Source organism: Falco punctatus (genome assembly GCF_963210335.1).
Source record: "Falco punctatus genome assembly, chromosome: 1".
Lineage (NCBI taxonomy): Eukaryota > Metazoa > Chordata > Aves > Falconiformes > Falconidae > Falco > Falco punctatus.
The window spans coordinates 51,750,100-51,822,188 of NC_137580.1; the positions used below are offsets into that span (position 1 = coordinate 51,750,100).

At 44.3% G+C, this 72,089-nt stretch overlaps 1 protein-coding gene across 1 annotated transcript; it reads right to left on the minus strand.

Annotated features, from left to right (window-relative positions):
- Positions 1–22,858: 22,858 nt before the first annotated feature.
- Positions 22,859–36,226, minus strand: MSX1 (msh homeobox 1). The gene is made up of 2 exons (XM_080373483.1): positions 25,357–36,226; positions 22,859–23,875 (listed from the first exon to the last, which is right to left on the minus strand). The coding sequence occupies exons 1-2, from the start codon at positions 25,805–25,807 to the stop codon at positions 23,445–23,447; spliced, it is 882 nt and encodes a 293-aa protein (XP_080229609.1). The 5' UTR covers positions 25,808–36,226; the 3' UTR covers positions 22,859–23,444.
- Between the last annotated feature and the right edge of the window lie 35,863 nt (positions 36,227–72,089).

Consider the following 72,089-nt stretch of genomic DNA (forward strand, 5'->3'; position numbering starts at 1 on the left):
ACCCTGTCAATAAAAATAAATTGTTATTGACAGAGCAGGAACTCAAAGGAATTTCTTGAAGCCTGTTTCTTAGATACACAATTTATGGCATTCAGACAAATTCACCAAAAATGTGTCGGGGAAAAATGTTTGGTTTTTATCTTTTCATATCAAAGATCTCATTATTTAAAATACTGTCAGGTTGTCTTTCATCTTCAGAGCTGGCAAGCATAGAAAAAGGTTCCAAATAAAAGCAGCCTTCCAAAATGTCACACTGATTATTCATCCACAAGGCAGCTACCTGAGGGTCAGCTAGATGACAAATGTCACAAGTCCGCTATGTGGTTTAGCATGTTGTTGTTTGAGAGGCTGGACAACAGCCTTTTCTATACATATTGCAGGAAGAGCCATATTGTAAAAGGCATACTCAGTGACTTTATCTCCTAACCTACAAATGTAAGTTTATGTTAATTTCTTTTGGTGGTTGATAAAGTACGGTAAAGGCTGGCATGAAGCCGCTAGGTTTTTCTCACATCACTTATTTCACATGTTGACATGTTCTGCAATTTCATCCATTATTTTTTCCCACTGTTTCCCCATACTTTGGCAGTGACAGCAGTCTATGAAAATTTATTGTAATAGATGGTTAGTCACATTTTGCGTATACAGAAACTTCTTCAAAGTTTTGAGATGTTCCCCAGTGTGTACCTTACCAACATTAATGAGGTATTGAGCAATAAAAGGAATGCATGTCAAATTGTAACTGATAACGGACAATGATTTACTTCCACTGACTTTACCAGTTTTTCTCTCTCAGGAAAATTTTTAGTGTATATTTTCATTACTATGGTATTCTCAGAAGAACAGGGAAATTGAGAGTATTTAATGTCTCTTGAAGGAATGCTTTCAACTGCTGAGAATGGAGGGGAAAAGCCATGGAAGTAATTTGCTACTGAATTTCTTTGTAATTACAGGGTTACGACACATGCAAAAACAATGAGTCTCCTTTTGAAATTTTACGTGGGTGAAAGGTGAAGACCAAGCTGAATTGGGTCACTTGTTTATTCTGATGATGATGACAAGCTTGAATATATAATAATCAAAAGAAGCCAGGAGCCGCACTGACATAAACGAAAATTAACACACCCCAAATTGCAGAAAAGCCTAAAATGCTTCAGAGTCTTTCTTATTCAGAAAGTTTCTGCATATACTGTAGCACCAGTAAAACTTGATAAAAAATCAAAACAGCTTTAATTATCCTCATATGTATGAATGACCATATAGCTTGTGTTGATATTAGGGCTCATAATGTTAAGATATTGTCTATCTTGGAAAGCTGGCAATAAGTGAATGTTTGATAATATACAATAAATTAAGCTGAATTAATGATTGCTGGCACAGGAATAAGGTTTTTGAAGAAGCCATTAAAGGGTGTACAGCTGACTTCTTAGTCCACTGGTGTTCTTTACCACACAGAGATAGGACAATTTCAGTTGAAATTAGGAGCTCTTTGTCAAAGAGATGGTGGATGAACCATCATGACAAGTCCAATGTCCTGCACAGGCCAAAAGAGTGTCACAGAAGATGCCCATATATGGGTTTATTTACAAATGTAAAGATGTTATTGATAGGATTTCCTCTTCTGAAAAATGAGAATCATGACTCTTTGTGAGCACAAGACATAATTGTTTCATAAAAAAACTTTTTTCTAGGTTTTTAGGAACAAAATAGTAGCTTCAGCCTACCTGGTTCACTGAGATTTCCATCACTTCATTTCCTCTCTTAGCACTCTAGGACTCCATATATTATCTCTTGTCCAAACACCTCAGCCAGAGATATCCTACATATTTGCCTACAAATTAATATGGAGGACAGAAGAACATAGCCATTATTTTAATCAGATGGACACATCACTAAAGCATTGCTTGAAAAAGCTGCTTCTATGCTGCAAATAAAACAGGGCCAGGGAGTAAGCTCAAGCACTAGATCACTAGTTGTCCATGTCACCTAATTGTTGACATGCTCCCTGGCATTGCTGAGTCAGCTAGCCTCCTCAGGCACAGTGCGAGGGATAGACAGGACTCTTTCTAGCAGGTATTATCAAAAAAATACACTAGATTAGATTCCCTCTGTCTCTCATATACCCCAAAGCTATCTCAGCAGACTTTGCTTATTAACCATTCTACAAGCCACTCTGTGGGCAAACAACATATATCCTTGGCTTTATGCTACAGAAGTACTTCTCTAATGGCTGCAGCACATAATTTCAGACACTATGAATCGAAAAAAGTCAGTATTTGTTTCACTACAAAATGAAATATCTGACCTTGCATGGAGTATTATCATTTAAATATGCCTGCCCACTAAGGAATGTTCATGTAAACTACAAAGACCTTGATTACTCCCATCCTCCGACTGCAGTTCAGATCCCATCACTTTGATATTTTGAAGGCACTAGATATGAGTCTCTAAAAATACTGAGTCAGCAAACTCTTGTGCTTCCTTCGGGAAGATGATCTAGATTTACAGTTCTGCAAACAAGAACAAAGCCTCGATGCTTGGATCTAAAGTATACATTGATTTCATATAATGATTATTTCTAGGACATAAGTGAGTCAAATTCATTTCTTTTGTTTTGATTTGATGAGACAGATTCAAGTATGATAAGGTAAGAAAGGAGCCTGTTTGTGTTCATATAGATTTAAATTGTAGGTGTCCCTTGGGGATGAAGAAGCAGGTTTTACCAGATTCACCAGATTTTGTGTAGTAAAGATATAGAGTCTCCATATAGCCAATGGAGAGAGGTCTATGAAGACCTCGAAGAAGATTCTCTGCGCCTGAATTAATCCCATTGACTCCTTACTGAAGGTCAGTAGAGAGTTTTTAATGACACTAGAGGACAGGGAAATTCAGTGAGTGCTTCAGAGTTACACTGAGAGCTTGTAGCCAAACCTAATATTAAATCCAGACTTCTGGGAGCCAAACGACTTCTGTACAAGATCTTGCTTTTTCATCAGCATGAAGACCAGAACCTTGATTAAAAGGTATCTAGGTAGACCTATAATGATAACTAGGGGTAAGAATACATCTTGAGAACACCTTCCAGGTGATCGTCAGACTGAGAAGTAATCAGTGTTACTGAACAGAAAAGAACATCATTTGAGGCTGAAAAAGGGTATCTGCTATGAATCAGTGAATTAGCATTTCCTTCTAGATAAAATATAATGGCAGCATGCCCAGTTTGTCATGGTGAACAAAATTATCTAATAGGCTTCTTTCACCTCTAATCATAAAAAGTCAATTATCTACTTTAACAATGGGGGGGGGGGGTGTTGACAAGGGCCAACAATAATAATGATGGACATAACCTTTTCACTTGCAGGGGTTTTTTGTAATTTACATATATAACATTTTTTGTAGCATTAAGAGTACTCAGAAATATGCTGAAAAGGTAATTGAAACAAGTCTAGATCTGTCTCTCATGTAAACATGTGGAGTGCAAATAGACAGAGGATGATTATCTGTAGCTTAAGTGGCTTTTATGATAATGGCATTTAAGCCTTATTTCATGTTCTCTGAGTTTATTTTTAAAAATCTGTTGTCTAAGAAGACAAATCACTCCTTGGGAGTTTTTCAGCCTTTTGATTAAGAACCACCCATCACCCCAAAAGCCCTGCAGCTGTTCTAGCAGAAAACTTAAAGGCCAAGTTATTATAAATATCAGGAATAATATTGTAATGATTGGATTTAAAGAGTATTTGTTTACTTGTTAGGATCCACTACATTCCTTACAATATAGTTCTTAAAAACTATAATAGGATCTCATTTAAGCAGCAGCTCAAAAGGCAAAGAACTCAATTCTCTTTTTCATTCAAAATATGCTTGGCTTTCATTTTGTGATATGAAGTATGAAATGAAGCCTGAAGCACAAAGATTAAAACATCCAACTATAACAAAAATGTCACCTTCTCAATATATCGTTTCCTGTTTCTTCTGATCCCAGTATTTCTTTCTTACAAAAGTATCTCTCTTTCTGTGTACAGACATCTGGGCCAGAGGCTTTCTCAACTATGGAAAAATCTAGTGGTATAGAGCCTAAGTACATTCCTTCTGCAATTTGCCTTAGTTACCTAGATATACCTATACCCACCAGTCCTGCAATAGGATGGTCAAACAGCATGCAAAGAAGTCCCTTTTTCCAGAAAACTCAGCCTAGCAGTAAATGTGGGTTTGCGGGAATAATTCTGTCACAAGAATTGACCTAATTAGAGCCTAAAGCAAAGAGCAAACTTTCCTTTGCCTACACGGCTCCCTCTCCTCCAGCTATCCTACACACACCCTTGCAAAACTCAGAAGTAATAATGTGTCCTCTCAAAGGCAAATTCTATTCATGTATTAAAAAAAGAAACCAGGAGAGTACAGCTGTACCGACCCACAACCATAGCCATTGTGTTCACAGCACTGTCAGCCAAAGACACAAAATGGAACCAGGAGGAGATCCTGGAAAGTGCTACATTAAGAGGCTGAGAAGGTGGTTTCTTGAAATGGGAAATTCACATAATGTTTCAAAGAGTTTACAACTACATTGAAGTTACTGAAATACAAAAGCGAAGATGGTTCCTAAGCTGCTAATGCCATGAGGCAATAATGAGACAGTAATTTTTGCATTATGACATCAGTTATTTAGAACAAGGTATGTGCCCTTCTCAAGATGTAAATCATATGATGAAAAAAGAAGATAGAATTCATTTTTCTGTATTCGTCTGTTTGCAATTTTTGAGAACAGGCTTTCTACTAAGCCTGCCATTTGTCTCGCTAGATGTGAATAACAAGATTAAAACTTCAAGGACTCCATCCTCAGCCAGTATATATTTGTGTACAAGGGTTGAGGCTTTGGCTTAAACTATTCAAAAGCCCATTTGTGTTTTAAAAATTCAAACAATTTTAATATTTTAATATTCCCCCTCGGGTTATTGAGAAAAATCAGATTTAATACTCACCAACCATCTGATTTATATAAATATCTTATAAACTTTAATACTGGTGCCTTTGCGCACTTAAAAGCCACATGGGATATAAGAACAGGGAAAAGTTGCACGGAAAGTCAGTGGGAAAAGATCTGGTTTCTTAGTTATAAAGCAATAAAGGGCATGCATTTAAAATTACATATTTTAATATTTCACATAACTTATACTGGATGCTGCAGAAAATGAGCACGTTGGTTTGGAGCTTTGCATGTGCTTGTTGATTGTAACAAATCCAGGTGGGGGGCCCTAGCTGTGTGCTCAGGCGCTGTGTGGTCAAGCATGCAGACTGAGGAAAAATCACCCCTCTGAACTCCAGCTCCACGAGCACTCCTGCTCTGCGTATTACTCGTATCTTTCACCTGCAGGATTTACCATCAAGGAACGTAACTGGGCTGTTGATTAGATTGATAGCAGTGAAGTCACTGTGACACTGGAAGGACAGAATTCACTCAAAATTCATCACCTGACCTGGACAAAATTCCTTCCTGCGTAGGGGGTTAATATGAAGTGAATGTTCTTTACAAGCTCCAGTGGAATCTTCAAAATAAGCCACAGGCTGGGGAATGCAGGAGGGAAGCCATTGGGGCTGGAGGCAAGAGGAAGCAGCGGGGCAAGGTGAAAGCATGCCGGGCAGGGCTTTACCAGCAGCAGCCCCGTGCAGTCCTTGAGGATGCGATTGCTCCTTGTGCTCCCCTTGAGTTGGAAAAGAAAGCTGGGAGGTGTCTGAGGGCCTTTTGGCCAAGCCCCAGGACAGTCTCTGCAAGGAAGAGGACGGACAACAACGAGCTGACACAAGAGCTTGACGCTGGGGAGAGCAATGCAGCAGGAGCTGAGGGAAGAGGTCAAACCATTACCATTACCTGACATCATCTTTTACTGTATTACGTCATTTTATTGTAGAAGGGTCTTTTTTCTGGGGTAGACCCTTTTATTTTGTGCCGTGTGAACTGAGGGGCAAATGCAAAGCCCTGTGCTGAAAGCTGTCGTTGACCCAAGAGTGAAAAGGCAAATAGCTGCAAAACGCTGACAGCCACAAAACGTGACCGGAGTCAGATCCTGTAGCGGTGGTTCAACCCATGCAGACCCCTGGCTGTGTTCAGACTGACACTGCGTCCTGATGTCACTTTGGAAACTAAATGCATTTAAAGCAAGCCAAAAGAAACCAACTCTTATCACAGAACAAGCGTATCCCCAGACAGCACTGTAGTGATACAGCTATGCTGGAGCCATGACACAGGACTGGCGAAGCTTTCCCATGATGACAAGCCCTCGGCTTGACACTCCCTCTGGAGCGCTCGTGGCTGGAGAGGCAAGGGGAGCCAGGGGAGGGGTGGCCCATGGAAAGGCAGAAGCAAGGGGCAGCCTCTGCACCATGTCCTCCAGCTTCTTCCACTCATCTCGAGCACTGCCATCGCAGCAGCTGGGGCCTGTTCATGCTCTTTGGAGAGAGGATGGCAGTCCCTTGGGTCTGCCAGCTGTAAGTGCACCTTCAACTGCAGGGTATCCACATCAGGGGAAGCTGTAGTAACCAGAGAGGTAGCCACAGCTACAGGGAGGAGGGGAATCACAGAACCACCAAAAATGAAAAGGAGCTTAAAAAGTTGTTTAATTCACCCTCCTCTCCCTCTTTCAAAGGCAGGATCAAATTAAAATCTACTCATGATAGACGTTTGCCTCCCTATCCTAAAGGAGTTTCTAATTATGGAGAATGCACAGTTTCCTTAGTCATTTATTTTTGCCTTTCTTCAGTCTTTACCATTAGACATTTTTTTCCCAACATCCCACCTAAAGTGGGAAATTTAAGCTCATAATTTCTGATTTTACCCACAGCAGACAGCGAAGCACTTTTCCGCATCTTCACTGACATGTCTGAGGCCTCTAGGACATCTTCCAGAAGCTTCCTCTACTCGAGAGTGGGAATGGCAGGCAGATGGCAAATGACTTACACAGAAAGCTTGTGCATTGGTCCGGTGCATCCAAGTCTGAAAATATAAGACAGATATAACATCAGGATAATCCATCAGGCAGAAAGCCATGGACTTGTACTTGGGTACTAGGAACAATGGTTTTAATAGGAAAATTGAGCACATAGTAAAAATGAGAAGAATCCAACCATTTTATTGAACTCTGTGCTACAGAATTGACCTTAATCTACTGTATAGAATCTCCCTGTTGCCAGTGGAATAGTGGTGTATGATCTGTAACTTCTTAACCCAAATAGCAATGCATAGTTTCTGACATATGTTTATCAATTTGATCTTCAACAGCAATAAGCACTGAATCAAGATGATGTTTCAGTCTGAAAAGCATACCTGGGCATTATCTCATTTCTCATCTATCTCAGCTCATCCCCACATAATTTGGAAATTGCTCAGTGACACTAATTATACCCAATTTATTAATAGGCATTTGTAAAGAAAAGTACAGCAAAACATCTATAGAATTTTCCATTCCCTCTTGCTTCTAAATTTTTAATTCATGCTTTAGTATACTTCTTACTTGACTAATTTCAACCTTTTCTTTAATTTAAATCTTCTTACAAATGCTCCAAATACAGGAAAAAAATTACATGGGAAAGCCAAAATTCTTTGTCCTGTATGTGTTTTCCCAGACCAGCAGTTAAAGGGGCTGGGAATGGCAATGCTTAGTTCTGATAAACTATTGCTCCATGTGCAATTTTGTGTGCACCGCTCTCGCTAGACCCATGCGTGAAGATGGAAGAGGTGATTAGCACATTGGCCAAGCTTTTTGTCCCGTAAGTGTTTTATCGACAGAAAATGTCTAGATAATTCTCCAAAGCAGGCAAAATATTAACTTGCTGTAACTTCTTATTAGCTCAGGTGTGGCTAAGTACACTGCACACCGAGTCCTAGATTCTTCCCTGCTAACTGAATCATAAAACTGAGGTTTCCTATACAGGCAGTAGAGAAATATAGGACCCTCCAGAGTGCAGCATGAAAATCACTCACTAATTGCCTATTGGCTTAATTGAGGAATTAAAGGCAATTTTAGTCCTATCTTTGTCACTTCAGCTAACCCAAAGCTCTAATTATGTAGGCCTGAGAGGAATTTAAGGAATATGATCTCCTACAGACACTTTTGAGGCCCTTAATCTGCATACAGTGATACCAACCATCTTTTCCTGCACAGCTTGTTGCAAAAAACAATAAAGCCATAGCTTTACTGTACTGAGCCTTAACTGCAGCTTACCAGTTGCACTGATATCTCTACTACATTGTATTTACGACACAGTATGGTAATCCAGTACTTTTCTTCTGCAGTAGTGTTGGAGTAGCATGAGCAGAAAAACAGTTCTGAAACAAAGGAAAACAGAAATTATTTTAAAGAAAATTTCCCTCTTTCTGGAAGGAAATGGAGAGCAGAAATGCAGACATACCAATTATGTAAGCGACAAACCATTTTTTTATAGGTTGTCAACAGGTATAATTGGGCCTGACAACCCACCTTCAAAGCCTGAGACTAATTTAGTACAAGCAAGGGATCTGTAGGGGAATATGGAGTTTCCCACAGCAAGGTCACCTCAGAAGTGCTTGACACTGACAGTAACCCAAAGCCGTTACCAGCTGGCAGTCAGCTCAGCGACTTGGGCAAAATAAGTGGATGGTCTCAGCTCGGTTTCCAGTTGTAAGGTGGCCACAGTGGGGAAATCTCCCTTATACTTAACAGCAATAGGCAGCTACACCAGCATGGCTTCATACGCTTCTCTGCGAGCGAGGCAGGGATGGGAAGTGTGCCTTCAGCGGGTAGTCACAGACAGACAGCTTGCACCTGGCCAGCTGTGCCGTGCCAGCCTTATAGCAGACTAACCAGTAATGTCCACACAACTTATTTGCAAACGCAGAATTTGGAGCATTAGTATTTATTTCCATTTGCAGCATTTATCTCTCATCACCCTGAGTACCTACACAGCATTTTTACCAAAAAAGGAAAACATCAGCTTCATGAAGAAACCCTCATTTTATGTATTCCGACCACATATGGGCAAAAAAGACAAAACCCAGTCAGCTTCCCTAAAGAAAATACAACACAGGCTCACAAATCTGACAGGGAATTTGGTTTGTAAAAGCACTACCAAGATAATACAAGTCACATTGTTTTTATAGCTAGGATATTGCATTCTGCTGCCGAGCCAGCTGCAGTCGGACCCCGCTTGGACAGCAGATGGTGTCCTACTGTAACACTAAGCTACCGTGCTCAAAGAGGAATCTTAAACTAGCCTTTAAAATGCTCTCCAATTTCCATTTAATTACTTTAATTGGCTTTATAGACTACAGAATAAAAATGATGGACCTGTTTAAACACTAGGCTGAATTTAAAAGATCAACATGTCAAAAAGAGTGACTTTGAAGCATAGCTCTTATTTCAGAGACTATTTTCCAATATTTAAAGGAAGTTTTGAAGAACGTGATCAGTACCACTTAGGTGCCTGAGTGGTCCTTTTCTAAGGCACCACACACAAAAAAGTGTTAAGGATCTCTCTGAGGGTCAGGGGAGTCAGATGTCTCATGCTTAACAACTGTGCCTTTGAAAATTTTCTTCTTACAGTATATGTTATCTGCATATAATAATGAGAAATCTAAACTTATAACTGTTCTGGTAAAGGCAATGCAAAAACTTATGAGCTTACATGGGAAAGGACCATTTTTTTTCTTCTATGTTGTATAACATCTTGTGCAGTGGGCATCTGGTCCCCATTGGAGCTCTCAGATACCAACTTAGTACAAATAAAAATCTGTAGGTATTAAATTTATCCTTGATAAATGACATGCTGTTGCTGTGATAAAGCTAAAGGAAATAATTTAATGCTTTCAGTCTGCATCCAAAGCCATTTTTCCTTGTATGGTTGTTTTTTCCCTGCTCTTTGGGATCTGCAGAAGCTCCCAGCACTTTGTGACTAATGAGGTGAACTGGATGATGAACAGAAATCTGTTACATTAAGGAGCTACAAGTCTGCCTGTGCCACTGGACTTGAGGAAGTGGGTAGGTACGTATAAGAGATCCTTACAGGCTTGGAGCTTCTTCAAATGTTGCACAGAACCTGACTCATGACCGAGCCTGATCTAAAACTACTCCTCCAGTAATTCCCCTTTTGCATCACTTACCCGAATCACAGCCCGGGCTGCTGCAGGGTCCAATGCATTGCTGAGCAGGCCGGCATGACTCAGCTTTGGGTTATCCAGAGTCTGCAAGCCTAGGTTGAATTTACTGTCACTGGGAGGGCAAAATTTGTTGGGAATAGTTTTGTCATTCATACTAGGAGGTGATGAAATCTTTGCCTGCTGGAGCAGATCATCATCATCTTGCACAGCTAAACCCAGGCTGGGGCAGAAGAGTCGTAAATGGTGTTATTTGCACAGTCATCATTGAATCATATTTTTCCTTTTTCACAGAGACCCTTGTAAAATTCTACTCTCTTTCTGCTGCTTTCAGAAGAAAACAATTGTTCCTCTAGCCCCAGGTTACAGGTGTAGTCTCACCTATTTTGGTGAGATTCTTCATCTGAGAAAGTACTGTTGACCTGATCCCTTAGAGAAATAGCCATACGAATGAGATACCTGGTTTTCAGAGAATGCTTTTATTTTCTTCCTCATCCTAGATATGACAGAGGATGCAGAGGTCAATATTCTCAAAAAACATTTGCATAACCTCTCCGAAAGCAATAAAATGATGAAACCCAGAATCTGCAAATTGTGGTGATTTGTAGTGCTTTGATTTATAGCCCTGTTGGGTTCAGAGTGAATGATTTCTACAGAGACCAGTCCCTCTAATCGGAATTTTACAAGAAACGGATGTGCTAAAAGAAACAGAAAGCTAACAGGGCTTCTGGTTACATTTTCAGCCTGATTTATAGAGCTGTAAAACTCTCTGTATCAGGGAGCTGACACCAATTTCTAGAGAGCTGTGAACATTTGTTTTCATCTGATTTTCCTGCAGGGTTTCTAGGCCCGCTTCATTTACAAAAGACCCCAGTGAAATCCATGTCAGGTGTTAGAGAGTGTGGGATGCTGGTGTCACAAGTGAGCTGGCAGCAAAGCAGAACCAGCTCTGTAGCTAAGCAAAAATAAATAAGTCCTGGGAGTGTCTGTTTTGGGGACAGAAGCGTACTTCTAAGGATTCAGGAGTGGAAATGAAGCTGAGGCAGGAGCAGGCATTTGCCAGGGCTGAAATGGCTAAGGGAGGTCTGCTCTGGCATGGCGAGGGATGCTGTACAAGTGAGCGGTCCCCAAGCTGAAGGCAAGCAGGTGGAGAAGACAGAAAGCCAAGTCTGGTGCTGCTGCAGCTGTGCCACTGCAGCATAACCACAGCTAACAGAGGCAAATGCCACCCACATGCAGATGCATTCAGAAAGCAGAGGAGCAAGGCTGTGAGAAGACAAAGACCTGCAGAGAAAGAACGGTGAACGAACCAGGGACAGGAGGTACAGCCTGGTCAAGGCTGCAGCCATGGTTAGTGCCCACACACAACACAGGGATATAGTAAGACTGGCCAGATGGACAGAGAATGCACAGAATCCTTCAGCAGGGAGCGAGTGGCAGAAGTGCCATGGCCAGACTCCCCTGGGGACCCCTCGAGGGCTGGGCTGCAGACAGGGACATGCACTTAGAGGCAGTGCCCATGGCCACTCACAACAGTAACATGCCATGAGGAGAACCAAACCAAACCAGCACATCCACCAAGCCAGGTGCAACGCCCAAAGATGCGAGAGAGAAAGCAGAGAGGAGCAGGACAAGGCATGGGTCAGACGCAAGGATCAGGAGAGGAGACACGTGAGCAAACTCTTGGGCAAGAGCAGGTAGATCACCAGGAACCTTCCCCCTGGAGGTGGGCTGTGATACACAGTAAAACCTCCACCTGCCTCTCTGAGGGTGCAAAACTATTTGACCTACAGCAGGAAAGAGCTCCATGGCTCAGATCTTGCCAGTTCTGCTCCTTCTTATAGCTAGAAATGTATAGAAATGTTTGGCTTGTATTTTCACGCCCAAAATGAAGGTAATATAAAAGTTAGAACAAAATAATCTGAGGCCTCTTTCAAGAGGGCAAGTTGTCCCTTTCCAGAAAACAAAACATGTATCATCAGAGGTTATTATGGGTGCCTGAACCAGTATCCTCTCCAAAGAGAGCTGCAGGAGATTCTAGTGGAAAGGAAAGTAGGAAATTACTTTAAACCAGCACTTCCAAGCATAGTGGATCTTCAGACCTAAGGCCCTGATCATTCCATGTCCTGAGGCTCATTGTGTTCCAGGACACTTAGCAGGGTTGGGGGCAGGCACTACCTTGCCCAGCTGGCAAAGGTTTTAGGATCAAAGCCTGAGGTATTTATGTGTTGGCTAACAGGCTAGCATAAAATAGCAGGTTCTGCTGACATAGCATTTAAGAAAATGTTCTTACCTTGTTATGCTGTTTAAAGAAACCCTATCGGTTACTTTATTATAAAAAAATATTAAATATTAAATATATTATTTTATAAAATGGTTTAGTAGTATGCCTGTGTTACTTTGTTTTTAGAGTATCAAATTAAAAAACAGTTATTAATTAATAAACCAAGGTGTATTTTATTGCACTAATAAGTGCAGCTCTAAAAATTTATTACCACTTTCCAAGGATTTACTTCCTTTATTTAAAAAAATGTATTGGTGTCTTAAATTAATTATAAAGATCAAACTTACAGGGAGAGGCCCTGATCCAGCAAACACATATGCTTATGAGTAATTTAACTGCATGAGTAACTTCATAGAATTCAGTGGGTGAGAGAGAAGCTGTGATCCGTGGAGTTCCTAATGTGGGTAAAGTTATTCATGGGCACAACTGTTTGCAGGACTGGAGCCAAATATAACACATATACAATTTCCCATCTAGAAGAAAAGGCAAATGAATACATAGTAAAAAGCAATTACATGTTATTGAATGTTCTAACAACTATATATTCGATAATAAGTGTATTAACGCGAATTTCAGTTCAAAGATGCACAGGGCCTACCTATAATTGATGGATAATAAATGAAGAGGTAGAATGAAACGAAAAAGTGAAAAGAGTGTAACTCTTCGTGTCTGAGTTTCTCTCTAATTGAATTGTTTCTTAGATGCAGTAAGTATACACAGGAAATACGCAAACACAAAAAGAATGAGGCTGCACTCAGCTACCGTCTTTGGACACCAAATGCAGGCGTTATGCTGCCCAAAGAGCACTTGTATTGGTCTCTCAAATGTTTCAAAGCACCTAAGGCAGATGCTTAGATGCCCAGTGTGATCTCTAAGTGAGAAGCAGGCACCTTTAAAGAATAAGTTCTAAAAAGCCTTGTACCACACTCAGGACCCTGCCACAGAAATTACCTATTTATATTGATAACCACTAGCTGGACTGTTAAAACAGAGCCAGGTTTCTCCTGTTTCTGGTTCTCTCTATGTTCCCCTTGGCTGTGCACTGTGTGCTGTAGAGGGACATGGCTTCTGCAGGGAGAAGTGGGGCAATGCTTCAGACCTCAGCAGGGGAAGAGGACAGTGCCCTGGGAGGTGGGTACATTGGCTTTGAACTCTTCAGGAGAGAATGGAAGGAAGCTCTGCTTGCTCTGAGCTAGGCTGTTGTGTTCTGTCCCAACTGTATTTTTTTAAGACAGTGATGCTGACTGACTTGCCTGATGCTGAATTCAGAACCTCTCAGCAGCTGAGTACAGACTGAGTGTCTCCACAACCCTCACTTTGAGCTGAGCTTCCTTGGGAGGGAATTACGTAGCTGCTCAGTTTCTGGCTTTGAGGAAGCGCTGTTACGCCTGTAGGAAACTGCACTGTCCAACCCACCAGCTGGCTGAGATGGTGCCGAATTGCTCTCTGAGATTTAGATAACCGTAGTTTACCTGTGCTCCAAGACAAGCAGAACCCAAGTGGCCAACAGCTCTCCCACGGCGCTGAAACCCTGCAGTTGGGAGAGACTGGATAAATCCCTTTTTGGCCTGTCCTTCTTATTGAAATATGAGCGAATACCTCAGCCCCCCTGGGCTGCACTGTGGTAGCATTAAGCACTCTGCAAGTTCTCCTTATGAATTGCCAGTAAAGTAGACAGTTTGCAAATGTTTATGTTCCTGCACTTATTTTGCCTCTATGAAATAAATGCCGCTGCCAGGCACAACACAATGCACCCAGTGTCTTCTGCAACGTTCTTGCTGCTATTCACTGTAAACGGCATCTGTAGGGATGTGTTTATAGCTCTTCACCTCCCTGCTCCCCACCTGTGCTTTGGCAGTCTCTACACGGAAGATGTGATCGCTTTGTTTGCCCACAAGATATCCACTTCTGTCCTGCTGCACGCTAACTGGCTATTTTTCCTTTGCATTTTTCTCTCCAGGTTCATTTCTCTGAGATTGCTCTCCCCTCTGGATGTCCTTGGCTCTCAAACATCCTGCTCATCTCCTGGAGGTACATCTACTCTGGATACTACCACAGTATAGTAGGAATATTACCAAAGGTGCAATTATTTTGACAGGCCTTTCTTCCTGGTGCATGCTTTAGATGCATACTGCTGATGACTGGGTCCTTTGTTCATATGTGTAATATGTAAAGTATACAAATGCTTTCTGTTTATGCATGAGGAAAAGAACATGAACAAGCCTTAGCAATCCCTTATTTCTCACTTGCAATTAGACTACAATAAAACATCCTATTCATATTAACAAAGAGTTTTGTGAAAGGGTAAGTCCCACTCTTTTCATGGTGGCATTGTCACCTCACAGAGTTCAGTCTGCTATGGCTTTCTAACTGCCCCGCCCTTGCAACCTCTATTTTGCTACTGCAACCATTAGCAAGGTCATAGCTCTAAATCCCATCAGGCAATATGCCATAAAGTGTTTTGTGACACATAGCCAAGAGGGCCCTCTGTCACATAAGGGGAGAGATGAGGAATAGGAATAAGGAAGAACAGATAAGCTAGTTCCACCTCTAAATGCCTCAAAATGTGAAGCCACTTAGGCAGGTACAACCATTTTACAGGCTAATCAGGTGCTCATTACAGGTCTGAACATGCTCATACCTGTGTAAGCAGCGCTGCTGCTGCCACTGAGCTTATATTCAGGCTAAACACTCATGGAGGATGCAGGGAGCTCCATCTGAAGGGAGCAGCCAGTAGAGATAAGGATTAATCATAGCTGGAACAGAGAAGAGCTTGTATTGCTTTCTACTAGCTCATCCAAAATAGTGCCCCTTCTGGTTTTTTTCCCCCTTTGTGCAAGGATTGCTTTACTGTTTTTTGAATGTCAGCTAACTTTGCTTATCAGTACCCAAAAAGCAAGTCCCTGCAGGGTCCCCACTGACAAATGCTGCCAGGCAGTCATGCCCTTTCCTCTGCTCTGAATGTGGTAATTAGAGAGATGCAATTTTCCAGTAGTGCTTGACAGCCTACATCAAAGGCACAGAAACTGTTTCTGGACATTGAAAAGATAAAATTCTAATACTAACTGATGCCTCCTTCAGTTTTTATTGCGGTTCAATGTAAACAGATGCTGCTGGTTTTGAAGTATATGTTCAGATCTGCCAGAGTATATATATTGCAGTAGTGATATCTACTGTAGTAAACTCTGATAATTACCATCATGGGTATATACTTGATTCAATCATCTCTATGACATTAGCTGTATGTGTGCTTACACATTCACAGATGTCTGTCTTTACGTGTACATGCATACAAATACAAACACATGCAAATGAATTAAATGGAAACTGTAATCCAATCTTAACCAGGGTTTTAAATTAATCATAATACATACACACACTTACAAACATCGGGCTATATTTAAGTTTCACATAAGCAGTGTAGAACTATTATCTTCTGTGGAGCTCTGCAGTTCATGAGTCAGACCCAAAGCCTGTTAGTTAGCCGGTGGAAAGACGCCACTGACTTTATTGGGCTTTGGACCAGACCCGAAGCCAATGGTTAATTGTCTCATATAATATAACTTTCCCTTCCAGCAAACTTAAGATAAACTTAGATTCTAATTCCAATAACTCTCTATAATTTTTTCCAAACAAATTCCTTATGGAATGGAAATGCCCGTTCTTGTTCTGGGCATTTTTCAATGCTTTCGCATTTGTTTTGAAAATTGATTCAGTCATGTTAAACATTATGCAAGCTTGAAAATGATCACAGTCTCCAACTATCCAAAGTGAAATTCTCATACATTCAAAGCTCAGAAATAAATGTCATTAGAAACTTCAAACTTGGCTGGTATTAAAGCCATCTTTGAGGAAGGGAAATCAATTCACATTTGAAGAAATTCAGCCTAGTGTTTTAGAAAGCAAGAACAGTTTAGGTTTACATGTCCATCTCAGCTTTCTCATTTTATTACATGCCCTGTGCAACTTTCTATTTTCTTTCCAGGTTTTTTGACTTGGATTGATTTTGAATATGTACTTAAAAGATGCAATTATTTGGAGGGGAAATGAACATGCCTGCACCAAGCTTCTTGAATTAAAGCTTTCTAAAGATCTGCATTTGAGCTCCAAGCTAATAAGGCTGTTAAGTTCATCCTAATTTAGGTATCATAGCTGACAGAAACGCAGTTAAAGGCATTTCATTTTTAAGAAATTACTCCTGAAGAGCCTTTTTACTAAACATGCTGTCCATCCTCCTTTGAATAACATCTAAACTAAAATTCTGAGTTAAAAGCTCATGTCTAAGCTTCCTGAATGTAGGTATTGGATATGCTGTTCATACCCAGGCTGTCTATAAAAAGAATGTGGCTGAAGTTTTTTAGGCTGTGCTCATTACTAAAGGAAGTTTGCATTTGGATTACTATCTATATCAATACAGCTGTTACCTGATAAAATCGCTGTTGCAGAGCCATGTTGCCTTCTGGTGCTAGAGGCTCTCAGCTGCTGCAGGGGACTGGAGTTCGGGGTCCTGGCTAAAAGGCAACAGGGAACATCTCTGTTCCATAGCCCACAGGCTCTGCATAGTCTTGTAGGTGCCCCAGAGGCAGCAATTAATTCAAGACAATGAATGCTTAAAGTGTTAAAAGTGTTTCAAAACCACTGACTCCTGTTTCTTTCTGTGTCTATTCTATTGCCACAGCACATATATCATATTTTGCAACCCTTTTCTTGGTTTTATAAATAGAATTTAGAGTGTACTATTTATGTAGCCCTCTACCCAAAGAGAGGATTGACAATGTCACAGAAAGAAAAATCTCTGGTCAGACTGACAACATGTACGACATCCCACTGTCTCTTCTTGTGGTACACCACAAACGCAGCTTTCACAGTAAGTCCAAAGCTTGTTACAAGGTTTTGAAAAGCATTTATGGCTTTTAGTGAGTAGAATGTGAGGAGCAGATGCTCCCCAGGACTAATGCACACAAGCTTGCCGTAATGTGAGGGCAAGTCTCAAAGTCCCAGAAAAAAAGAAAAATCTCTTCCAGTCCTTTGCTGATGTAAATGGGAACAGGTCCATTGGCTTACATCTAAATGTACTTACAGTGTAAGACATTCACCCCTTCAGTTTTAAAGCACCCTATCCGTACTTCTGTATTTGTGTTAACTGGTATTTGCACAATAATACCCAATGCACACAAAACATTGCATCAAAAGAAAGTTGCTCCTTCCCTCCAGCTTGTCTTTTGGGAATAATTACCTTTTTCTCCATTCCTGAGAGCTTCCCTGCACTGCTTGCAGTCTTCCAGTTAACATTATTTTGTCATCCTTTGCTACCAGACCTCTTTCCTTCCCACTGCCACTTCCTTTCTCTCTGGCATGCAAAGGGAGCCTGAGTCATAGTGAAACCTCTAAATACTGGCTCCCCTGGGTGCTCTTTCTCTTTCTACCCCTACATTGGGCAGCAACAGTGGTGGTCACAGGGTCTTGAATGTGTTTGTTGTTGTACGGTCCCTCTTTCTCTGATGCACATTGAGTGCACATCCCACCCTGCCTGTTGCTGTGTGTCCAATACAAAACACCTACAACAAAAGTGTTACTCAGTCAGGCTGAAAAGAACATTTAGATTGGGCTGCATCTTTTTACACCTGGGTCCCAGGATCTCAGTCCTGCCTGATGCTGATCATCCTGACCCCACTGCCCTATTGTCTTTGATGAGAGTGGAGCACAGACACAGAATCACTGTCAGGTCTTGAGCATTGCTCCTCCAAAACTCCCTGCCAAGGTTTGCCTTACAGCTCACTAGCAAGGCCTGAGTCTACTATTTAACTGACTAGCTTTGATCATTGTCTGACTGTATGCAAGAGGTTTGTTTCTCTTCCACATGGCTAAGCAAGATGAAATGCTAAGAATTATGTTCACACCATCATGAGAATCAGTTGTTGGCTGAGGGAACTCCATACCACACCAGGCAACAGCACAAAGGTGAGCCGGTTGTAGGCATTCACTTCCCAGTAGGAGTTTCGCTCTGTGCTGCGGTGAGGTCCTCGGCTGAGGCCACTTCCCGAGATGAAAAGGACAGCTTTGCACGGTGGATTTATTGCACATTCCTGGTCACACGAGGGAGACTGTGTCCAGGTAGCTGCCTCTCTTGCTCTCCCTTTAATCACTGCAGGGTGGGAACTGGATCCAGCCTGGAGGGATAAAAGATCTCCGAGATGAAGAAGTACAATGGAGCGGAGTTAATGTCAACCGGTTTACTGTTGTAAGCAAATCACTACCACATCTCTCTGTGCAGCATGTTACAATTTACTACTCGTAGTTAAATGAGTCAGAGCTGTTGCTTCTGGTTCTGCCTCCAGCCTCTCCTGCCGCAGAGCTGGACAGACAATGGGTCCGTGTTGCAAAGGGGCCTCGGGCCAACCCCAAGGAGCTGCGTGTTGCAATGCCCATTATTGCAATGCCTCATTTTTAGGCCTCCTGCTGTGGAACAGATTGCTCAGGCCAGGGACAGACACCACTGTGCTTCACACAAGGTGTGGAGAGAGTTAAAAGCTAAGGAAAGGAAAATGGAAAATTCAGGAATCTACATACTCCTTGGGTTAGAATACATATATATTCTAATACTTATGGAGTGGGATCAGGCCCTGTGATAGGCAGGAAGAAGGTGTCTTTCTGCGACAAACTCCCTTGCAGTTAAGTGCCTAAGCCACATCAGCCTGCTTTTGCGGACAACGAGGGAGGGAGAGAACCACCTCGCTGCCTCCAACAGCTCATTGGGCACAGCACATCACACCCCAAGCAGTGGGAGATTTACTCTCCAGTCCCCGCTCTGCTGGATTTAATCTGAACAGCCCTACAGCTCTGAAGTGTCCTGGCCACAGGGCTATTTCAGCAGCTGCTTTTTCTTGCACTCTCTGGCCACCTCCCTGTTTAATATAAAATCAAATGTGTCATTAGGAGGGAAGAAAAGCAATTCTCCCCGAGCCCCCAGTAATTTGGTGATTGGGATTTTCACTTTGCATACAAAATACCTGAGTTGAGCTGTTTACCTGAAATCCCTCGGTACCAAGGGGTTAGTGCTAAGTATCCCTTTCTCCGTGAAGGTGTCCAGGCAGTTTGTTCAACAGACCTTTCGCTTCACAGATCTTTAGGATGAAGGTCTGATACGACTCAGGAGACTCACGCAAGATGATGAGCCTGGATTTAAGTATGCGAGAACTACTTGGAAGCAGGCTCACCCCCTCCCTCCACCGGGCCTTTACAATGGGTAAGTTAGGCAGCTTCCCTGCTTCGCCTCGGATTTCTGAAGGCTGTGTTCTCAGGCACAATCCTGAGCAGCAGGAGGCGGCTGCTGCTGTGCCTAACTCACTTGCTGAATTTAGCCTGCTCTCGCTTTTGAAAACAAGCTTTTAGCTCCTAATTCACTTGAGCGCTACGGAAAACGTTCGATAAAGCGTTCACCGGGGGACCAATTCGCGTTTGGAGTTACGAGAATTCAGACAAGAAGCCCTGAAATCACCAGAAATTCAGAGCAGACAAGAAACCCACGCTTTAACCAAAGCTTTGCGCAGCAGGTTTTCCCGGTAGCCGCCTTCTCTGGAGCTAGAGCTGAAGCTAAGCTTTCCTCTGCTCTCCGCCGCCGGGACCCCGGCGCCTGTCCCCCTGCCCCAGCCGCAGCCGGGCGCGGTGCGGTGCGGCGCGTCCCAGCCCGCACGGGGCCGGGGCCGGGCACAGGCGCCCGGGAGACTGCTGTGCGGGCGGGTAGCCCCGTCCTTCCCCTCGCCCGTGGGAATAAGAGTAGGAAAATGGCTTCCCTTTTATTTTGTGTGTGCGTGTCTGCGCGTGTTTGCTACCTCTCCGTGCTCTGGCTGTTGTGCGCTGTGTTTCCTACCCTCCGTGGAAAGTGTCGCGCCCCGGCGCTATCGCTTTCCCACGGCAGCGGCGAGCCTCGCCTGCGAGCTCGTGGTGGTACATGGATGTGCTCGGGGCCCCTCCGCTTTCTCTCGTCTGCCTGCCGAGGCTCTCTAGGAGTGTGTGCGGAGATATGCATGGAAGGGAGGGGGGGTACCGGACTGCCTGGAGGGGGTGGCGGGGGAGAGGGGAGTTATTAGGAAACTTTGCTTTGGCTACTCTCTATCCTTGGGGCTGCGTGGCGCCAGCACCCTCAAGTTGAAAGGAAAACAGCCATTCTCACTTCCAACTGCCACTGAGATCCTTAAGGCGACAAAGACACAAAAGTGAGTTTTATTTGCTGGTAAGCCAGAGGCAAGAAAAAAGAAAAGCCAATTCCCCCTTAAAAAGAGCCGACAAATCCTTTCTGCTCTTTTGTGTGAGCTTTTCCTATTCACATGGAGCGTTCATCCGTGTGATTCCCAACTTATTGTCATTACTTAGTTATTAATTGTTCTCATCTGGGTTTAATTGAGCAACCAAAGACTTTAGCCCAAGGGTCAGGGGGAAAACTTAAAGCAAAGACATGTTCAATAGGAATCCTGCGCTTCGAATATCCATCCCGAGTTGACATAATGTAAAAAAAAAAAAAAAAAAAAAAAAAAAAAAAGATGCAGACAAAGCGGAGAGATGAAAGGGTCCCGGCTTGCCCGGAGCCCCGCGCCGCAGCGCCCAAAGGTGCGGGCGGAGGGGAGCGGGGCTCGCGGGGAGCAGCTCAGGGCGGCTCTCGCTGTTTAAAATCTCTCTCGGCTTTTTCAAAGCTTCTTTACAGGATAAACCTGGCCTCCTGCGCGATTAGATCTCCTCCCCAAACCCGCGGTCTAATCTCGCAGAGGCTGAATTTATCTCCAGCCTTTTTCTGCCAGAGACACAACGTGGGAAAAAGCCGGCACCGCGCTCTCCCAGTCCGGCGCGGCGTTGGGCGCTGGGGTCAGGATCACAGACACTGTCATTTGCACAGAGAAAAGAAATGATCGGAAAAGAAAGCCAGACCAAAAGAAAAAGAGAGAGGGAGAGAGAGAGAAGCCAAGGAAAAATAAAACCCAACACCAAAACAAAACAACCACAAAAACCTAAAACTCACCCCGGCCCAGAAAGGACTGGGCGGCCAGAGCGGAGCAAGAGATGAGAAGAGCGGGATTAGAGCGGCGAGCTCTGGGGAAAGGGACTGGGTTCAGGTATGTTGTTTCGCTGAGTTATTGAAAGCATCATTGATATTTAGGAGATGATAAAAGTCCCGCCTCGCCCCCAGCTACAGTCTCGCTGGAGCCACGGTGCCTGCAGAAGATTGCCTAGCCTCATTACAGCAATTATTTTCCTTCTAACTTTGCTTCAACCTTAACGTTTAAATTGCTGGAAATGAAAGCAGCGCGGGGGGGAGGGGGGGGGAAAGACAGAAAGAAAAATATAGACAGACCTAATTTCTCAGCGCCCATTCCCTAAGAGCGAAGATAAAGCACGAAATTAAAAAAAAATAATAAAATAAAAAGGGAAAACCAACGCTCTCCGTTACCCGAGCGATCCGCAAGATGAAATGGGGTGGAGCGGCGCACTGAGGGGGTTCGGAGGCGCAGCCAGCGGGGGACGCGGCGAAGCGGCGGCACCGGGGCAGGCGGGCGCGGAATGGCGCGGGGTGTCCCGCCGCCCTCCTCCGCGGGGTCCTCGGCCGTCGCCGGCGGTTTCCAGGGGGCCGTGACGACTGGGACGGGTTTCCAGAAGAGCCGGCTGCGGAGGGCTGCGGGGCGCCCGGAGCCACGGGGATGGGCAGGAGCCGGCGCCGGGCGGTCCCGACCGTCAGTCCCGCGGGTCCCGCAGGCTGCTCTTCCGCGGCCCCACACCCGTGCCCGAACACCCCCCCCCCCCCCCCCCCAGTCATTCCCACCACCCCGTACCCTAACACCCCCGTCGCCATCACCCGAACCCTCGGCGCCGGCGCTGCCTCTGCCCCGCTATTATCGCACGCTTCCTCCTTCTCCCGCACCACCCCGACCGCGACAGCCCTGTCCCCCTCCCCACACCCGAAGCGCCCGGTGCTCCCTTCCCCTGAGCAGTGCCGGCTGCCGAGGGGAGCTGTGGGGAAGCCTTGGTCTCTCGCTAGGCTTGACAACGAGGTGGGACCTCAACGCCTCCGGCAGCCGTCGGGGGCTACAGCCAGGAGCTTCCCAGCAAGGGCCGGCTGGCAGGGAGAGGCACAGCCCTGGGCAGGGACAGCCCGGCCGCCCCCGGAGCCGCTGGCGACAGCGGGCACCCGCACCCTTGGGGCAGGGAGGTGGTGGGAGCTGCTTGGGGAGGGAAAAAAAAAGGAAGAAACCTCAGAAAGCCACGAGGATGGGGCAACTCTGGGATACACAGCAAACTTAAAACCTCAGCCAAGGCCTCACTGTCTGAGGCTGATGCCCGCTGGGGAGAGAAAGATAAATGGCCAGTACAGCCAGTCCCTCTCTCCCTTGCCCCCCGACACACAAATTTAGCCTCTTCTGTCACCCCTGGCAGGGCAAGGAGCAAACAAACCGCATCAAACAGTAGCTTAAAATTAATTTATTTAACAAATATAGCTATAATATAAATGATAATAAAATTTCAAATATACAGTATATTACATAGTACACAGAGCCCCTTCCAATGGAGCTGGTGGAAGAACAAACACAGGTAACAGACAGTACTGTTACACAGGAACGGGAGAGGCTGCTCTACACTCCTGCCTCTTGACCTTGCCTTGCAAAAAGCAAGAGAAACATCCTGTCTTTCAGCCCCCTTTTTGCCGTTTCTTTTCCACAGTTCCTTTCCCCACGGTGGGGGGCTCTCCCCAGGCTGTCAGCCGGACCCGGGGAAGCAGGGCAGGGCTGGCCCATCACTGCCCTGTGCCGGGGAGGAGCTGGGGGATGCATCAGGTTTCTGCCAGCTGGAGAACTAAGCATCTCCCAGGACTGCTAAGGAAAGCGGAACGGCACGGGACCGGGAGGGCCAGCATAGAGGTCGAGCAGAGCACGACTGGAGAAGTCTCTGTCACAGGGCCCACAGGGAAGTTCGCAGCGAGGAGCAGGGAGGGAGTGCGTGCGGAGCGGCCAGGAGCAGACAGCCAGCAGGCTGGGCTCGGCAGGCTCAGCTCTATGTGAGGTGGTACATGCTGTATCCCACATGCGCTGTGTACAGTCCCACAGGAGCCACGGGCAGCCCTGCCCGCTGGAAAGGGCTGGAAGCACCGTACAGAGAGGCACCGGCCACAGCCGGGCCACCCAGCGGGAAGGAGATGCCGAAAGCAGCGGGCGGGAGCATGGGCTTGGCTGCCATCTTCAGCTTCTCCAGCTCGGCCTCCTGGAGCCGCTTGGCCTTGGCGCGGCGGTTCTGAAACCAGATCTTCACCTGGGTCTCAGTGAGGCTGAGCGAGCTGGAGAACTCCGCACGCTCGGCGATGGACAGGTACTGCTTCTGCCGAAACTTCCTCTCCAGGGCCAGCAGCTGCGCCGTCGTGAAGGGCGTCCGCGGCTTCCTGTTGGTCTTGTGCTTGCGCAGGGTGCAGGCCGGGGGGCTCAGCCGCCCTGCGCCCACAGCGGCCGGAGGAGGGGGAAGGAGAGAGACACCTCGGTTAGCAGCACCTGAACTCACACGCCCCGCGGAGCCCCCACCCTACAGCAGCTGGGGTGGGCAGAAAGGGGGAAATAAGGTCCCGCTCAACGTGAAGTTGCACAAAAACCCCAGGGCTGCCCGGGGCACACTTGAAATTGATTGTTTCCCGTTCCAGTAAGGGAAACAAGCGTTTTACTATGGAAATAGCTTTTTCAAGACTCCCAAGACCGAAGGTACTCGCAGTGCTTTGTAGCAAGAACCGCTCCGACTCCATGAAAAACTCGGCAAACGGCAGGAGTCAGACACCCACGAGCCCTCCGCCTCCCGCTTTCACGGCTCCCGGCTCATAGAGGAGATGTAAATGAAGGGAGTGACCCTCCAAAAAAAAAAATCCTGTCCTTTTTATTGGATTAAGGAAAAAAAATAAACAAAATGGGCTGGCTTCTCAGACTCACACCCTCTTCATTAGGCCCCTGGGAACTGGATTAAGCATGTAATTAATTACGAGTTCTGAATTCACACTCGGCCTGTATCTACCGCTCTTCACCGGTCTGCACATTTCCTCTTCCTTAATATTTCTAAGGGTCCTCAGCCTCAATCTACCCCGGGTTTACTTAGCAACAGCTTTTACTTTGCAATTTATTTAAATTAAACCACCGCGATAAGCTACACAAGTCCTGTCGGGAAATCTGCCTTCCTCCAAAGGACAGCGAGAGCAGCTCTGTTGGCAGCTCCGCTAAGTGCGCCCCGAACGCCCCGACGAGCCTCAGCCCCACCGCGCCCCTTCCCGCGGGCGCCTAAGCGGGGCGGGAGCGGGCCCCGGCCAGGGCAGGCGGCCCCGGCTGCACGGCCCCGGGCTCCGCGCAGCCGCTGCGGAGGGTTAACGGGCTTTCCTGATCTCGGCCCTCCCGCTGCTGTTATTATTTTAGATGTCTCCGTAGTAAAGCAGGAAAACATCGGTAATTGCGGCTCTTCGGACTTTGGAGATGCAACACTTGAGAGAGCAACCGGTGGGGCTGACGCCCGCAAAGCCCGAAGGCGCCTCGCCTGGGAGCCGGGTCTGTGCGGGTCCTTAGGAGATTTTTTGAGCTGCTTTGGGCGAAAAACACCGCTGAGGCTAAGTCAGGCTTTGCGTGGCCATTTCCAGCCCAGGTGAAGCTAACTTTTTCTCCACACACACACCCCCCCCCCCTTCCCTTAACATTTGGCACACGATCTCGCCCGGGCGCGGCCGCTCTTCTCCTTCGCGGCGATCGTCCGGCTTCGCGCACCCTTGACTGCAGTATTCTGAACGCGCCGAAGTGGCCCCGCAGAGAGAGCGACCCGCAGGGAAAAGCGTGCCAGGAGGGGCCAGGCCGGGTGAAAGCGGGAGGAAACCCCCGGCTGCCCCCGCGGGAAGGGCTCGGGTGGCCCGGGGGGGCCTCCCAGCCCGTCCTCTCCCGACCCTACTTACTCGGCGGAGGCGGCGAGAACCGTGGGCTTTGCATCCAGGGGCTCCGCTCCTGCTTCTCAGGGCTTTCCGCCTTGACGAGGGTGTCTTCGGGCAGCTTGACCAGCCCCCCGACAGAGAAGTGGCCGCCGAGGGGCAGCGGCGAGGCCGGCGCCTCCGCCGTCAGGGCGCCCAGGCGGGGGCTGAGGCTGGAGCGGGCGGCCGCACTGGCGCCCGGCGGGGGCCCAGCACCCTCGGGGCCCTCCCTGCCGCCCGGCTTCCTGTGGTCGGCCATGAGCGCCTCCACGCTGAACGGCAGGAAGGATGGGGAGACCTTGGGCTTGTCGCTCTCCTCCTCCCCACCCATCGCCGCTGCGACGGGGAGGCCGCCGCCGGGCTTGCTGAAGGCGGATGCTGGTAGCTCGTCGCTGCGGACCCCGGTGGGCGCGGCGGTCATATCCACAGCCGGGGCCATGCAGAGGCGGCCCGCCGTCGCCACCGCAGCGCCGGGCGGGAGCGGGTGCCGCGGCTCATGGGGCCGGGGCGGCGCTGGGGGCGCGGGCAGCCGTCGACGCGCTCCGACGCCGCGGCGGGCGGCGCCGCCTGATAAAGCGGCGAGGGGGTAGGCACCGCCCAACCAGCGCGCGGGGGGCGGGGCGGCGCCGTCCCATTGGCTGCGGCGGTGGCGGCGGCCCGGGGAGTGGGCGGGGGGGCCAGGCCGGGCTCGCCGTCGGGGCGCCCCGCCCCGCCCGGCCCCGCCCCGCGCCCCCCCGCTCCGATCCGCGCCTCGGCGCGCAGCGCAGGCGGGAGTGCGGAAGGCCGGGGCCGCCGGAGCCGCGCTCCGCCGCGGGGACGGGCCTGGGGGGTGGCTCAAGCATTGGGGGACGAGTGCGCGAACGTCGGAAAAAAGCCGTCCTCGCTGTCTGCGGCGCGCAGGGAGCGGGCCCGGGCCGTGCTCTTCTGCCAGGCCAACGCATACCGGGCTGTCCCGGGTGTGACTTCTCGGAGGGAGCCCCTGCCTGCCCCACAGCCCGGCTGCGCCTTGAAAAAGTGGTTTTGTGGCTTTGTTTGCTTGTTTGTTTTGTTTTTAAATGAACGCCTCCCCCGCGGTGCGTTCGATGCGTCTGCGGAGCTCTGCGCTTACATACGTATATACCCATATATTGCGCTAGGCTGCATGGCAGAGATGCGTGCGTGTCTCCAGATAATGAAATGTTCATTCGCGTAAAAAGGAACGTCTAAGCCCCAGACCCATTAAAGTCCCGACTATTTTGTTTTGTAAATTCGTTTTACGATCCCTTATCCCTGCACCCAGGACGGATGTGCAGTAAAAAGGAGCCGCGCTCTAATAACGTGATTGGCCGCTCGCTGGGAAAAGTTTATTGATAGCGGCAGGGCTCTAATCTCCTCCGAGCACAGAGGCTCTCGCAGTCATTTAAGGGCAATTATCTGAACGGGGAGGGACAGCGAATTCCCTTTCCTTTTAACTGGACCCAATAAAGATGGTAGATTAGGAGCATATAGATTATGAAATGAATTGATATAATAGACATTTTATTAACTGATAAGCAACAGGATCTGATTAAAATGCGTTGTCCTGCGCGCAGCTACACACACGCGGTATCTTACACACGCGGGAGTGTACACCCTTGCGGTGCGCTTGCTGTAGGTACTGCCCTGCACGTACACACGCTGAGTTGTGCTCACGTACGATCCCTCTACGGGAAGACGATTGTTACGCGACTTGCAAGGCGACCCCCGTGCGCTCCTATAGATTGGGGTGAACGCGCATTGCACAGATCTGTATATGCACGGACATATAGCTCACACGTAACCGGGTTCCCGGCCGATTCGCGCCGCGGTGAGACCGGGGACAGCTGTTGCGGGGCGGGGAGCAGCGGGGCTGCCGCCCAGCCCTGCCCGCGCCCTGCCCGCTCCCGGCCCGAGCCCTGCCCGCGCCCTGCGGCTACCCGTGCCCTGCCCGCGCCCTACGGCTGCCCGCGCCCTACGGTTGCCCGTGCCCTGCGGTTGCCCGTGCCCTGCCTGCGCCCTACGGCTGCCCGTGCTCTGCCCGCAGCCTCCTTCGCGCCCCGTCGGGCCGAGGGGCCGGGCCGGGCCGCGCCGGGGGAGGGTGTGTGTGTGCGGGGGGGGGGGGTGCTCGGAGAAGCGGCTGCATTGCTAATTGCGAGAATAAACAATCTGTCACGATTAGTCAGTGCCTCTAATAGGCAGACAAGTGATGTTGTTTTTAGGCGCCAGCAGCGGTCTGATCAAAGGCTTCAGCTGGAGGGGGACTATTGAGGACGTTAACCCGCATCAAGGGAGCAAGGCGCCTTAGCCCTGGGACATCGGCACATTCAGCCTGACAAAATTAGTTTGCTCTACCAATCACACGACATTTTCCCAAAGCCCGGTGCCCGACGCGAAGATGCACCCCCACCCCACCCCCCGACTAAGAAAATATCGATGCATCGTGTTTCACGATGTCCCCTCCACCCGATCCTACAGGTAGGATCTTTTTTTTTTTTTTTCTCCTCCTTCCCTGATCCCAAACGCAACCGCGCAAAGGGAAAAGTGATGTGTTTATTAGACCTCCAGGCAGCCCCTAGGCTGCTTTCGATCTCATTGTCTTCATGGAAACATGAAAAGCAAAAATAGAGCTGCTGGGTTGTGGGGTGTTTTTCCTTACTTTTCTTTTGCAGAATGGTCTGAACATTGGGATGTTGCTGAGGTTTGAGGAGATGAGTGTGTCCCATACTGAGAGGGAGATCCCGCTCTTATTGAGAGTTGACAGAATGAGATAATTAGCTCTTTATTTATCTCCCAGCAATGAACGCTTTGTGTTTATGTTTCTGTCATACCCAGTGGTATTTTAATCACTGTACCATAGCAAGGACTCGATTCTAATTCACATGCTGGCAAGCTCTTGGGCTGAAAACGGGCAGCCAGGGAAGTTTCTTTCGTTTCTTGCTCCTTTCTTTCTCTCCTTTCTTTCTTAGTAAAATCTACAGGTTCTAGGTTAGGAATGGAGAAATCAAATTTACAAAACGAAATCTTCCCCGAAATTAATTTCTTTGTTTAGCGGAAAACTTCTAGTATCCAGACTCTTCTCCCCTTGCTCGCTGCGCTCCGGGTGACCAAAACGCCACTGCATTTTAGAAACTTTTTTTGGTATTAGTTCCGTTGTGTTGATACTGTGACTTGCTTTTAGGTGCCCCTTATTTTCCTCCCCGGGCTCTAAGGAAAATCGAAGTGAAAGGGCGGTGGTGGTGGTGGTGGTGGGGAATAGGTGACTTTATTGGTGCTTGTTCCAGTCCAGTGTTTTTATTGGGAACCGTGGCGCTTCCCTGAAGGCACTTGTGCTAGATAACAATATTGGGCAATTAGCATCCTAAACAGTCCCGTTTCAATATAATGAATGTGCTAGGCAAAGCCATTACCCATAGCATTTTATTTCGGTGGGAATACAACAACAAGGGCTGGGACGAGTGCGTGGGGGATGGGGAGGGAGGACAGGAGGCTGCGCTAAGCCAATTCAGGGCATTGTCTGCCTTTTGTAAACGTTATCTTTGACTTAAAGGCAGAACTCAGAAGGGAGAGAGTGTTGTTGTTTCCCTTGTTTCTATTTTATTTCCCCTGAGACAGCAGCTCTTAGGAGATCAGACAGCCCCGCAGGACACGGGGCGGCTTTGGGGACCGGCGGCTTTGGGCAGGTCTGCCGCGCCGGGAGCTGCCTGCGCGGTCCCTCCGCTCAATCTGCGTGCTCCCTGCGCGCCCCTCAGCCAGCCGTGCTCCAGCCCTGAACGGCGCAGCCCTGGGGGCAAAGAGCCAGATCTGTCGCAACTGCTAGAAATGTCCCGCGGGCTTTACAATCCCTCAAAGCCCTTCAAGTCTTTGCCCTCCCAGCTCCCGTCGCTGCTCCTTCTCCGCTGAGCGTCGGATAATGTGAAAAGACCTCCGTTCTTTTCTATCCCCCAGTCTCCCCCTACACCCCCCCTCCCCCCCGCAATCCCTTTCCCCCTTTTCCTTTCTGCCCAAATAATTAAACACAACCTAAAGTACTTTTAAGGCTTCAGGGACTTGGGCTGGTCCTCGGGAGGCTACCAGGAGTAGCGATCTGGATGGCCAAACTCCAGCCGCCGAGGCGTCCCCGGCTCTTTGAGGGTCGGAGGAGCCGGGCTGAAAGGAAGGCACTATTTCAAGTGGCCCAAATTAATTTGATCGCGACATTATGATGCACTTGGAAAAGATGAAAGAAAAGGCTGGCCGTCTCCTCCAAGATCTCTATAATTATAGATAATATATCCTATTTCAAAGCAATTAGCTCAATCAGGCGTAACGAGGCACTTTGCTGCCAGGGAGTAACAATGCCTTACGGTTGTTTAAGCTTCAAGATGTCAAGCAGACTTCGAGACTCTCTGCTCTGCCCAAAGGGGAACTTGGCTGTCTTGGTGAAAGCCCCATGGCTAAGGCAGTGCTTTCCCTTCAGTGACAACACGCCTATTTAATTTTATATATATATTTTTAAAACTCTTGCAGAGGTGCCGGCTCTCCTGGAGAAGAGCTCCGCTCCTCCGGGCGCATTTGGGGCCGGTGTCTGGGTGGCATCACCTCTGCCCCTGCCCGCCAGCACCGACCTGCCTCACCTCGCTCTGGGATGCTTGTGCTCTCCAAGCTTTTCTCCCCCTCCGCCCGCCCGGTGCCTTTCTTTCGTTCGCTTTTTGGGGTGATTCCGACTATTCCTCACGGGGGTCTGCAAGAGCAGCCGCTGGTGGGGCGCACTGGCCGATGCGCGGCTCCCAGCTCCGGTGCAGAGCTCCCCGCCGAGCCAGCCGCCTCCTCCCGACCCCGTGAGCTTTACCCTGCCCTCGCTTCGGCTTTTACCTGAAACGCTTGCAGATGGCAAAGGTCCCCAGAGCAAAGAGAGCATCCGACCGCCGCTTGCATCAACAGCGAGCCGGCGGTTTTATGTGCCTACCCGGGTGTGGAGGGGTCTCTGCGGTAACATCTAGGGGGGGAGCAGGGTCTCAGGTACCCAAATCCCCTCGCCCCTACCCGAACGCGCAGGAGGGGTGCCCACAGCGGGCTGTCCCCCCGTGCCCGGGGTGCGTGTGGGTGAGGGTTTAGGCCAAACCGCCGAAAAGCGACTTTTCCCCTTCTCCCGGTGCTGCTGTAAGCCTGCATCCAGGGCTGCTCCTGCTGCTGCCCTGCCCGCCGCCGCGCCGTGCCCCGGGCGGCGGGGCGCACCGGGCCAGGAGGGCGCTCCGCGGAACGGCGGGCTGCCGGGGGTCTCCGCCCGCTGCGAGGGGCGCAGCCACCGCCGGAGCGGCACGGCACGGCACGGCACGGCACGGCACGGCACGGCACGGCCCCGAGAGGCCGAGGAAGTAGAGCCGTGCTCGGTGCAACGCTGCCGTACGAAAATGAGTAACTGTACAATTATCCTGACAGGTTTCCTCCCAGGGATTTTTATTGCTGGGGGTAAATGAAAGAGGGTAAAAAATAAAAGAAAAAAAAAAAAAACCAAACGAAAGAAGCATGGCCCCATGGGTTAGTCATTTGAACCGGACAGTTCAAGGGAAACAGGAGGCCGGGGGCATGAATGCGAACTAAACAAAGTTTAACCACCCCTCCTTCTTCTCCCCATGCGCAAAATGGAAACCTTATTATATGATTCACTGTGAATCACTAGATTGAATGCGATCATTATGAGTAAATGATAGTCGGGGCTCCGCTGGTCTTTTCTTTCCTAGAGGCAAAACTATAAAATATGAAGGATATAAATGATCTTCTCTCCGCTCTCTCATAAAGGACATTCATTCAAAGCCGCACTCTGTCTGGCTCCCAATTCCTTTGGTCCCCTTGAATCCCATAACGATCAAGGTAGTTTATGGTGAGTCCCGGTTTATTTGTCTTCACATGCTTGATTATTGGCGAAGTGTCACGGTATGTAATTTGTCCCAAATTCTTTAACATAAGAAAATACTTTGTGGTTGAAGGAATCCATGCTGGTACCGCCAAGGAGATCTCCGATGCTCAAAGCAAGTTCATTATCATGCTATTTTACAGCGTTTCCATGTTTACTGTCATTTCTCAGGAGCCTTTTACATATCGTTGCATAAGAAAAGGATTTCGCCAGCTCTAGTTATGAGATTTCCTAGATTTTTTTACAGGCGGAGCCAGTTTACAAAAGCTGTATTGTTTGACTGCGGTCTGGGTTTCCATTTGGGGTAATTATTGTATTCCCAGTCTTCTTCTAATCATTTGTTCACAAGGACACAGTTTTTTTTCCTCGCCTTTTGAAGAAGATTAAATACTCCAGACTTGCAAGACCATTGGAATAATCCCCCGGCTTCTTTGCCTATTGTGTAAAAGCTATTCCTTACATCTCTCTAAATTGCTGGAAAATATGTGTTGGAAAGGATGGTAAGAAAACATACAGAACAGAAGAAACGCATGTCACCACATTTTGAAAAAACTCTGCAAGCTGCAAAAGTCCTGTTCCCAATAGAGAGCTCTATGTGAAGGGGGAGGGGGGGGGGGGGGGGGGGATATGACCAAACACAAAACAAATGCACTTTTCAGAAGGAAATACATTTCAGTTAGATAATAATCAGCTCCTGAGGAGAAAAAAAAAAAAGTTCTTAGAAGGGAAAAACAAGGGAAAGCAAATGCCTATGTGCAGCAGGGCTGTGTCTGTGCAGAAGGGTTTCTCCTCCAGCTGCTGCCCCCACTTGCACAGCTGGATGAAGGCCGGGAGCAACGGCCCCACCAGCAGACAGCCGCTCAACCTGCGGGCACTGGAGTTGAACCTGGCAGGCCTCCTCTTTTCAGCACGCCTTTTTAGATCTTCCTGTGTCACACAGCATCCCAAGGCAAGACTGCTTCCCCGCACCTTTAATTTGTGTCTGTAAAACCCGAGGCCCCAAAATATCCCCTAAACTCACAGGGAACAGGATTTGGATGAATATTTCTTTTCTTCATTGGCTAAGATGGTTCAAAAATGATGGCTTTAAGCAATAACTTGCCAGTTAGGAAAACATGTATTCATGCATATACATATAAAAGGATTTTAAATTCCTTGTGCAAAGGAAACTGGTGGAACAGCAGAGTAACTGGCATCAGGTATCTTCCAGACTCTGTCTATGGAAAAACAACAACAACAAAAAAAATCACTCCTGCAACTATCAAAACCATCCACAAGTATTTGAAACTGTCCTGATGATATGTAACCTCCAGCTTAGGAACTCTAGTGCCTTATTATTTTGGTGATGTGATCTCACCACATCCTTTTGCTGAGTGGCAGCCGATGGCTAGATATGACACTGGGAGTTACGTCATTCTAATAAATCAACGTAACCAAATAATTTCATTGCCAGAGAAGGAGGGGGGAAAATCCCAAATATTTTGTAGGGGAATTGAATTTGTCTTTCAGAAAGCTTATGTTCCTCTCAGACTTTCCATCAACTGCAAGCATAGACATAATCTAAAATGTTCCTGGCTTTCCCACTGCTGGGCTGATTAGCTTTTGGAACAGAAGAGATAACATTTCTAGACATTGGTCTGCCTTGCGCTGCCTTCATGTTATTCCCTGCATATGTCGTTTTGACATTATTTATGTAGCAACTGTGGGCTCTTTACTGGTGTTGGGTCACTTTGCTTTTCAACAGCTGGGTTTTTTTCTGTTGCTCATAGCAGAACTTATTTCAGTCTTTCAAACAGCATCAGACTTCTTGCAATCCATGGCTTGAAGGTACAATACCCTCCATGCAGCTGCACATCCCTTGCAGGGGCGATCCCGGGCTGGCCACAGGTGGCCATGGGGTGCCCAGAGCAGGCACACCAGATGCTGCCCATCTACCTCTACCCACGTCAGCAGCGTGGACCATGTTGTAGAGCAGTATGTGGTCCTGCCATTGGGTCTGAACTGTACTGGTTTCGGGTGACACCAGATTCAGTCTGTCCCCTGCTGTTGACAGTCCTATTACAATCGGGATTGATTTGGGTCAATTTGATTTTTACTTCTGTGACAACCTAAAGGATAGGAACAAAATGCTCCTACTTTTTTCTTTTTCTATAAAATCATGGGAGAGGTAATGAGCTAATGGTGCCACTTTAATAACACAGAGACACAAAGAGGAGGCTCTGACAGCAGGCAGAGCAGGGCTGCATACAGCACACAAAGTTATCTCTCTTAGGTTTAGTGGTGGCCTTTTGGAAGTCATTGCACCTCTTGTCTCCCATGGCAGTCCACTCAGTAACTAGTACTGGTGCAGCTGCAAGCCCTGGCACTAGGTGACATTTGCACACACACACAGACACGCACATTTCACATCCTGACTCCCACACTGTGGCTGCTGAGGCTGGGATGCGGGGGTAAATCACCACCTGCTTGACCCAGCAGTAGCCTTACAGGTAAATTCAGGTCCTCCTCACTTGCCAATACAAGTCTCTAAATACTGATGATGTGTAAAACTAGCGACAGAAAAATAAACCACAGGAGCATACACAGAGCTGACAAGGGATGGGAGCAGTATGTTCACTGGCAGTGACAGGGAACAACTCTGTTCCAGCTGAGATTTTGAAAAATAAGGGGAGGGGGAGAGAAGGATGAGAAGCAAAAAAGGAGACAGCAGTATGATGAGCGCCTTGGAAAGTCACCGGAAACTTTGTTCTTAGGAGTAAATCTGGCTTCTTCTGATCCCCTTTCAGCAGGGCTGGCTGGGAGCCAGATGGGTCCCCTGGAGCCCTCCTGGCCTTTTTGTCTGGAGCCTGGGAATCTGTCTGGAGCACAAGGCTGGGGGGACCAGACCTGGGTTTGCGGGAAGGATTGGCTTAGGCAGCAGCCACATAGAGGAAAGGGGGTTTGCAGCCTTCAGTCCTTTGTGAGAGCTTCCCCGGGGCTGGTGGGTGGGGAGGGGAGCTTTTCCCTGCTTTGGGAGAAGCTGGGGGTGGGCTAGGGGGAGGTGAGGGGACAAGGGAGCTGGAGGAAGGTCAGGCTGCCTGTTCCCAGATCCAAGATGACAGATCATCAGATGGGTTGGGATGGAGGGATGGAAGGATGGAGGGGATTGAGAAACAGTCTCTGGCCTAGGTGAGATATCCCAGGGTGTCCCACCCTCCCCAAGGTATTGTTGCAAAGGCAAATACCAAATAAAATGAAAAATTACCAGCAAATGGAACAAAAGCAAACCAAAAGCCTTCAATGGAGCCATGGTGCATTACATTTCCTCTGCCCCTCTAGCCCTGCCATCCTGCAGACTTATTTCAGGGTGATGAAAGTGTGGGCTTTTAAAGCTCTCTGTCAGATCCAAAGATGCTAATTGGCATCTTTCCAATACTTATGAGTTTTCAAGAGTAATTGAGCCCTTTCCAATTATTTTCTTCCCCTACTCCTTCTGATTCAGGTATCCTGGTGTGTTATTCTGCCCTTTTTTTTTTATTTTACCCTGCCCCTCATTATGACCTTTAGGAATAAAATTCAATTTATTTGGCTACTTCACAGACAAAATCTAAAGCCTGCCTTAATTTGTAGTTTACTAGCCCTCTGATATGAGACTACATAGAGAGCTCCTATCTGATCAAATGGCCGGTACCTTGACACAGCCCAATTATGTGAAAATATATCCTTGCTTATCATTTTAAACATCGTATAAGCAGAGAAACTGAAGTCGCTCCCTGTCTATTTGATTTTCCTGTTCAGACACACTTGTTTAAACAGGCACTGTGAGACTTTTCTGTAATCTTACTTGCAGGAGTTCAAAAAGCATTTTGGCCTTGAAAGCCCCAAGCTGGGTGATGGTGGCCACCTCCAGCCCACTCCCAGCCAGGCGAGGTGGGGAAGTCAGCCACCTGGCCATGAAACACACCTGTGGCCAGGTATTTCCTCCCAGCATCCTCCTCCAGCTCTGCCTGCCCAGAATGACCTTGCTGCTGAGCTGGTACTTGCCTGGCCTTGCAGAAGACACTTTCCCAGCCTGGGATCACTGCATACCCTTCCCTGCCCAGCTTCACAGCTTCCCCCCTCTCAGCAGTGCCACTGCATCTGCCTTCCCAGCAACCCTCTTCCTGTGCCAGCCCTGCTGCATCCTCATCTATTAACCAAGGGAAGCTGGTAGGTGTGATGGTTTGGAATTTTAGCAAAGCTTTTGATACTGTGTCTCACGGCATCTTTCTGGACAAAATGTCCAACACATAGCTAGACAAATCCATAATATGTTGGGTGAGTAACTGGCTGATGGGTCGGGCTCAAAGACTTTTAGTAAATGAGGTTACATCAGACCGGTGACCAGTCACCAGTGGGGTTCTCCAGGGCTCAATTTTAGGGCCAGTGCTCTTTAATGCTTTTATAAATGATCTGGATGCAGGAATCAAATTACATTAAGTTTTCCAATGATATTAAACTAGGAGGAGCTGCAGACTCCTTCGAGGGTAGAGAGGCCTTACAGAGAGATGTGGATGGACTAGAGAGCTGGGCAATCACCAACTGTATGAAATTTAATGAGAGCAAGTGAGATGGGGTAATTTTGGTTATACATACAAAATGGGGGATGAGAAGGTGGAGAGCAGCCCCACAGAAAGACATATGGGGGCTGGGTTGATGGCAAGTTGTATATGAGTTGTGTGCCCTGGCAACCAAAAGGGCCAACCATGTCCTGGGGTAACTCAACAAACTAGCACAGAGAGCTAGCTGAGGGAGGTGACTGTCCCACTCTGCACTGGTGTGGACCTACTGCAAGTACTGTGTGAAGTTTTGGGCACCTCAGTATTAGAAGGACATCAAACTATAAGAGTGTGTCCAGAGGAGGGAGGCCAAAATGGTGAAAGGCCTTGAGGGCAAGACTTACAAGGGGCAGCTGATTTGTTCAGATTGGAGAAGAGAAGGCTGAAGGGGGACCTCAAGGGGGGCAGTGGAAGGGGAGGTGCTGATCCCTTCTCTCTGGTGACCAGCATTAGGACACAAGGAAATGGGATGAAACTGCATCAGGGGAAGTTCAGACTGGACATTAGGAAAGGATTCTTCAGTGAGAGGGTGGTTGGTCACTGGAACAGCCCACTCAAGCAAGTGGTCACAGCACCAAGCCTTCCAGAGCTCAGTTTGCATCTGGATGATGTCCTAGTCATATGGTTTACTTTTAGGTAGTCCTGCAAGGAGCAGGGAGTTTGACTTGATGATCCTTATGGGTCCCTTCCAACTTGATTTTATGATTCTATGATTCAATGATCCCCCTTCCTGGCCCAGCTCTGCTGCATCCCTACCCCTTGCCTGGCCTTGCAGCATTCCCAGCTCCTGGCCCAGCCCTGTTGCATCCCCCTTCCTGACCTGGCTTTGCTTCATCCCCCTTCTTGTTCTGGCCCCACTTTGTCCTTTCATTCACTTTCTCAACCCTGTTAGGTCCACCTGTTAGTCCTGGCCACCTTGGAGGTAGTATCCACTAGAGAGGGATTTTGTTAAAGCAGCCAGTCTGGATGCTCCTCATCCAGTGTCTGTCTACAACACATTGGAGGTGCCAGTAAAAGTTGTCCTGGAGATCTGCAATCTCAGTTTTCCTTGTTGTGCCCTCCACTGTAAGGCCAAACATTTCCAGGGAGAAGATTGGTTTGGGCTCTCACCCTTGCTTGCCTTCATGAACAGCTATGACAGACTGAGAGAGCTGACTACACCCCAGTGCAAAGGAGCTGTCTGAACCCATGCACTCTGCTACTCCCACACAGAGCAAAAGGTACCACCTGTCCCCAGTCCTTCCCTGGGCCAGCTTGAACCCACAATCCCATGCTGCTTCCCAAGGGAACACCTGTTGAAGGACAGCAGAATTAGTGGGCGTTGCATTCATATTTGCTGAAATGACTGTGTGGACCACAAAGAGCAATAGCAAAGCCATTCATCATCTTGAAGTCAGATACAGAATAGGAACTAGCTATAGAAATCAGTGGAAAAGGCGATCTATTCCAATTGTTTGCCTAAAATGCAGTGATCTAAACTTTTTGCAGCCTTTCCCTTTCCCTTTCCCTTTATCAGGTTTCAGATTGATCCCTGGGTGCCTGTAAAGGACTTTTTCAGCTTTCTGATAATTTCATGGGAGTAGGTCTCATTGAAATCCGTGGCAACACTTAGAGTGGAGTATATAAAATAGGCCTTGGGAATTTTAAGTATTCTTATGCTTTTTGAAGAATCTGCAATAATCTTACCTTTGGTGACTTGACAAAATTAATTGTCTGCTAAAGTATATGCAGAACTAGTAAGACATTGAGAAAACCAAATTAAGTACAATAAACAGTCACTGCTTTGGAAAGATTGTATTTTCTACTACTTTTTTTCCTTTTACCCTTTTTAACCCTTTTTAAACCCTCAATTGCAAAGATGCAATAAAATTTACTTTTTCCTGATTTAAAACTATGGTTAGTAATTTTGTTTGCTACTGAAAATTTTGATCTTTGTTCTTTTCTTTGATCTAGTCTTATTTATGTTTGTGTCATGCTTTGGAAGACTGGTGTAAAATGATGACTAGGTCTTCCATGCTGCTTCTGTGTGATTTTTAAATGAAACTATGTCCAAAAGGAACCGATATATGAACATTTGAAGTGCTCAATCTTTTATTTAGCAATGCTATCTTTTTGCAGGGTTGAGATAAACAAATCACATGCAGAGAGAGGGAGAAACTTGGGAACATGTTGAAGCGGACCGGAGAGGCAGGGATACTAATAGCAGAATCAGTCAGGGGCTTCTCCAGACACAAGGATGTATGAACCAGGTGGGATGCATTCCCTGGCTCAGCTCTGTAAGGGCAGCACGTTATTTAAAGATTAGCTTATAATGACATTTTTCAGGTAACTATGGGAGCTGGTGAAACTACTCAGTTACTGAAGTATAAAATCCAAACCAATCCAAACCAAAAACTCTCCTGCAGGGTGCAATCCTCACGCACAGAGCGCTCTGAGTTCCTGCCCAGGGACTGAATAACAGAGCACTCACCACTCTCTCCATATGGAGCTAAATACGTATTCCAACCCAGACCTCGGCTTCACTTAAAGGAGGGCTGAGCTGGCAAAGTGCCAGGGCCCAAGGGCTGCTCTCAATTTGCATATAAGGGACCAGCCTGCAGACGATGCTATCTTGCAGAAGGCAGTAAAACCATGCAACACTCAGGCTTGATCACAGAGTTCTGGTTGCATTGCTTGAAACAGAGGATTTAACTTTGGGAGTTGCAGTCTCCACATCTATCATCACCCTGAGAAGTTTCTGGGTTCATTTATAATGTCTAAGGACTGATGGAAGCATCAGATTGCTTAATATGACTTCCTATATACATTACAGGCCATTTTGTTTCATCCAGTTACAACAGTATTGAGTTCAAAAAAGTCTGTGCTTGGATAAAAGATAGCTTCCAAAAAGGTAGCTGTTCTCAATCTGGAAATACTAAAATGTGAAGAAGTCACCACTGGAATCCAGAGATTGTTTTGGTAGTTACTTACCCGTGCAGTAAGAAGCTTGTTTTAGTTCCATTATAACTCTCTGTCCTCTGTTTCTAGACGTTGTTCTCTGTGACTATCCTTGCTAGATCAAGTGGTGCATGATCTTTCCTCCTCTAAGGAGATGAAACCTTCTCTCATGCTTTCTTTTAGTACATGGATCTGTTTCTCCAGCTGTCTGCCCTTGTCTTCAGTCTCCAGACCCATCTGCGTAGGTCTTGTTGACACTCCAACATCATCATATCTTCCTTCAAGTACAAACATGAGACCTGGGTTTGCTATTACCGTGTGAACTTCGCTTGAACGGTGTACAGGGATGCTGTCTGAGCCTATTGCTGCCCATGCTTATGCTCCCCATGTCTCAACATCAGCAAACTTCAGGTCTTTCACCAGGCAGTCATCCTACTGCCCAAAGCAAGGGCAGCCTCCTAGGAGCACCCATGCAGACTGTACTTATGAATTATTTAGGTGTTCTCATAATTTGCTCAAGGAGTTGGGCTTGCAGGGCTTCTTTCAGTCCTCTGTAGGGCTTGAGAGGTGGAGAGGCATGTCAGCTCTCTGCAGATGGGCCTTCCATCTGTCCTTGACACCAGCTTTGAAGGGGAGGACCCTGAAGTGATGTTTGGACGTGGAGTCACTTCCGCCTCTCATGCACATTTAAAAAAATAATCATGGGATGCACCATAGCTTGCAGATATATGAATAGACTTTTTCTTTTTAGAACTCTGAGCTAATGCCAACAGCTAATCTGTTACACTCTGTTTTACAAGCTGCACTGAGTTATCCGTCACTTTTCCTCCTTTTAAGACATCTATGCGGCTAGTGTACTCAGTGTACCTGCCATCTGGGTTGACAGTAATCATTAAATAGGTTGTAATACCAGACATTCTGATTAAAACTCATGCAACACACAATGCACATATCCACTTCTGTGGAAACATGCATTTACTGCAGGCCTCATATCTTCCTTCTACTTTTCTTTTGCCAGCATTTGAGGTCAGTAGCTTGTTTGGAGACGTATGACCCGTGGCAGCAGAGGACCATGTCCTTGCTCTGCCTCCACAGCCTCCCTTGCTGAGTGCTTGGTCCCAGCCAGGCACAAAGCCATCGTGGTGTGCTGCAGACACATGGGCTGCCATCACCCGGGGTCAGGGCAAGTGTGCGGGATGGAAACAAAGCTGGTGTTGGGTGCATGAAGTGTGGAATTGTTGCCCTTGCCTGTTGTCCTTATTTCTCTGCATCTCAGAAAGCAAACTGGGGAGGGAGAATCAGGAGGAAAAGGTGGGGAGTCCCAGAGGGGAGAGGAAGGCCATACTCAGCAGCAGCAGAGCCTGGTTTCCAGTGTCACAGGGAGAGTTCTGATAAGTTTTGCTCCTTGGTGTGGTCAGAAATCTCTGTTTAAGATGAACTGCTACAGCAGTGGAGCAGCCTGGCAGCAGGGTGGGCAAACAACCAGAAACAGTCTAGTAGAAGTTGATGTGGAAGGGCAGCTGGGAAGGCATGGAGCCCGTGAGCATGTGCTTGGCTTTGCTGAGGTTCTACTTGGTTGTTGTGGTTTAACCCCGACCAGCAACCAAGCACCATGCAGCCACTTGCTCATTCCTCCTCACCCAGAGGGATGGGGAGGAGAATTGGAAAGGAATGTAAAACTCAATGGCTGAGATAAAAACAATTTAATAGGTAAAGCAAAAGCCACGCACACAAGCAAAGCAAGCCAAGGGATTCATTCACCACCTCTCATGGGCAGGTAGGTGTTCAGCCATCTCCAGGAGAGCAGGGCTTCATCGTGCGTAACAGTTATTTGGGAAGACAAATGCCATAATGCCAGATTTCCCCACCTTCCTTCTTCTTCCCCCAGTTTATATACTCAGCGTGATGCCATATGGTATGGAATATCCCTTTGGCCAGTTTGGGTCACCTGTCCTGGCTGTGTCGCCTCCCAGTCTCCCATGCCCCTCCAGCCCTCTCACTGGCAGGGCCCAAGAAACTGAAAAGTCCTTGATTTACTATAAACATCACCCAGCAACAACCAGAAACTATCAACATGATTCTCACACCAAATCCAAAAGGCAGCACTGCACCAGCTACTAAGAAGAAAATTAACTCTATCCCAGCTGAAACCAGGACATCAGTTTAGTGGGCAGGTCCATCATGATTATTCACATTGCTGAAAGAATAAGCAGGATCAAGGAAAGGCAGTACCTTTCACTCTGGAGTCTGCAGTGGAAGGTAAACTCAGAGTTTACCTGCTTCATCCTGGAATACAGACAGGCAGTTTCCTATTTGTTTTTTCGTTCATTTGTTTGTTTTACCTCATTTTCTATTATAACATCCCTGCCATTCCTAGACCAAAAGGAAAACATGGACCTTAACCCAGGATTCAGTTCTGAGGTACAAACCCCCTTTTTCTAAATGCTGAAGTCCATTGACTCCTACAAGAGGTTTGTTTTGGTCCTGTTCACTGCGATAGAAAAACCTCCCTGAAATTAGTAAATGCCAGCCTGGAGCAAAAATCAGCTCAGCACAGAGGAAATAATTTTATCCGAGTGGCACGTGGTATGGGCTTCAGTAACAGTTAAAGGAAAAATATGGTAACACTTAAGAGTTCAACAACAAACAAGAGCGAGTCGTTGACTTGCTGCAGTTAGTGTAACCCCCTTGAAGTCTATGAGATGAGTGCATGGAAGCTGAGAATCTGGCCCTCTATCCTATGGGCAGTCTTGGATCAGATAACACAGATGTGTTAGATTAAGGACAGAACCTTATAAAATAAAGCACTGGCTGCACTGGGAAAGTCCTTTTTTAAAATCCATCCATTAAAACATTAAAAAACAACAAAAAAGGCATAAGGCAAGGTAAAGAGGTAAATCAAAAGAAAAAGTTGATGTACTCCTCTAGATTTACACTCTTTAGATTTTTTTTTTCTTTTCTTTTTTGTGTCTCATGCACCCAACTGGTTTAAGGGTCTATTCTCTTTGTGGTACATGCATGCACATAACTACCATTGATGTGGAGTCTCCAGGTGATTTGATGTGCATTCCACATAAAGCATGGTGTCAAGTATATGATCCCCACACAAAAGAGCTGCCCGAGAACACTCTTTGAGATATTTTTTTTAGATTCCTTTGCTTCACATCTAGATTTTAGCAGATCAGAGTGCCTAACCAAGCAGTGGAACTACCACTGCTACTCTTTCATCAGCTTTGATCTGTATAAAGTTGCAGGGGGTGCTGATGGGAAGAAAGTTTTCAAATATGGGTGCAGTCTTGCAAAATGCTGAATGTTTCATAGCGTAATCCTAGAAAAGAAGTAAAGGAGCTTAAGGATTTTTAGCAAATCGTAAGAGGCTAACAGGAGTGAAAATGTATATTTTTGGAACACATGAGTTGAAGAAATGATTTCACACATCACTGGATCATCTCTAGTGTTTGTAGGTCTGTAGCGTGACTCATTCTGTCTGCCAAGTCTAGAGCAAGTCTGCTCTTCTCTCCACTGGATACAGCAAAACCAGCTACATAGGCAGTTGTAATTAATGTGAGATCCACAGGTTTAGCAAAAGAAGCAGATGGATATAACCATGCCCAGCAGCTGATTTCACATAGGTGTCAGTCACAACACTGTAAGTCAGGATGCACCAAAACTTGCTTTAATAGTGGATGAAAGCTATGTATCAAGTCTGGAACTTTCTGTTCTGGTTTGATATAGTGTCTCTCCTTGGGAAATACAATTATTTTTTTGGGGGTAGGATTTTTGCGCAGTAAAGCGGTGGCTTTTTCAGATAAAACTTAAAGCCAGTGTTCCACACTGGCAATGTTAGACTTTCTGATGTTTCAGAAAGAAAGACCAATCTTCATTGCTCCAGATTTTGTTTTTCTGTCTTGCACACACACATGTAGTCCACATCTCAAGTGTGAACCAGTTTGAATTGTGGTAGGAAAACTTCTAAATCAGTGCTAATTTTATTGTGTCAGCAGAATTATCCCATTTTAAACCAAATAAAAATTTGGCCTTTTTGAAGCAGCTTGTATTGTAAGTTATTTCAAGTTTTCCCAAATGTCCCATTTGAACAGAGAAGCAGCGTGGCTAGAAGGAGGGATGAAGGGTTTGGAGAAAATTGGGGTGCAGGTTTTGAAGGAGTGCAGGGAAGACACAGATACAAAGAGAGTTTGTGGCCAGACTAGGATGGGTTGAGCAGAACTTTGGAAAGAAAAAATAAGGAGATTAATATGGGTGTGATGTAGGCTTGTTTTCATAGGGGAAGAGGAAAAGGGAAATGTAGATTTTACAGATTTATTTTTTATAAGAGAACTCAGCTGGAAAGAACTGCATCTATGGTAATAGTCCTCTGAGTAGATGTAGCTGTTATCTGAAAGACTTTTTCACTTAAAAATGTACACTTAGATCAGGCAAAATCAAACGATATCAAATTTGTTTCATTTTTTTCAAAGTTTTCTCTAATTTGGAAGACATCGGAAGATTTTTTTCTGTCCAAAACTATTTTTTATTTTAATGTTTGCCACTTTTTCTTAACATAAGAGAAACTAGAAAACTGAAATAAATTTTGTTTGAACAAATTATAGGTATTAATCCTTTTTTTGTATGCCAAGAGAAATTTTAAATTAAAATCCCTCCTTCCCCTCTGAATTTTTGCAAGCAAAATTATTTTAACAACACCCTAGATATCCTTCCTCCTGCAGCATAACTTCCATTTCTGTGTGGAAACTCTTTACCATTCAAATAATATAGGAGCACGACATGTTCAGGTTCCAGTGCTGTCATTGCTATAATGAAACCCCAAATGTCTTGATTTAAAGAATGCATGTCGATACAAACTACAGCATTTCCAAAAATTTCTTTCAAGTTGTAACTTCCCCATGTAAAGTACTGGGGCAGTGCCTCCTCAAACTGTGGACTGAATTTCTTTTACACAGATTATTGTTGTTTCTTTAATAATCCAAATGAAGGTGCAGCTACATTGTATATCGCGGTTTTGAGAATCATTTTATGACACCAATCCCTATCACACACCTGCAGAAGGACCAGTAAAAGATATTGTTTCATAGATGCAAGTGCGGTGTAGAAGGATTTATATCTAGATATCCTTAAGGACTATATTTTGCTTTTAGTGTTTTGATTTAGCAAACCCAGAAAACATACAGAAATTAAACTTTAGTTAACAGGAGAATTATTCATTAGCTGGTCCAAGTTACACACACATTGAGGCAATATTAGCCATTTTTGAAGCAAACATTTTATTTTGGAAAGTCAGGTCTGGAAGGAAGCATGGCAGAAAAACTCCCAAGTATCCTGACACTGTCAGAAATATGTTGACACATTTGGTTTTGTTTTTTTTTTTTTATCTCTGTCTTTAGTTTTAATGCTAAGAACACTTTTTTTCATGAAAAGACATGATAAATCTCTGTCTTGGAATTCTTATGCTTCACTCAATTATTCTGTATTTGAAGATAGCTTGTCATTTATGACAACACGGTTATTTTTTTCTTAACAATGAATAGGATGACAAGACAATCATTATTTTGTGTGTGGGTAAAAGCCAAGGGAATAGTAGAAGTTGTATGCAAATATCTGATCTAGAATTTTCTTCCCTGCCGAAAAAGTTATTTTGCAGAGAGTTTTGACAACTCTTTTCATGCCCTGCAAAGTTTTTCAATAAAAAAGGATGAATTGTTCCTTCCTCCTTTTGGACTTTCCATTTATTCTTGCAGCTACACAAAATCAGGAGGAAAGTCTCCATCCTCCTCCGCTTTTAGCTCCTGGGGCTGAGCCCACTAAGAGTAATCTGTGCTGTAGCTGACTAGTAAGCCAGCTTCCCACTGCTTGGAGGAAATGATATTATACCCCATTAATTTTATGTCACCGCTGTCTTACATTCATATCAGCGACTTCTGTGCTTTTCTTACTCTGCAATGCAGACAGTGGCAGGGCCATGACTGACTGTGCTGGGAAGTGGGTCAAACTCATGAAGCTTCTTCACAAACATAAAGAGATTTGACCAAAGTATGTCCCTGAAAGTGTATCTAGCATTTTAACAGATGTGAGGCTTAGAAAATATGTGCTGTTTTGCCTTTTGATTGCCCTGAAGGTCAAAGGCAATGAACTCCCATGTGTTAATGGGATATACCTATTCTGCTGCGAATCAGCGTGGAGGGGAAGAGTCCAGACATAAGTAATCTGTCAGCCCAGTTGCCTGGTATGAATTCAGACAAATCTGTTTAACCAAACATAGATGCTTCAGAGGGTGTTCTTGTGGTTACTCAAACTGCTTTCATTATACTTTTTTATTAACAGTGTGTCTGCTCACCATGTGCAATAAAACAATTTCTGAGGCTCAGCCTCAGAACATGGGGCTCATTCACCGTCTTGGATAATAGCGTTGCTTGTTTGCACTGTTCTTATTGAACTTTCTAAATATATGTCATTTTCCTTTTCATTCTAGGAGTGATTGTACATTACAGCAATTACAGACAAACCCTTCCAGACAGTTTGAAGACCAAAACTTTCTTTGTGTGGAAGTCCAAAGGCAATTATTGGCATTACAGTTTAAGAGAAGCATTCCATCTCCCTGATGCAACAGCAGTAGCTTTCTGTGGCATGTTAAATAAAGCAATTTGCCCTGTAGGAGACGAATGCATGCAGAGTTGTGATGAAAAAAAGAAAAAAATCACACAGCTGCTCTGAAAGAAATAGCAACCTCCTCTTCAAAAAGATACAAAACTTATTCTGGCACTGTTTTAACCAGAAGACACCAAGCATCTTTAACCTTTGCCTTTACCTCCTTGACGTTTTGTATGTTGCTTTAAGCCTAAGACTGTATAAAGACACAGGCGTGCTAATTACCAGTCAAACAGTTATGTTTTAGACAAAAATAATAGATAAAAATAGAATATGACAGTGCTTTCATAACACATGCCAGAATATAGAAGGCAGTTCAAGCCAGTTTTTTGTTCTCATAGCAATTCCCATTTGCAGAAAAGAAGGAAAAGAGTAGACTTGGGACTAGAAGTATAAAGACAACCTCAAAAAGTCTGATAGTGATATTTTGCTAGTTTGGGCAGCCTTAAATATTAGGCAAATAAACAAATTATTCTCACCCTTCAGATGTGCTATTGATGCTATTTAACAATTAATTAAATTATTCACCTAACATAACTGAATTATTTGCCTAGCTCAGGAAGCTGTATGAGTAACAGGGATGATCAAATACGCTTAGACCTGAGTATCTCAGAAAAAGTTGAAATATTTCTTCAGCAAAACCAGTGAACATTTGCCCAGCACTTTGAGATCATCAGATTAGAAGCTCTAGGGGCCCGCTCCTAAAACATTATTAACTGCTCATCCTAAAGGTATTTACAGCAGCTGAGAATTAGTCTGGAATAACAATCATAGGAAGATGAAGACAACACTGTTACTAAAACAATAAATGTGCAGGAAGTAATTGTCAGGTGCGAGTAAGAACAAATGTATCTTCAGGATAATGTATGTGATTGAAATAAATTTATGAAATGTTACAGCAACTCATTGGCATCTATAAATGGAGTTGTAACAATTTTTTTTCCTCGACAAATTTCTGCTCTAGAGAACAGAGAAAGGTTTGAACAGAAAGGAAAGGAATTGCTTTAACAGCTGTATTGTAGTAATGAAATGTAAGAGTAGCAGATTTCACCAGCCATCACACAGACTGTTCTATTGAATGGTGAGTGTGGTGAGGTTTGCTAAACAGAGAACACTAGTTTTTCTGAGACAGAGCCGGATTTACTAGGACAGGCCCAGAACATAAGGAAATTCACCATTTTAAAGAACAAATTAAGCCACTTAACTTTCCTTGGCATCAGAATGAATGCTAGTCTAGCAATATGATGGAAAAGCTGAACTGGGAAAATGGGTTTCTTAGGGGGGAAGGAAAGGTAGAAAAGATTGGTCAGAGTCTAATGCTTCCTTGAAGCATCAAGTGGTAAGGGAAAGAGCAGCCTTTCCATAAGCCTTCAGCATGCAAAAGCATGGGCTTGCATATACTGTGTTGATGCTCTGACAAACATTTTTTTTAATGGAAATGGATTTAAGAATGGTTAAATTTGGGTGATTGTTAATTTGGGATTTCATGTGCCATACGTGCTTTGGAAGAAATCAGTTTGTATCATCAGTCTGAGCCTCACGCGAAGTTTGATTACATACGGCATCAGCTGACTGGAAACCCTATCACATCAGTTGCAAGGCCAGATTAAACTGATTAACAATGAACAGTGATGAAGTACTCTCCCATTAGTCCCCAGGAACTGCATCATAAAAATCTTTCATCATCTAGCATTGAGCTTTTTGTTTACAGTCTGGGTTTAGATATAATAGTGACTCTTCAGAAAGCAAAAGAGAGTATTCAAAGAAAATGTTTTTCTGAAGTTGGAAGAAACAGCCTGGCTATTGTTTATCCTTTGACCACACAAATACCTTGTGGCAATTATGTCTTTTAAAACTGTAGCTCTCTTTCACTCCTTACATCTGAACAGCTCTGCAATAACAAATAACAAACAACAAAACCTCACAACAGAATGTCAGCTTTCATTTGGAGTTGAGAGGAGTTATAACATGGAGCAATAAAGTGATAAAATCAGTGAAACGGGAGCTCTCCTGTTGTGTGTGTCGGTGCAAGCTGCTTGCACTATGGTCCTGTGTGTCTGGTAAGGACCTTTCGCAGCACGGCAGCAAACCCTGTAGCGCATCCCTGCCCGTGGCGGGGGGTTGAACCAGATGATCTTTAAAGGTCCCTTCCAAACCAAACCATTCTATGATTCTACAATAAATACATCATTTTCATGTTCAGAACTGTGGAAATAAATCAGGTCCCACCATCAAAAGTAGCTTGTTTGTAGGACACAACAGCAAAAAGGGAGAAAAATCACTATCGGACGACTTCCATCAAAGAAGCCAACCTTGCCTTTTTCCACCCTGAACATTTAAAAAAATGCAATGACCTGAAATATGTGGGGCTTGGGAGCATTTTGCAATGTAATTAAAAATAGGTCAGGAGGAAAATAAAAGCTTAGTCTCTTCAACAAATGATCATAATTAATCAACAAGCCTGACTCCTTAATAAATGCCTTGGGATTATCCTTCTTTCTGGGAGCTGGCTCGCAGACGTTAACAGAACAACTCCCAATGTTTGCGGGTTTGCTACCATGAGAAACAGTTGCGGGATCCAATCTTCTGCGGTTTAACATGATCCATCAGCTGATCACTTGTTCTGCTGCGAGGCAGATCATTGACACTATTACGATTTCATCTGCTGCATCAAAGCCAATTTCCCTGCATATAAGCGCTTCATTCAGAGCACAGAAAAAATACATTAGCGAAACAATATAGTGTACTGTACAACAAGGATTTTCCTGCACTGTAACTCTACAGCTCACCAGGCAAAAACCACTTCTTTTTATTCTAGTTCCCCAGGGTGCTACATGGAGACACCAATCCTGAGACGGATTAACTGTGGCGCTTTCATCAAGAGGAACTTGTCTTCACTCTGACTTTGGAATAGAAAGGACGTGCTATTACCCTTCGACTTTGAAAGAGAAAAGCTTTCTACCTACATTCCTCGCTCTCTTCCAAAGTTTAGCTCATAGGGATTAGAATTTACTAGATATAGGATAAGCCCCCTTCAAAATGCTCATTTAAGGAAAGATGGAGAGAGATTTCAGATATCTTTTACTGGATGTTTATTAGTCTTAAAGATAGGTAAATCAGAGTTAAAGGATAAGCAGAATATTAATTCTTCATATGAAATATGTGAGAGTAGTCAGGAAAAATGGCATTTTTTTCTCTATTTGCTATTCAAAACCAACCTTTTCTTTTCCCTTATCCACAGGTGATTTGTGGGGTACTTTGGTTTTGGGAATGTGCTTTAATCCATGCTAAAGAGAACAAAACAGCAGGTGCTTAATATCTCCTGACTATCAAAGTTGCTGCAAGGTATTTCACTACCTAGTCCTGGAGTGTGTGGAAAACCTGGATCACTACCTGTCTCAGGCCAGCATCCCAGCTCTACCTAGGAATAAGCATGGGTTTGGGTCATTGGCTTCAAAGGAGGCTGAAAATGCTAAATATTGGGTAAGGTCTGGTATCACATAACGATTTTGTAATTATCAGCTTTGCAAATTCTCCCTGAGATCTGAGAAGAGAAGCAACACTCTTTCTGGGTTTGATTTCAATTTCATCTAAATGTGTTCTAAACCCTGCATGGATTTGAGCGGATTTCACTGCCAGTGAACAAGTCTGCAGTACAAAACATCACCCATAGCTTGCCAGACACAGACAAGGTTGAATGGAGTCTCATTTGTTCCCTGGGCTTTCAGACTAGTGTGATCAGCCACAAAAACACTAGGCTGGCCATGAAAAAAGTAGCTAGGCTAGTTTGGGAGAGGATATTCTGTATGAACAATGCCTAACAATACTGCTTCTGAAACTGGTGACTTTCTGTTTAGACAAACCAGGCAATGTAGTGAGGCAGCAACACGCAGTCAGACAGCAGCTTTGCTCATGCTGCTGCATGATCGAGCCAGGCTGGGCCCCTGATGCTCCTGCCACAGGCAGGCAGCAGCTCATCCCACATAGCAAGGACAGCTGCTTGCCATAGGAAAGGCTGTCCTGTGCCTTGGTGGCACGGAAACCAGTAGGGCATGCTGAGACAGAAACGCTCTTCACGCACCACCCCAGATCTTCCCAGCTTCTGATGGCAGCAGACCAAATGCTTCAAATGCTACAGGAGGGCAGAGCTAAAGCATTTTGCCAGTGTCCCGAGTCTTTGCTAAAGAAGAGAGTTTGTGAAAATGCTGCATGATACTGGTCAGTAGACAGTGTCTTCACTCTCTTAGTAACCTCTATTATTTCTGGTTTACACAGTGGGAAACACATCTGGCAGGGAACAGCAGGCAGAGACCCAACACCTCCTCGCCTTCCCTGTGCTGCCCATCCTTCTGCTGGGGAAAAGGTTTGTGCAGTTCTGCCAGGAAGAGGATTAGAGTAGATGACCTAGCAGAGGAAGGTCTTATGGGATAAAGGGATATTTTTCATCCCAGCGTGTTAGCCAGCCTGCTTCTCCCCTCGCCTGCTTGGCTGGAGAAGCAGCTCCTTCCATGGGCAACAACAGGAGCTGGAAATGCTCAGATGGGGAAGAAAGAGAGGCCAGGAGGTGGATCACTTTCCTTAGTGTTGATATAAAAGCTTATCAAATAGCAGCATCAGTCCCACGAGTGTATCTCCAGTGGTACAAAGCACTTAGGGCAGAGGCTGTTGGCTCACCCGTCCCGCTGTCCTGCAGCTGCCCAAGCACAGCTTTCTGTGCCTGCCTGGCCAACCGGATCAGGGAATTGAGATCTGGCTGGAAAAAAATATTTTAAAACACCCTGCAAAAAGCAACATGCTTTTCTTTCCAGCCAGAATCACTTCTTCCATCTGTCCAGCCGCACAGCTGCACAAACAGTTGCACCAGCATGGCGGTGGGGCCAACTGGGTGCGAGGGCGGCATCGACGGGTGCAGGCAGCACCACCAGTGAATGGGACTCCCCTGCCTGAGCCACCACCGCGCACAGGTTTCCCGCAAAGGCCCCTCGGTGCAGCCATGCTCGCCACCCCCCCAGCTGGAGGTTATTTGGCTGCCCTGCTTGCCTCCCGCATGCGGAAGGCAGTGAGCAGGGAGCGTGCGGCATCCTGGCTGGCGCGGGAGGGGATGGCTGCTCTGCTCCAGCGGGAAGCAGCGTCGTGTGTGTCGGTGTGCTCCCCTGTTCTTCTCGCTCCCTGTTCCTGGTCTGTCCTGAAGACAGGCTAAGAGAGAGGAGGATGTTCATACTGGGTAACAGTCAGGAGCAATGTGCACTGTTTCACGTCTGGAATTGAGGGAGAATCCAGCTCAAAGATCCCGTTGAAACTTGAGAAGCATCTGGGGGGGCAGAGTCAGAATTTGCATAGATACTCATATCTAAACTTTGCTCCTCTAGGAAACATAAAAATCCCTAGGATCGTTAATAACTTTCACATCCCAAGTGAATGTGACCTTTGTGCAGGGCAGCACCACCGGCCAGCGGCTGGGGTGTTTCTTCAGCAACAACCAGTGGAGAAGATGGTCAAGTACTAAGTCATTTGCACCACTACACTAGGAATACAGAGCAGTTGTTTGGTTAACTCATCACTAGGTTGCCTCAATATTTGAAACTGGACTAAACCAAATCAAAGCTGAAGGTATAACTTAGACCACAATAACCCTGGCAGACAGGCATAGTGCTGTCAATCTAAAGCACAGGGAGCTCAGTCAGCAAGGATTCCTTCCTGTAAAGATCATGAGATACTGCCTCTGAAGCTTTAGGTTGCGCTTGTGTCATATTCCCTCATACTTCTTATAAGGGCTCAAAATACACGAAGGCTGAGGTTCCTATACCATCTATCAATAGCAACAGCTAGGTTTAAATGGTTTAATATACAAACACGAGAGCTGGCAAGTCTGTCAGTAGGTGAAAGAAAAAATAGCTCCATTTTCAGTTTTCAGGCGCTGAATACTTGAACCTACCTTTGTGACAATCTTTTTCTTTCTTTCATAAATCACCCTTCACACGTGCAAGGATTAAAATTTCCACAGTGATGTTTGTTTACTTTTTTTTACTCAAGTATTACAAATTCCCTCACCAAAGATGCACTAAGGCATTGTATATGAAACTACACCTCTACTCCAAGAATGATACATCCCACATGATTTGAATACTGTCAGCAAGATTCCTGATGGCACCCTGACTCAGTATGGCTGTGTGGTTTTGTATGATCATTGTCTCTGTATAATTACTCAGAGCCATAAGCATGCAGGGACCAGCTGATGCTATGTAGTTGGTTGGAAAAATATTCATAGAGGATGGAACAGAAGGTAATATAATTCAATAGATACTGCAGCCAAATATTAAATAAGATGGACTGGTCTGCTGGCATATTATGCCATGGGTCCTGCTGAAGATGCTCACAATCCACAATATCCGATTCAACAGTATTAATGCTGTGATTTTTTTCATTATTAAAAAATGCCTTATTTCTGATCGAGTATTTTACTATTAATAGAATGGCTAAAAATTAAACAACTGGCTCAAACAGATTTTGACATAATTTAGGTATGTTTGTGCATGCATATATATATATATATACACACACCTACACTAAAAATAGTAGCTTCATTTTTTTCTGTATCCATATCTTTTTCACATGCAGTATATAGCAGACACTATTTACTTAACTCATTCTGAATATACAGCTTTGTGCAGCAGTTTTGAAGTGTATTGCTCCTGTAAGAGTATACATCCATCAGGCATGGAGTAAAATGTCACATTTTTCTTGCAATGGAATTTTTCTGTCTTTAGCTCTCATTGAGACTCTCCCCAGTCTAATGAGAAATGCACATGAATAAATGACAAGATAATTAATAGGGAATCAGTTTCTACATAACAGAAACATTTCTTTGCATTGTATTACTACTATTATTAAACTTTTACATTGTGGTACTATGTACAGTACATAATGAAAAAGAAGGAGCACACACAGATAATTTTTTCCCCTGCATTGCAGTACTGGGCCTTTACTAGCTGTACCAGTAGAAATAATGTTATATTACTTCCAATTGCCAAGAACAGTGTATCAGATTAAATAGACAAGTTTCCCGCTGTTTGAATATGCTCCCAAATGGTAATTTCTCTTATGCATTTCTCTGTATCATTAACATTTTTCTCCTGTTGATTTGGGGAGGAACATTTTATTTGGTCTATGCTGACACTATACATTTTTACAACAACAACAAAGTTTGCTCTGAAAGCTGAACTTTTTCCTTAAACTCTCCCAGTTGTTAGCTAGGTGGGCTATTTTCAGAGGATCTTAAACAGTTTAGAAGAACAAATGCTTTTTTAAAATTATTCATTTATTCTTCCATTTGTCCAAAGAAACTCTAAATTAAAACCTTTTCAAAATGGGTATACTTAAAAGTTTCACTCTGGCAGCAGACAGCAAACACTGCAGCCGATCTAAAAAATCAGTTGTCTAAAAATCTGCAACAAAACATATAAAAGCGTATCTGTGTTTTCCCTGTAACTCACAATACATAATTTTCTCAATAACTTTATAGATTCTACAAGAGTGTGCTTTGGTTATTTTTTGTCTAGGAATTCAGGATGCATAAATATTGCAATAACAAAACGGAAATTCTTGGAGGCGATTTATCTACTGAAAAGAAGTCTACACATCTTAAAATATGGAAATGGAAAAGTATCAAGGGGAACTTGTTTGCTTTCTCTACTGGAAACTTCATTGAACTATGTCTAAAGATTCAAGAATAAACCCAGCCTTTTAAATGCACAGGTGCGTAACTGGCATCATTCATTTTACAGCAGCAGAACCAAGATGAGAATCTGGCCCCGGAGCCAGCAGGAATGCCATATGATATCTGAACGGCAATTTTCTCTGTATGTGCCACAATAATGCCTCAGACTTGACCTTTGGCTTTGTTGTCACCAAGTATTATCATATGTATAATTTGACCTTTCTCAGTTGTATGAATGCTTGGCCTTGAACTCCATCTAACCTTCTAGGAGCTGTAAAGATAATTTCTATACATTTACAATAAGGTCTCTGATTTGACCTATGACTCAAATGAACAATAATTTCTTAATATTCCCATTCCTCCTAAGACTATTTCCCGTAATAGTATAATAATAAGGCAATAAAATGTCCTTCAGTGTGAACTCATGTTATTCTAAATTTTGAAGGTCTATGCTTCAGGGCATTCACAGTTCATTACATTTCTGTGTTGTCAAAAGATACTATCAAGGCATCAAAAGTTTCTAGAATTTAAATCAAAATGAATGAAAGGACAAAAGTGACATTATTTAACTGTGTCTATATGCAGACAAAACTAAAGACAATAATAAGCTTTATTTAGGGACAATAAAACAAAAGCATGTCTTAGCAATAGCAGAAGACCATTAATAAGCTTGCCATTTTTATTTAGCAATTTCAAAGCAGAAAAGTAAGTATATAAAAACCATTTCAGGTCTTCCTTCTGAAAAAAAAATAATGTGTTCTAACATTACGCAACAGAACAAACAACAAATAATCAAACATGATGGTGTTCTGCAGGAAAGTATGGCAATCGTGATTTTTTCAGAAGGAAAAAAAGATGTGGTATTATTTTTTGGTAATGTTGGAACACAAGAAAAATACTACAGGCATGCAAAGGAGCTGTGACTATATTTAAAACGGATCCAGCCTGCTGACATACAGTGTGTGTGAGATACAAAAGCACCTTTTTCAGCTGTGTAAGACTGCAAGATCCCTCTGCCAACTACACGATTTGCCTTCAGCACCTAAAGCTGTATTTCCAGCCAAAATTTGCTTAGAGTGGAATGCTAACAGGTCATTATATTTGATGATTTGGCCCAGTACAGAAGTTTTCACTTTCCCTGCAGCTGTACCCAAAACTTGAACATATTTGAACACTGACTGAAAATAGAAAGCTCTGATTTGAAGGTCAATAATTCTGGAACTTGGTCCTGTACAAGTAGAACATAAACTGCATAATTAGATTGCAGGCTCGTGGGTAAGATAAATATGACAACCAACTTGGGGTCATTGAAATCAATACAGTAAACAGCAGCTGAGACACCAGCTGCCAGGCATTGCACAGGTTTTGCTGGTGTCAAGGCAGAGAAAGGTTTTGGGGAGCAGGAAGTGACTTTGGCAAGGCCAGTTGCAGCCAGGATAGTAGCAGAAGGGGCTGTGCAGCAAAACACCTGCACTTGCTGTAGTGCCATGACCTGCATCTACAGTCCTCACACTGCCTTCTCTTCTAACCACCCAGAAAACCCATCCCTATATGTGCTATGTAGAAGATTTTCCACGCATCCTTTTAGAGAGAATTTCTTCTTTTTTTTTTTTAATCTCAAAACTGTACTTCTTGGAAATTACTTTGCATGGTTTTTACTCCCTTGGCTATTCAAGCCAAGGCTTTTCTGTGGAAATGAGAATCTTTTCTACATGGAGCTGAAGCGTGCTTGTTACAGGTAGTAACGCCGTGACATGATCAATGTGGCTCTCCTCCTCATACAAATTGCTCCTTCCGAGCTATCTGTCTCGCTATCTTAGTTTTCTTCCCCACTGCAAAAGCTGGTGACACAAGACTAGCTCAGACACATCACTCGAGATTAATCGGAAGCTTGGGAGTACAGAGAACAATACAGGAGATAAAGGCAAAATTATTAGAACGCATAAACTGAGATTCAATTAAAACCCTTCATACTGCTCTACTTTTTTGCATTCAGCTGGGGGTGTTTATATATTCCAGCCTCAGTGACAAGAGCCACCCTCCATGGTCACTTGGAGGTCAGCTGCCACAGGACAGAATGGAGGGTTGAAGACTGAATGATGAAGCTGCCTGTAGCTAATCAGATCTCTCCTAAACATAAAGTGTTTCTTTGGCAACAAGTAAATACTTTGGGTTCTGTAAGATTAGGGAGATATACTATGGTTGGCCAAAAATAACAGAACATTCAGAAAATTTTGGCTCCAGAGCATATCTCTATCTTGAATAAGCAGATTAAGAATCACTTATTCTAAACTGTTTTCCCAACAAGAGTGAGCTTTGAATGTTTGTCTTGCTACAGGCGTGCTGGTCAAGAGAAACTAAAAGCACAAACACTCAAAGACTGAAGCTTTAAAATTCATGTTTTGTCAGCTCAGACCTTCCAGAAAAATGCAAAATTGACACTGTTCTCAGATCTGAGCATTGAGACTTCTGCTAACTTCATAAGTCCTTCCAACAGCCTTCTCTCCCCACTTAAAATACTCTCATGTGTCCTAGGAATGGGACTTCACTGCATCCAAGGGAAGGGGAGGCGGAGGTGGCTCAGTGACATGTTGGGATCCAGTGCGATGGGAACACGTTGCTTTGGGGCACAGGGGACAATCCTTCAGCTCTTTCCACCAAACCTTGGAGAACCTGTCTCCTTGCAGAGGGACTTGGTTAAAAGCCACCAGTGAGCTCAGCTTCTCACCCTCCTCCCATGCATTGTGTTGGTGCGACAAAAGCAGCGTATCCCAAGTGTCCTGCCCCAGTAAACTGTTTTTCAGGCAGTAAAACTTTACCAGCTTCTAGCACCGGTAACGTTGGGAAGACAAGGGGTTGTGCAGGCTGCTTTTGCTCCCCCTCACTCTACTGCTGGTGTGTGCCCCACCAGCACCCTCTAGCAAAGGGTCAGCTGCCTCACACCCACCACGTGGTGTGCTGGGGCAAAAGCATCTCAGGGCACAGATGTAACAAGAAGATGGTAGTAAAAAGCAAGTTAAACAAGGAGAAGACAGAAGGTGGTGAGAGCCCTAAGAGATTGGATGAGGCAACCGGATAACCAGTTAGCTAGCCAACAAACCACCGCCACCATGGAAGGTGAGGGAGACACCGAAGCAGGAGCTGTGCTTTGATGCTTTTTGTGCATAATGCTGGCTCTTTGTTGAGGGTGAGCAGTCTCCTCGGCTGTCAGACCACTATAAAAATTTGGTTTTCCACTCTGCAATTCTTCTGGAGCTGTGATCACAGCTCTCACACTGTACATGAGAAGTTTCTGTTCCATTTCACCCTCTGGGAAGTCCCTTTTGCTCTAGAGCTCTTTTGTCCCTTCATAACTTACCAGTATTAACTGCATTATCACAGGCAAAAAGCCTCTTCATCTTACCTTTGAGAAGAGTTGAGGGTAAAGTAATTTATTACTCCTGTTACTAATACTTTTTTACTATTAATTTGTTAATATTTGATGCTGTCACCAGAAGGCAGGTAGTCTTCAAAGACAATGGTTGCACCAGCCCCTACAGATTTTTATGGGGAGTTTGACATCTATCTGACCCTCACAACGTTGTAAGTCTCCACCAATAATAATGAAACAATACACAACACTTAGAGCATAAAAAGGCTGTTTTAATTTTCAGATTAATTCAAAGGGAAGAAAAAGGAAAGGGGAAATGAAGGAGAAGGGGAAAGGGAGGGGGAATGGGAAGGGGAATGAGAAGGAGATGGGGAAAGAGAAGGAGATGGGGAAAGAGAAGGAGAAGGAAAAAAGGAAAAGAAAATAAAACAGAAAAAGGAAAAGGCAAAGGAAAAGGGTAAAAAGGAAAAAAAAGGAAAAGTTGGTCTGAGACATTTCCGAAATCCAAATGCAATCTGTCCCCCCACCCGTTGCAAAGTGTTTTTATGCACTGGATTACAAAGTTTTCAAGGCTGGATTAGAGGCTGCTATAAAACAGTTTGCCTGACATAGAACCATACTTAAATTAGCAACGCCGTAAACTGCCCTGTGAGGGAGGACCTGCTCGTGATTCAAGGGTATCGTCTTTTGTATAATTTTTCCAGTACCATAAATTTCTGTCCAAGTTCCTAGCAGAATAGCAATGCTCCAAAATATATTGAATAGGTGTCTTTCGTAAAATGTTATACATGGAACAGAATTACTGTATATGGATCATATTTATTTAAGATTAGCCTAATTTGTATATATGAAGCTCAACAGCATGATTTAGACCCACAGGTTTTCAGATGCAATATTATGACGTTTTACCCTTCTGAGACCTCTGTGCTTAGCTGGAGGGTGTTTACTGTGATTGAGGTATTTTTCTAAACAGGGAGGCGGATTATTTAAACCCTTTTGGTATGGAAAACCCACAGTTTGTCCACCTCCAACAATCTCTTCTCTCCCCCAGTTGTCACAGCAACAACTTCAGCATTTGAAAGGAATCTACTTCAATAATCTAAGCCTCTGATCTTTGACAGGCTTATAATGAAGGAACAGTTCGTTAATGCTGACATAAACATTTTGAAAACTTAGAGGCACAATTATTTCACGTTGTTTAGGAAGTCAGGACTACATGGTCAAAAGAACAGCATTCTGCAAAAATATTTACTCATGCAATTTCCTAGCGAGAAAAACAACTGCTGACTGTACAGCTGAACTGAGATTCCAGCCCTGTGGTTTAAGCAGCAAGAATTTTTCTTTGTCTCCTGCCCATTTATAGCTCATTTTTTCCCTCTTATAATCCCATGACGATCTTTCAGATAATTCTAGGGTGTCTCAGCCCAATCTCTTTTTATTTTAAAAAGACAAAGCCTAAGAACCCAGCCTGAATCAAACCCAGTTCCAAGTGGATCTCCCAGCTATGCTGCCTGTAATAAAAAGTCAGAACTGCTTCTCAGCCAGCCAGCTGAGATGGAAGTTGTTTGCCTGTTTAGCAAATAAAACTGTTATTTTTGCTGGGCAAGGGCGGAAAGCTGACAGGATGACAAAGTTCCCCAGGCTGCGCTCATCAAAGTAGCCCCCGTGCTTTCCAGGCAAAGCAAAAGCTGGAGCAGGCGACGAACTCAGGGCTGTACTTTGGAGTCAAAGCTACAGTTGCACTGGGGAGACCATCACTCTTGGAGCAATTTTCTACAGTAGCGCAAGGGCTCCAGCGGTCCTCAGGGGTGAAATCCATCATGCTGCATGCTGCACTCTATCAAGTGGGGCTCCGAGAAAGGGTCAAGTGGTCCGCTGCCATGCTGTTTGAGCTCATCAGAGACATATTTAATTTAATTAAGGTTGTCAGCACTATTGATTTTGGCAGTTTCAATTACCGTGCTGTTATGGCTTCTGGATCTACTGATCTGTGATGAGCCCTATCAGCACTGGCACACATTGAGGAAAAAGCCCTTTGTCTCCTTTAAAACCTGACACATCCTGCCATAGGCCATAACTTATTGCTTTTATCCAGCCCAGCTCCTCTTCTGTTCCTCATAATTAATTTCTCATTAGACAGCTCTTTATTGTTTAATTTGTGCAGTTTATAATCAAATTGGGCACATTAATTGTAGCTGAATTTAAGGCTAATGAAAAATAAAGGTTTTCAATAACTTACTCTTCAATTATTTCAGACAAGATAAAATAAAACACTTTAAGAGTTGTCAGCTTTTTAAATTATAAATTAGGTTGTTTAAAGAGCATGGGCATTTAGGAAGCAGTTATCACACATTTAGTAATTATAAATCCTATGCTGCAATACAATTATTAGGATATATTTACAATTTCTCTTAGGTTTTTTTTCCACTCTGTTGTTAGTTAACTGTACAACATCTAATTGTTGGTGGTTAAAAATAGCATAATCTGAAGTCTCTGGGCCTGATTCCTCTTCTTCCACAGACTGAGCTGTAAATCAGAGACACACCTGAGGAAGTCCATGTCCGTGACACTGGAGCAGGAGAGGTGCCTGGGTAAGAGGAAGAGGACCTCATTTGGTAAAGATTTTATTAAATGCTGATCCTTCTTCCAGGCAGCATTGCAGCTTTCAGCCCCTTCCCTTCAAGGAAACCATGATATGTGATTTACATTTTACACACGTTAGGACCAGGATACCAGCTAGCAAAGATCAACATATTCCTCCTATGATGCGCATAATCTTCATTTTAGCAATGAGGAAACTGAGGCAGAGAAGCAGCTTATTTGGGAGGGCAAAATCAGAGCTGATCCCAGACTGCTGGAGAAGGGTTTGCTTGTGGTTTTTTTTCAGTTTACAGTGAACGGGGAGGGGGAAGGATGATGGGAAAGAAGATAGGATGAAAAATTCAGTTGGCAAGATGAAAAACGGTAAAAGTGAGTTTCCCTCTTTGCTAAATGGCTGTACTCAACATGCAGCGCTTCAAGGGTAAGCAAGAAAAGCAAAGGGATGACAGGTGAGTTTCCGACCACCACAGAGGGGAAACTTAGGCTGCTGTAGGTTAGTAGTTCAGATGTGAGGGGATGCTGGGGGAATTTGATTTCTTTTGTGTTCTAAGACCTCTCTTTGCCCAGATGTACAGGATCCTGCAGCCCAGGATGCTATGCTGTGTCAAGGTATGTACTTAACCTGACATTTGAGGAGACACTGGAAGCTGAGTATCCTAGTTCCTGGAAAAGCATCCTCACTGCCTTGTAAGAGAGTTATTCACCGTCTCTTTCTGAAAACAGCAAGTAGGACAACTGCAGTTGGGCAGGGAGAGCTAACCTGTTCTTTGGGTCTGAGACCTTGTTTCAAATATCCACCCTTATTGAGCTCTGGAAGGATTCTGAAACAGTTCTGCACTTCTTACCTGAGCGGTTTAGCCCCACATACCCCATGTGGTATGAACCAACCACAGAGAGCAATGGAGGGCAGCTCTTCAGCCAGCAGTTAGGATGCCCACTGGCAGGCTTGGTGGCCAGCTTCTGCACATGCCCAGGCCAGAGGACCCAGGGCAGGACCGCTGCCCACAGTGTGTACAGTATGTGTGTAAGCTGCTTCACATTCCCTGCCCGAGCAGCCAGATGCTCCACATTCCCTGCCTGAGCAGCCAGATGCTCACCCCTGCTCCTGCCCAGTAAGAGCTGCTGTTGAGCCTGATGATGTACCTGCATCAGGGAAGGATGGGGCAAAGCCAAAGGCCTATATGTATGATTTCAGAAAATCTATTAACTGAAATACTATACAGAAAATGGTCACATCTACTGCTGTGAAAGTCCAAGGCTGCTGCTTTGATCTTCAGTCATTTGGTACTTGGTTTCTTTTTAATTAAAAAAAAAAATAGATTTATGCTTGTGTTGTTTGAAGAGCGTAAAATTCACATGCATCGTCACAAGGTCTGTTTACTACCCAAATCCTGTATATAAAAAGAATGCAATGTCAGAGATTTTCTTTGCATACCCCAGTTTGAATTGAGATTATTTTCTATTTCAGCAAAGTATGTTTGTCCAAAATTCCTTGGTGGGGATCCTGTCCTTGTGGATTTGCAGGAATCTTCTAATTTACATGTCGCTTCCTGTCTGGAATGAAGAGCTCGTCAATATTGCTAAATAATTCTGCACCATGTATATCCTCTAGCTCAGAATTTTTTGAGAGAGAGGGAGGACGTACTGCTTTCCCAAATACACACTCCACATGAGTCATCAACTGAATATGACAATCTCCTCCTGCCCAGCTTTTTGGAAGGGGGAGAGAGCATACCTCTCTTCAACAAGGGTATGAGAAATGCTGGATGCAGGAGCTTTGCCACTGGGATGCACAGCCAGGGAGCCGGGCTGCATTTGCCCAGTGCAGAGCCACAGGGGGAGGAGAGGAAATCAGTGTGCTGGCGGGAGAAGTGGGCTGCTGGAAACTCCACGTCTGATAAGGGTACGTGGGAACAGCAGGGGAAAAACAGATCAGCAGACCCTGAGTGATGTGTGATAAGAAGGCAGGACACAGTTTGTCCTCGGCCTTACTTGATATTACCCGTCCATGGAAAGCACGGGTGCACCTGATGGGCACCTCATGCAAAGGTTACGCTCTTTAGGCTGCTTTGAGTTACTCTCCTCTAGCACCTTAGCGTACACAACTCACTTTGGAGAGGGAGAACATACTGCCGTTGTGCTCTTCCTTCACTTAACCTTAAATTCCTGGATACACTTATTTCCAAAAACTCTGGCCTAAGGTCTGCGCTCTTGCTAGGAACTGGTGTCATCCAAGTAGACCAGAGCAACAGACCTTTCACACAATTTGTCACCATCCCTTTCTTCAACTGACAGCAGTTCCGTTACTTGTGTGCCACATCACCCACAGGACAATCAGATCCCCTAATTTCTAGCTGGCATCTAACTGTAAATAAGGCCACCAGACCTGGTTGTATATGCACGGAGTAGGCATCTGAACCCTGTAAACCTCTCTCTCATTTAATTTAAAAATAACAGAAAGATTTTTAAAAGGAAATTTATATAAAAAAATATTAATAATAATTGTTCCCAGGCAAAGTAATTTTCAGCCAAGTTTCAGCTGTGAGGAAACTTTTATTAGCCAAGAAATGAACTCATGAAAAGAGAGGTTTATAATGGAAACAGTGAGAGACTGCAGCAGCACTGCTAACAGGTGCCACTGTAACAGCAGTGACAGGGTGAATAAGACTTCTAAAGATGCAATTGCTAGAGCTGCGCCCACCCATGCAGCTAAAGATCTATCAGGATTTCTGTTATGAGCCTCTGTTTGTGGGGTTTTGATACTTTAGTCATAAAAGCATACCTCAGGCTGAGAGTGAGAAAATAGAGACAGAGCACTCCAGGGCAATTGAGAGGGGAGAAAAAAAAAAGAAAGAAAAAAAAAAAAAAAGAAAGAAAATCCATATAGTTGTTTTGAAAGATCTCTTTGGGATTTTGTAATTTAAAAAACCACACTACTTTTGCAATTAAATTTGGCAGATGATCGGTCAATAGCATTAACTGGGGAGAGTTCTTTTTCAGTTTGTTGCATTTTAATTTAGAACCCTTAAAAAGCCTCTGGCATTTTTTTAAGCTTAAAAAAAATCCTATAGCTCAATTAAGGGATAACAGAAATAAACCAGGATTATCTGTGTGTAATTATACAAAGTTAAGTCCAAGAAAACAATACACTATCACCACCCACACTTTGGGGTAATTTGAGCAGTCTCTGTAGGATCTCCAGGGGCAAGAAAATGCTCCGCTTATACCTGAGCATTTATTGCAAGATAGCAAAAGGCTCCCAAGCCCAAAAGACCACAGAATTAGATGGAAGAACACGTCCTGTTTTTTTGATCGATCTTTTAGTAGTCCTAAATGATATGTTACAATAGTAAGCAGGTCCTGGACTGGGGCACAAATTGGATTCAATTCTCGGCTCTGTTCCTCAAGGTTTCTTACTGCTCTTGACTATTGCACTCTTGCTGCCTTTCCCATGTCCACCAGCTGCAGTACTGCAGTCCAGTTGGAGCCTGATTACATATAGCTGACTGGCAGTAACTAATATTAGTCAATGTACCCGTATCTGAAAGCAGAAACTATTATTTAGTACTTCCTCGCCAAGGAGGAGTACAGGGTTTCTGTATATGTCATATTAATCTTCAAACTGCTCTAAGATGTGAAGACGTCTTCATTACAACTATTTGAAAATATCAAAGCCAACCAAATACCCAATCATACTCCTGAAAGAACAGGAAAGTATGGCAGAAGAGTTAGCTGGGGAGGAAAACAGCTTGATCCCTTTTCCTATTCTCTGAGTGGGACTATGGCAACTCAAGGCACCTTTTGACTAACAATACCTGCAGCCACAGCGACATGCTAGCTGAACTTAGCTCTTCTTGTTGGGACAGTGTATAGCTGGCTCCAATTAAATCTGTTTAGATTTAATCTGTTTACTCTTGAATCACTTACCAAAGCGTCAGTGTTTTCAGTGTGAAATGTACCTATCCATGGCAGTGGATAAGGGGACCAACACCCCGACTGCTTAAGAAGATTGGCCATAAAACCAGTGCCAATCAGTTTCTTCCAGCAAGACCTTCCAAAGGGAAGAGTTTGACTCCATCTGAAATTACAGTATTAATTTCATTATAACCATCCCAACCTGGATTTAAATGTATGTATGTGAGTAGCAGCACAGTATACGTAGTACCGTTACATGCCATTTCAGTAACTCAAAACATATGTCGTGTGTTTCTTAAAAGCAGTCAGGTAAAGTGTAGCTACCCCCTTATCACTGCCGGAGTTCCCTGCCTGGACCAAGTCTACATATTTATTGGTATTAGACATGAAGTGGACCTGCCCTCAGCTGTATTTGGTTAAACTTGGTATAAATGGTACCTTTCAATCCCAAGGTCCTTTACCAGCCTGGTGATAAGACATCCGTTCCTCAGTATATTATAGCAGTATATTATAGCCTGTGAGCTGGGTTAATTTACACCAGCTGAACTAGTCCTATACGGACTGGGCAGACACAACACCAAGACCCTGGGAGGCTCCTTGTGTGTTACAGAAATCCCTGGCCTCCCCTTTAGAGCAACCTTTCCGCCCTCAGCACTGTGGAGACAGTACAAAGCATTTGAAGCCCAGGACCTAACCTTTTCTCTTTTATCTTTTCCTATTTATTTTTCTATGCCTGAACTATTTGCTTATAAAACTAATACGACCACCAGAATAAAAATGAGCAGTGACTCTTAGCTTTGTCTTTTGGACTGTGTTCGCCATGACGTGTTCTGTACACTCATGCAGGGAGTGCACAAGGAGCACCACAGGCGAGGGTTTTGAAACCGAACACATATGCTACCTCTGTTTGTTAGGGGCCAGAACCCATTTTCTGACCAGGGAGCACAGATGTATATTTATTTTTTTTTGCTGCTTAATTTTAAGATACTTATTGCCATTTCCCTGGCAGTAGATTATCAGAGAGGATGAGATTGCAAACTCAAAGGAATGACCCTTTCCATTTCATTTGCCCTTATTTAGAAGTGATGGCCTCCATTTCTTTTTTTCTTTTTTTTTAATAGAGAAAACCCTCTTTATTCTGTCCTTCAGGCAAGTTCACTGAGTCCACTGTATTTCAACAGGAGCTAAAGACATGGTTCTACTTACCCTCCCCCAAAAGGTCTCTATTAATTGTTTTCAAATGTTGGCAGCCATGTGAAACCCTGCCTAGCAAGTCTGGCTCCTTATATGATTTTTATTAAAATTCACTTTGCACACAAGGCACATGAGATTTATGGCTGAAACTAATAGGTTGGTTCTCACTAAGACATAAATCCATGGGCTGTTTATTGAGGCTCATGGACATTGAGAACGCAGGTAATTGTTACTGTGAGTGTTCAGCTTAAAAATAGTCAATCATGTCTCTAAGGAAATTTGTTTAACTAAACACACCACATAAGCTTCTGAAAAATTACTTTATCTGTGATGGTGAATGGAAGGACTGTGCAGGGTAACTTCTGTATCTCATCTGTACAATTTAATTTCATTTATAACACTTTTCAGATTTTCCTCTTACATGGTGTCTTCTATATAAAGAGCAAATGTGAAAAGGATTCCATTCATTTTCTTTCCACATGCCTGTTTTAGCCATTCTTGGTTTATACATAAGAATTTCTACTTAATTGCTACTGACCCTTGCAAACTCCGTCCAAGTTTTTTGCAAGGCCAGTTCCTCCTGACTTGTTCACCATCGCAATCTGACACATGAACTCAGTGGACAATTCTGATGGCAATGCAGAAACTGGAGCAGAGCCTAAACTGATCTTTTCCTCTTAGGGTCCAACCACATTGCCATGTGCAAACGATTGCCAGCTAGGCTTGCCAGTGAGCCAGCTGTACTCTGGAAGCCATTTAGATGTGTTAGCTCAGTACTGTGCCCAAGCAAATAAGTCCTGCTTCTCAACATTACGTTACCTTTCAGCAAGACCCAAACCTGTCTAAATGGCTTCCAGCTCACATCTGGTCTGCAGTGTGGAAGCTCATGGGGGAGAGAGAGGTAGCTCATGCCACCTGAGTGGATCTTCTACTCTAAGTTGTGCTGGCAATATGATACTGAAGAGAAGACACAGACAACCTTCCTGCCCCAGTGGTCAGGTTACCCAAAACAGCCTCCTAATAGCATCTGAGATGACACAGGGCATCTTTTCTGGCCTTCAGTCACCATTCCAGAAGGATGTGGGTCTCATGCAGGTCCTGTGTCATATTTGCCAGCCTCATATGAATGTCTCAGGTATCCTAGGATGTCTCACATAGCTCTTGACACCTTTATTTACACACAATGCACCTCAGCAAAATATAACAGATGGCTCCTAAAACACAGATAAGAAATTGCCACTGCTTTTCTGTAACTTTTTTACTATAGTGAGCTTTTGAGATCAGATATATTTAGTATTGTGGTCATATCAAAACCAGCCCAAACAGGTGAACATTTCATTGACTGTTGCACGAACACATGGGAAGGCACAGACACTGATGTTACTGAAGTCTTAAGGAGTGTTTATGCTATGCATAAAGTCATACCAAAAACCAGTATAGCCATTATCAGTGTTACTTTGGGTTCAAAATAACTAACCATTCTGACAGACGGAGTTTGGTAGCTTGGCACGGTGTTATACTGTTACAGATATACTGCTTTATCAATCTAAGCTAGCATCTCTGCATAACATCTGCTTGGAGGTAGACTTTGTCTCTTTTGCACCATGCTGTGAAATGCAAAGCAAACCAGCCCCACAAAATAAGGATAAAAGGGTGGAAGAGTGCCTACAGTGCAGCTGACTATATTTTTAGGTTGATACCTCATTCATTTTAAAATGGTATGTAAATACTGAAGCCCCCCAGACAGCTAAAGAAATACCTAAAATTCCATAAATACTTCAGCAGATGCAGAATTAGCATGAATACAGACTTCACCAGTTTGCAGGAGTTTTGGTACTTTTATGTCAGTGGTGTTTACCCCAAGTTTCTCACACGTCCCGGTTCTGCTGCTAAACACAGAAGTAAAAATTTTCTGAACAATTTCTTTCCTTCTCTCCCTCAGCTTTTCCGTCTTGACAGGCTGCTTCTCCTTCACTCATTTATACAGCATTTGCTTAGTTATCTAAATCTGTTAGGTTGTTGTTTGCTGATGAAGCTTCAACGCTCTTGTCTGATCTAGTGACTAGGTCAGCAAGGTTGTGTGTCCTGGGGACTTGGGGAACTGTATGGAGATGACCTCTGACACTCATCAAAGGCTCCACAGCACTGTTTGGCTCCTATCAGTTTAATCAGCTGGCTCATTCCTGCTCCTTCACCATTCATGACATTACTCGTATCCCTCACTGCCTGCCTTCCAGAACATACAGCCTTGCCTACAGGCTGCTCCTTCACACTGAGTTTGGCTTCTATGCACGGGCCTCGTGCAATGTGCCATTTCATTCTTTATGCATTCATTCTCTACAGGACTCACATTTTACAGAAAAATTCCTTCATGCTGAAAAAAAGGGCAACTAATAGGAAACTTCCTTTTATTTCAGAGACACAGAGGTCAGTATTACTCCTGAACCTTTTCTGGCAGTTTAAGGTAGTGCTTAAACTGCAGAGTCCATGTCGCTGTAACCAGCTTTCCAGGAACTAGAGCTGTTTTCAAAAAACCCCTTAAAACTACAAATAACATTTTCATGAAAATGTGATGAAAAACACTGCTACAGAAATCTTTCTAGTCTTATCTAATGAAAATAAAAACAAAGAAAAAAATTCTCAAAGTGTTACTTAATTTAAAAGAAGATTAAGATCCCATAAAATTTTTTTCCAATTTTCTTCTGCAGTGTATAAGGCAGCAATTTATCAATAAAGCTAAAAGAAGCTGTCCCAGATCTCTCACTGCTCCCTGGTTAGCTCCACATATGGGGAACATGTACTTTGGGTTACTTGATGCAGAGGGTATGAAACAGGGCTTCACAGCTTCTGCACGTACATTGCGGCTGCATCTGGACCTGTCAGTGGAGGACATCTGACATCAAAGAAATGCAGGCTGCACAAAAATTTAAAATGTGACAATACTACCCCTTAAAGTCTACTAAGGGCTTTGTACAGGAAAACTCCTCTGTGATTTCTCGGCTAGATTACAACATAAAGACAGGCTCACATCATGGATTACTTCATTTTATCCTGCTGTAAATCTTCTCCCCAAAACTATTAGAATCTAAACACTGACTGAGAAATAGGGCTACCCACAAACACCACAGCCTTCTAATGAGGCAGCTTGCTTTCCTGTTAGGTAAAGGACAAGTATTGTATTCTTCTGTGTTCCAACCATGCAAGTGAAGAACCACTTGGAAGTGGAATAACATTCCACATGAATTTAGATTAGAAAGTGGCCACTGCAACCACTGCTCCTTCAGAAGCTGAGAGGTATCCCGCAGTATATCATAAACACTATCCGCAGCACAATGAACTCCAAACAATGCCAGCAAGGCTCAGACACCTTGTCTGCAATGAAAAGATCATAGTATAATGCTGTGTGGACATTGACACAACAGCATGAAAGTACTTAATTGGAGCAATATTAACTCAGCTAAAGTAATGTAAGTTATGTTGACAATACTTCTCTGTGCAAAGAAATGCTTAAATAGTCTTAGCTGAATGCATTTTTCTGCAGCACAAGAGAGGTAGAAGATTATATAAATTACAGCAGTTAATAGCCTTTTGATTCATTGCCGAGTCTCGCAAAAAGAGAGTCTGAAGTGATTCCTGAGGTGGATAAATTCTGTTGTATAATGTGAGGATCAGTCTTGTAATCCTTGCTAAATCAACAGCTCTTTGCTCCCATTAGGCTCAAAATCTGTCCTGGGAGAGCAGAAAGCAAAGCAGTCTTTCACCATAGAAAACAAAACTATTTCTAAATATTTATTAGTCTTCTGTAAATGCTATTCATCAAGAAATCTTAATTTTCTGTAATATATTTCAGAGCTTTTTCTTTTTTTTCCCCTGATCTTTACTATTAACTCTAAATTCTGAAGTGTTGAGTTAGACTAGCAATCTCATTAGCAATTGAATTTGTCTCATATGCTTGGCAATGACCTGTCAGCATTAACTGTTAAGTTTCCTTCTGTTTACTAACTCTTTTAACCACTCAGCCTTCACAAAATACACTATTTAAAGTATGTGGGTTTATGTTTTCGTTAATGACTAAGATAAAGTATACAGAAGGCAAATACAAGGGAGTGTTACTTTGTATTTTTATGTTGATGCTTTAGCAAACCATCAAATTGCAAAATACGCACTGTTGAAGTTAACAGTTGGGTTTTTTAAACTTTGTTTCTGAGGTATCAGGTCTTCAGCTGCTGTAGATTGTGAAGCTTCTCAACAGAGCAGGCTCTGCCTCTTTCAGTGTGTAAACTAAGTGGGGCTTTTCCTGCCTTCTCCTTCCTTCTGCCGATTTGATGAGGTTTCTGCCATTACATTCCAATCCTTGATGTGAATCATCAAAATAACCAACATAGTGTGTTAAATATTGAACTGACTCCCTTGAAGTCTCAGTATGATAAAACCCAGTGTTTAATTAATGTTTTTGCTCAGGATGTATTGACATCACTGTTACACAAGGAGCAAATGTGATTGTATATTTGGGAAACTGAGGCACAAAACTGAAGCCTCAGGTCAATAGCAGAGCCAAGATGCGAACAAGCATCTATCATATTCCAGATTTTGGCTCCATCCTCTGAGTCACACTGTCTTAGGAAAGGAGGGAATGCTTCTTTAATTCTGTCATATTTTTTAACTCAATAATATAGATTGAAACTATTCACCATTATCATAGGTGAATTCCTTAAAAGGTACCTTAAAGACACTTTTAATTTTCTGTATTACTTTCCCAGAAGCAGCTAGGTTTGGAGCCCTCAGCTTGGTGCACCTGCAGTGCTGTGGAAGTGAGTGGGGTCCCTCTTGAGCAGAGCCTCACAGCAGTACAGAGCCGGTACACAGAAAAGCAGGAGCACACAGAAAAATTAAAACAAGACCACCACAAACAACAAGCATTCAGCTTTGTGTATTTGTTCCATTTTTTCCACCAGTATGTGAGTAAAGAACTGGAACTCCACCCCATGCCACCTTTTTTGCTTTTAGTGTACCTTGAAAAGGGCAGGTGGAGATCCGTTGCCTTGTCTAATTTTTTTTGTCAGGGCTGGGGGTGGGGAGGAAGCCTTCTCCACCCACACACCAGGCTAACCTCAGCTTTATTTAGTTAGTTAATTGCCACCAAAAGAGTTACACGATACAAATGTACATACCTCAGTTAGTACAATATGTTACACAAAAAGAAATATTATACTTTAATAGCTTAATTAAAGTCATATGTAAATACTTTAGCTCTACCGTCCATAGTTTGCCTTTCTAATGGAGATGGATTTCAACATTTTTTTCTATAAAATTGTAAACTTAAAAAAGAGGAAAGGGTTATAAAAATCAGTATTATTTTGCATTTTTTAGGAGATTTTCATTTGTGTGTGGATTTTGGTTTTGTTTCTTTTAATATACACAGTAGAAATGAATGGAATGTTTAAAACTAAAGGCCTTTCAAAAGACACTTGTGCTTTTGTTTTTATTGAGGATTGATGGAGGCTGCAATCAGGCATAGTGTGCTTTTTTTAGAAGTACTTCAAATTAAAGAGATGATTCAGTAATATAATAATTACTTTTCATGTCCACATTATTGCTGCTTCTCTGTTTGTTAGAACATGACCTATATGTCAAGTAGTAGTATTTTGTACCAGTGGTACAATGCATAAGACTTCATAGAAAGTGCCCTTTGATCCAAATTATATGTCCTTTGTACATTAAAACAATTAACACTGAAGTACTTTATGAAGTACGCAAGAAGTTATAGTTGCATGGAGTATCAGAGTCACCAAGTCAGGAAATGGTGCCATACAGTCTGCAAAGAAGTCAGAAGCAAATTAATAATTTAGGAGATCTCCCAGAATCACAAAAAATATTAATTTTAGGGGTTTGCTACTAGTTCATTTGAAAATAAGGGAATGGTAAATGTTAGTTGTTATTTTTTCTTAGTGACCAAATAAAGCTTCTGGGACTAAAATCAGAAGGCATAGATAGGTGATTTTATTAATGTAATGATAAGACACGGATGGTGGTGATGATGTGCTGCAAGTATCCACATGGGTCAATAGCACAGAGGCTATGGAGGGAATGCCTTCCTGGAAGCCAACTTGTTTGACTGTGGGTGGCATGATGGGCTCAATATTACGGTAACTGTGCTATGCAGACCTTCTTTAAGAACAATGAATAAACAAAATGGCATGCTAAATAGGTAGAAACAGCTTTACTTGGCACCTTTCATTGGATGCTGCATTGATATTGTTTAGATAAACCTTGGACCCATGTCCAGATAAAGGAAGCACCTGTGGAAGCAGCTTCAAGAGTTGTCTGGTTAGAAACGGGCCGGAGCCACTCATCCTGTTTTTAAGCATTTGCCTAAAGCATTTATACACTTAGGCTTTTAAGAGAAATGGGGCAAAATGTAGCAATAACTGGAACACTCTTGCTTCAAGCAGGCACAGTTGGAGTCGGGAAGCTAAGGCAGGGATTCAGAACCCTCCGTCACAAGCTGTCCTTCATTCATCAAACTGGAGAGTCATCAAGTTCCTGATGGGAACTCTTTTGGTTACCACCTAAAAGCAGTACCAGATAGGACTTGGAGGTTCTTTTCAACCTAGTCTAATATATTCTTTACAAGTAGGTATGTAGATAAATTCTGCCAACCAAGGGCTAAAAAGGGAATCAGTCTTGTTTCACAGAGATTCTGTGTAGCATTTGCTATACTGGCACTGTTTTGGAGTAAACATCAGCCATGCCAACTAACAACTGGCAAATACTGAAGCTTGGGACACGAGGGAAAAAAGTAGGGAGAGAATAAGAGAATGTTAAAGTCATCTAATTAAATTTCTAATCCAGGTTTACATAATTAAGCTATAATGACTATGGGGAAGGGCATTTCCTGGCAGTTAATGACCGGCTGGAGGATTTGAGGGCTTGAGGTAAAGCCAAGTGTTCTTAACACTGTCAGTCATTAATTGCCAGGAAATGCCCAACTCAGGAGGTTATTACTGCTGTTATAAACCAAGAATAGAAAAATATAAAGAAAAAAAGACAGTAATTACCTTTTTAAAGTGTTGAAAGCTGAGCACTGAACTGCCTGTCGCTATGGAGACAGAGTTTTATTTATAGCATCAGTCCTTTGCTAGCATTTAAAGACTGCCCCAGTACCCAAAGGAGGGCAGGAGTTAGTTCTCAGGGCTCCATTAGGTATATAATTGGTAATTCAGAACATCAGCTCTGTGCCACGGGCCACATAACATCTGTAGACATCAAGAGTATCACAAAACTTTACAACACTGATTACAAAATACTGGCAGCCACTCAAAACATTTTATAGTTACACATACCTTCAGAAAGCATTTCCAGTAGTTCCTGCTTTGATCTGCAGAGTGTGTGTCTCTAAATAGGATCCTTGTAATGTCACATTGTGCAGTTTCCTAGAAATTAAGTACTTAGGGACCAGATCTTTAAAACTGATTAATGCTATAGGTCTACTCGGCCAGACTGTGATCACTAACCAGTTTTACAATTGTGTAACTATTGATTTCATTGGAACAGCTCCTGATTTACACCAGTTAGTATAAAGAAGGAATTCATCCCAAAGTGTGTAACAAATGCAAGGCCCAAAACCTCCTTATTACCTTCTTCCAAGCCTCTGAAAAAAATTATTCAATAGCTGATTCCTAAAGAAGATAAAAATAAAACTAATTTTGTTCCCTTTAATGGTCATTGGCTAGAAGGTTCTGCTGCTTTTTATGGAATACAGTATTTGAAATTTGATCAATGCTTCAATGAACACAGGCTTCCAAATGAATTGGCCAAAAACTTAATTTCTACCACTTGACTAATTTCGAACAATAA

Coding starts and splice junctions, on each gene's coding strand:
- MSX1 (XM_080373483.1), bottom strand. CDS start 25,807: ATGGCCCCGGCTGTGGATATGACCGCCGCGCCCACCGGGGTCCGCAGC. Junction 23,876..25,356: donor GTTCTCGCCGCCTCCGCCGA/GTAAGTAGGGTC, acceptor CTGTGGGCGCAG/GGCGGCTGAGCCCCCCGGCC.